General features: G+C 39.3%; 2 protein-coding genes and 1 pseudogene across 4 annotated transcripts; 1 reads left to right on the top strand and 2 right to left on the bottom strand.

Annotated features, from left to right (window-relative positions):
- Window positions 1–16,659: 16,659 nt before the first annotated feature.
- LOC139036287 (cysteine-rich protein 1 pseudogene) lies at window positions 16,660–38,771 on the top strand (annotated as a pseudogene).
- Window positions 18,190–24,895, bottom strand: KCNRG (potassium channel regulator). The gene is made up of 2 exons (XM_020903994.2): window positions 23,090–24,895; window positions 18,190–18,932 (listed from the first exon to the last, which is right to left on the bottom strand). Exons 1-2 carry the CDS (start codon window positions 23,668–23,670, stop codon window positions 18,707–18,709), a joined length of 807 nt encoding a protein of 268 aa, XP_020759653.2. The 5' UTR covers window positions 23,671–24,895; the 3' UTR covers window positions 18,190–18,706.
- TRIM13 (tripartite motif containing 13) lies at window positions 24,986–36,667 on the bottom strand. Of its 3 annotated transcripts, XM_020903993.2 has the most exons (3): window positions 36,586–36,667; window positions 33,989–34,093; window positions 24,986–26,579 (listed from the first exon to the last, which is right to left on the bottom strand). In XM_020903993.2, the coding sequence occupies exon 3, from the start codon at window positions 26,569–26,571 to the stop codon at window positions 25,348–25,350; it is 1,224 nt and encodes a 407-aa protein (XP_020759652.2). In that variant the 5' UTR covers window positions 26,572–26,579; window positions 33,989–34,093; window positions 36,586–36,667; the 3' UTR covers window positions 24,986–25,347. The 3 variants fall into 3 exon arrangements, with proteins under 3 accessions (XP_020759652.2, XP_070327369.1, XP_020759651.2); XM_070471268.1 differs by lacking the exon at window positions 33,989–34,093 and having other exon boundaries at window positions 36,586–36,664; XM_020903992.2 differs by lacking the exons at window positions 33,989–34,093; window positions 36,586–36,667 and adding an exon at window positions 31,712–31,814.
- Window positions 38,772–66,856: the final 28,085 nt, after the last annotated feature.

The raw sequence follows: 66,856 nt of genomic DNA, 5'->3' as shown, positions 1-66,856 counted from the left end.
CAACCACAACAACTATTTATGACTGTGTTTCTACCTCATCAAGAAATAGTTTTCACTTTCATCTTTGCCACTGAGGTCATAGGGTGTGACCTTTTTTCCTAGCACTGTCTTTGCATTATTTTCTTGCTGATCTCCCAGACTTTTAAACTTTAACCAGCTTCCTGAACACACAGTACCCAGCCTCTAAATGCTGCCTGCCTAACTTCATGGCATTCAGCTGCTTGACCCTGAATTGGGAAATCATCTGACTTTTGGACTCTACTTTCATTTGGAGGACCCAAATATATTCCCAAATTAACTGAAGTTCTAGCCTTACAATACTCTGCTTGCTTTCAGATTGATTTCACATGATGGTCTCTCTTGCTCTTCATAGTTAAAATGCCTTCCAAACCAGGCATGGCCTACCAAATATTTGGGTGTTTTATAATTAACAAACCTGTTCATTGATAATATTCCTGATAGGTCTACACTCTGAGATTGTTTTTATTTTTAAGATGTTTTCTACAATTAATTGCTCACTGCCAGTAATACCCTCTTTTTTAAATAAGGGAAAAGCCTAAGATACTGTTGCATTAGTTTAGGATTTTGACATCAAGATTCTCAATACAACACATGTCAACAGTTAGTTACCTTTAAATAGATAATTGCTCAATGGAATTTATCCAGAGACCTGCGAAAGGAAGCATGGAAATGATGAAATCAGCCTATAACCTTGTCTTCAATCTAGGACTGCATAGTTACTTGCCACAGAGAGGTCTAAAATTGTATGGAAATTCTGTATTTTGGCAAACTTTACTTTTCATCTTGTTTCATTTCCTGTCTTAGTATGATAACCTTTTTATATGAAACTGCTATTTAAATTTTTGTAGTTTTCATTTGTCCATGTGTAGAAATGTGTACTTTTATGATTTGTGATATCTGATGTATTTCAAGTAACAATTTCCTTATGCATATAAGAACTTTAAAATTAAACTGAAAACATACCTGACATGGAGTAGATTTCCCATAAACATTTAAATTAATACTGAATGAATCAATCTGATTTATTTAACATTGTGGTAAGTCAGAATTTTTAGAATTCTGTTATCAACAGTCTTACAACTTTACATCCTCTGTTTTCAAAATGTTTACTTTTAATATTCAGTAGTTTTGTATTTAATTTCTCATAGTTGAAAATATGAAACTTCTAGAAACAAAATCTTTCTAGATTAAATCTTTTTAGACTATGTGTTTGGTTCTGTTACTGGCTCCTAAGGAAAAGAAATTGCAATAATCTAGGTCTTTCCAAAAAGAAATAATTCAGGGTTAGGATTCCTGCAAGAATTAAGAATAATGTAGAAAATCAAGAAATAAATTAGAGGTGAAAATGTCCATTAGATTAATTTGATGATTCTAGACATGAGAATCTGTAAGTTGTTTTCTCTGATTTTGTCCTCATTTTTAAAGTCTCAAACAATGAAACTTCCATCACTTGAATCTCATTCAGTAACGTATGTACAGCTGTTTATTCATTCAACAAGTTATTTTGTTCAGAGACATTTGCCTCTGGTACTAGTCTCTTCAGTCTCATCAAAATGAATTTGGTTTAGATGACAATTAAGCATGTAGGAGAAACATAAGTCTTCCCACTATATTAGAAGATCATGAAATGAAGCAGAACAAAAAGTTATAATTTAGTATAATAAAGTTCATATTTGTGAATATTGTCCTAAAGAAGTGTTTAGTACCACTTGGTTATTTTGCCAGGGGAATGACAATGTAAATAGAAGCTTAAACTGTTCCTATCCTAGAGAAGTTAAATGTGGTCATATTCAAATACTTAAAAATTGGCTTGGCTTAAAGCTGTGTGACCTTAAGTAAATTGCTCTTTTCAAGTCTCAGTGTAAATTGTGTAAATTGTAAGTAAAAGGTCTGTCTTGTCCTAAATTCTTACAATCTTAGGACAGAGTCAGTCTACAATGTATTTATTTTATAAATAATTCTGTACACTGACATGTTACTCATTAAAGAAAAAGTTATATAATCTTGCAGACTTAGGTGGAAACCTGTTATTACCTTAGAATTTTGGATACTATATATTTACCTTTTCCATTCTAGAAAAAATTTTAGATTTTTTTTCCCACCCTTTTGTCAGATTGTAACCTTGACTATATGAAACATAGCCAACAGAAAGAAAACCATGGAAACTTGGAGGAGAGGCACGCACTCATTTTTGAAAAATAAGGAAAAAATTTAATGTTTATCAGATAAAGCATTTAATTGAATTAATGGGACGATATGAAGTACTGGATATTTAGTCAACTGGAGTTTACAATGACCTTAAACCTTGTTTGAATATTTTGTAAAGCAGTAATAAAAATTACAAAATTTCAGTATATTTTCTTGTCTTAAACAGTATGCTGAATATTAAATTTTATGTAAGGATCAAGTCATATAAAATATTATAATAGGTATAGAAGTTTCAAGAGTAGTATTTAACATGTTTTAAGCCATAAAATCCAAAGGGTGTTTGATTATAATTTTTCTTAAAGTTGACTTCTTTTTTCTTGAAGTAGAGTGCAAAAGACAAATTCAGGTGGATTCAATTTGAAGAAATCCAGTTTCCTTTAAGCAAAATTTCACTTTATTTCAAACTGAACAAAATTATGTTGTATTTGTAATTTGACAACACACTTGAAAGGTATACAGTCTAAAGGATTTAAATTTCAAACCTTTCAGTTATAATCTATTGGCTGTAAGCAAGACCACAACCAAGTATGAATACTTGTAAATCTCTCCTATTGCCAGAAATTGTATCAGAAGGGATTGGATTATCAACAGTGGCTACTGGTGTTTTGTTTTGTTCTGGGCTGTGTGGCATGAAGGATCTTATTTCCCCAATCAGGGAACCCATGGCTCAAACCCGTGCCGCCTGCAGTGGAAGCACGGAGTCAAAAGCACTGGACCACCAGGGAAATCCCAAGAATGGCGACTGGTTTTGATCATGGTTATGTACATAACGTATTTATGTATGTTATATACCTTACCAAAGTAGAGCAGGACAGTTTTATTCATATGCAAATCTGTTTTTGAATAGTGTAAAAGTCTGTCATGGTGATAATTTGAGGTCTATAAATGAGAGTTAATATACTTTCATCTCATCAAAAAGCTTATTAAAATAATTCTTAAAATGCCTTAAAAGTTTTCTGTTTACATTTTTCAAGTGAGATGATCTTTTGTTATTAAAGACTGATTCTATGCCCAGTACTTCACAATAGTCTAAAAAAGATGGTCACTGTCAGCAAAGAACCTTTAGCCTAGCTGGTAATATTGTACTGACTTACAAGAAACAACTAGAGAAGAGTGGAGTGTAAAGTCTGTCTTATGGACCTGAAGTGCAGTAGAATCTCAAAGATAATGTGGATCTAGACAATGGAGAATACTTCTTAGAGTAGGTGGAAAATAAGCTCCTATCTATTGAAAAATAGATAGGATTAACTCAATGAAATGAAAGAACTGGAGACTTAGTGCAGAAAACATGAAGAAAGTCATGATCAGGTAAGGAAGAGTAGTTACAGGTTTAAAACAGATTGGTCTTGGGGAGATGGTAGGGAAATAAGTGTACATGTTTGAGATTGTTTTCCTTCCTCTGTATAATGTGCCTTAATTTCTAATTGAAGAAAATGAAAGTATATTCAGATTGTCCACAGTCCTTTGAAAAATCAAAGTGTGATGATCTGAAGGAAAATAAAACATGAGTTGTAAGAAATAGTAGAAGGAAGCCTAGGCTTAAGTTAGACTTTGGACAGTCTAGGCCTTTAACTCAGCAAATCAAGTGAGAAATCTTGAGAGGAAAGGGTTGCATGGCCAAAAGCCTATTGTCAGGGATACTTTTTGCCCAGTTGAGATTGACCTTACCACTACAGAAATGATTATGAATTAATACTGTAGTACTGTTGTTAAGCCAAGTAAAAATATTACTCCTTTTCCAAACCGCTAATTTTCATCCACCCTTAGCTCAAATTATTTACTCTTAGGATGTGCTTTCTCTCATCTTTAGCTATCTAAATATTTTTAGGCTATCTAGCCCCTGCATGAAATTTTCCCAGTTCACTTTTCCTCCTCATCCAGAAATATTGTTTCTCTCTTTTGTGCTCCTATACCTGCCCTAGAACAATTAATACATCCTTCTTTATGGGCAGAGGCTTTTTTTTTTTTTTTAACACATTAACACAGATTAGTTTATTTGACACCTCTCCCAGGTAACATCTTAACCCAGTTAAAATGCCTAAGAAGTGATTCTAATGAAATCTGATCATGGGAAGGTCCATCTATTTTATTTTTCATTATATACTCTGCAAGATGCTTGATAAATGGTAATTGATTGCTGAAAGTCAGTAGTAATTTGGAGACAAATTAATATGTTCCAGAAAGGCTGAATACCAGCTACATAAATATGAAAATGCCCAGGCTCTTACCTGGTAATTTAGAAGTTCTCCATCTTTAATTGTTTCACTTATCAGAGCACCTCTGTTCTATGCTGCCTGTTAACATTCAAGCCTTAATTAACTACCTTGAAGAAATTTCTTTTTAAAATTTTAATCAAAGCCAGAAACCTGTGTATAGGGGAATGAATAGTTGGAAAGCCTATGAAATTTTGAGGCTATTGGTGATCTAACTGATCATCTAAAACTTTCCAAGAAAGTATAATTTAGCTATATCCTATTGGCTTTTATTTGTTGTCTCTCTGAGGAAATGGACTTCCCTGGTGGCCCAGCTGGTAAAGAATCCGCCTGCAATGCAGGAGACTCGGTTCCATCCCTGGGTTGGGAAGATCCCCTGGAGAAGGGAACAGCTACCCACTCCAGTATTCTGACCTGGAGAACTCCATGGACTAGTCCATGGGGTTGCAAAGAGTCAGACATGACTGAGCAGCTTTCACTTCACTGAGGAGATGGGTCTCTCCCAGTGGCTCAGCTGTAAAGAATCCGCCTGTAATGCATGAGACACAAGTTCGATCCCTGGGTCAGGAAGACCCCGTGGAGAAGGAAATGGCAACCCACTCCAATATTCTTGCCTGGGAAATCCCGTGGAGAGAGGAGCCTGGCAGGCTACAGTCCATGGGGCCTTAAAAGAGTAGGACACAAACCTGAGCAGCTAAGCACACATGCACACACTGGGGAGATGGGAGATGCAAGTAGAATGAACAGTCCTTACATTAAAAAATACTTTTCAGAAAAAAAATTTCCAAGAGCTGTCATTACTATAATCACAAAAATAACTGTACTGAACATCTGCTACAATGCCTTAAAGTGACTAGAATTAATGGTCTGCTTCTGAATCCCTCTGCTTACTAGAGCAACCTTATTGACTGCAATGGGTTTTCTTATAAACTTTTGTGGACAATTTTATAAAAGACTATCCAAGTCACTTGAAAAAAGCTTTCAGAAAGAAAAGAAAAAATTGTGGATCAAATATGGAACTTTTGTTTTCTGCTAGGACATTTAAGTTTTATTTATAATGTGATAAGGATTTATTTTTACGTACCCTTAGAGCTTTTATATAAAATCTATAGGACATTTTTGTCTGATTTCTGGAACCTATATATAAATTACATTTTTTGAAAAGTCTAATGTTGCTGTTGGGTTTGATTTGGCTTTGAGGGAGGTTGGCATATTTGCCAGACATATTTAGCCAGAAGTCAGGAATTCAACCAGCAATTAAATAATGATTCCCATGGTGAAGCAGTTTCCCCTCTATACTGATGTACTTTATGACCTGTTTTCTAGGCACTTATTTTGACATCACCACTGCCCCCATCAAAAAAAAAAAAGTTTCTTGTGTACCTAGACCATGTGGAGAAAGGACTGGGACCAGAGGCAGAAAACAGACCCTGACCATACAAAGCAAAGTGCCAGACAACAGCTCGTTCTAGTGAAAGGCAATAAACGCCACATGGGATGATCTCAGTTCAAAACTGTAAGTAACTCTAGGGAATTGCAGGGGCATTAGACAGATGTCTCTGCTGACTCAGTAAAAAAATGTCTTCATTTTGTAATTTGTGGCCTGTACGCTTGTAAATTAAGATGCTTTGAGTTGTCAACTATTGGACTTTTCTGGTTTGTGGGTAAGATCCTAAGCCAAAACAGAATGCAGTATTCCCCCAAAAGTAATTTAGGACCTTTGCCTTAAGACCCGAGGCAAAGGTCACATGAATTTAGATAACTAGGTTAGAACTAAGTCATTGGGCCTTTGCCTAGATATTAGGCAAATTAGGGGACTTTAGTCTTGATAGAGCAAGGAATAGGGAGATATTATGGCGTCTTGAAACCAAAATAATAAAAACAAAATAATGGAATTTTTGGCAATTAAATGCAGCTATATTGTGTACAGAAGGATTCTAAGAAAGTCTGTTGGCAACAAAACTGGGCATGTGAAAGGAGTGAAGAAAACCTGAACAGAATAGTGACAATGAAAATGGAGATAAGAGAATAAATTTAAGATATTTCAAAAGAAAAAAATTGTACAACATCATAATGAGTTGAATAAAAGTGGGTGTCAGAAATAACATTTTCTATCCTGAAAGACAATGATAGTATCACTGAAAGAAGAGAGTTAAGAGAAACTAATTTGAGAAGGAAAGATGTTGAGTCCCATTTTTTGTAATATTGAATTTAAAATGATATCCAGGCATTCTTTTGGAATTTCTTTGATTAAAAGTCACTGAATATACGGAACTGGAATTCTATGTAAAAGTCTGGCTGCAGACGCAGTGTCAGTTACCCATTCAAAGCTGATACAGGTAGACAAGCTAGCTAAAGATCTTTATTAAAGACAATATATCCGTTTCTTTTAGAAAGAAGTACATAAACACCTCCATTTATGTAAAAAAAATATTTGGGTAAATTATTATTATAATAATAATTTATTGTTATTTGGTAGTCTTAAATAAACATTGCCAAAATGGAACTAAAACCTTTTTTTTTCTTAGAGTGTCATATCTCAAGCTTCTGCCTTTAGGAAAATTCCTACACTTGTATCAGTTATGAAAGTCAATAACTAAAATATGTTAATATTCTTGAACCTTCCCTGTGCTTCTATTCACTAAACAAAATCTTTCCCTCTGTTACACTGAAGGAATAAAATTGAGAACTTAAAGTCCAAACAATTCAGTCAGTTAAAACTGTAAAATTGACATAACTTTAATTTCTCAAATGGAAAAGCATGTAATTAAATTGTGGGAAATGTGCTGGTCTCCAATTTCAAGAAACAGTACAGCACAAAGGCCTGGCATTCTGGCTGAAGAATTGTAATAATAAACAGAAATTTGAAAACCAGGAAGACAAGTTTTCCAAGAGAGCAACTGTGGCATTTCAAAAAAGATATAACAAGAAATTCCAGAAGATGGTCAAAAATAAGTTTAGATAATTGAGATTCCTTATTTAAATACTTGTTTTTGATGGAGAAAAACAGTTAAGAGGAAATTAAGCTGTCTAAGAGGTCAAAAACATTTTCTCCTTTCACCCTAAATTGGGTTTGCTTCTGGAAAAAAGTGTTAGCCAAAAAAAATCAAATAGAGATTCAGTACTGCTTAAATTGTACCCAGAAGTTTAAAAAGTGACCAAGCAAAGAAGTTTTTTTAATTAATTGAAAGTAATATTCTGGTTTTCTAGGAATTAGACCTTGCTTTATAGGATTCCTATTTAGAAAGCCAAAGTATCTTAATTGGTCTACCTAGTAATTACATGCCCATCATGAGACAGAAATATCATATTACTCTACATTTGAATTTCTAATATATTCTACTTTAATAATATGTAAAGAAACCTAAAGTATTAATCTATGCTTCCAAAATAGCCTTTTAAAAACTCAGTAACATGTCTTCTGAATATACTAGAATCTTTTAGACCCTTTTACCTAAATCTTTGAACCATTTGATTAATCCAGATTCAGTGAACCTATGTCTTCAAGTCAGGTTATCCAGAACTGGAAACATTTGTTTCTGTGTTTCCATCCTAGTTACATCTGACTTGTGTGCAAGGTCTGATGACTTCTACTATCTTTTCATGACTTCTAAATTATGGAGGTAAGTCAAGATTTAATATTGACTGTAGTCATGTAACATTCATTCTGAATTTGTATTCCTTTAATATTTATTTAATTACTAAGCATTCTTGTAGCAATACACTTTCATTAGCATATTATGGTATATTCTAGTTTGGCTTGGCTATTTCAAATGTATAATTTTGCATAACTTTCAACTAGTTAGTATTTCTTTATACATCTATGCTTTCATCTTGATTTTTGTGTGGTTACCCATATAAACTTCTCATAGACAAATACCATGGGTTTCTTTCTGTAGTCTTTAACTTGAATCAACTCATTCTGACTCTTCATGTAAAATATCCTCATTTGTCTTTGAATCTACTGTAATTCTTGTTTTTCCAAGTGGATGTTTACTGAGACTATAGTGTTCCAAATTTTTCACTTCATTTCAGTAAGACTGTTAGATGTCTACCACTGCTGTTCAGTTGCCAAGTCGTGTACGACTCTTTGCAACCCCATGGACTTTTGTTAGCTGCCTCCTATACAATATTACAAACCTCTGTCCATCGTTCTTCAGGGACTCTGTTCACTGGATCTAATCCCGTGAATCTATTCATCACCTCCACTGTATATTCACCTCCACTGTTTGGCACTGTGGGAAATATAAAGACCAGTATGAAGCACAATCCCAGTCCTCATCTTAAAAGAACTCATGGAACCGCAGACATTGCAACCAGACTTTCTTGGGGTGTTTTTACAAGAAGGGTAAGATAAACCTCTCCTATTTGGCTTCTAAAGATATTCAAATTCTTACTAGAGTGTGAAATGAGAAAAGTAACATGAAATAGAAACACTTGGTAGTTAGTGTGTTTTACTCAACTGGCAGAGTGAAAAAAAGCCACTTTAAAACAATGATTTCTGGACTTGAGGTGTTGGTGTGAAACCTGAAGGTGCAGAAAACTCTGTGTGATTAAGTCTTAGGCACATTTCAGTTTGGGGAGTAAAGTCCTATTTATTCTGCTGTATTTTGTTGCTTATTTATTGTGTGCCGTGCTTAATACTTTCCCATTCACCATGTAAGGGGTTAGCTTTTTATCTATTAAAATATTTGGAGGATTGGATTGACCTCATTGCTTAGATAAATATTAACGAATTTTCTGAGCTTAATAATTTTGAGATGATGAGTCTCTTGGTGAGATTTGTACAAAACGTTTCATCTCTAATAGATCCAATAGAAGGCCTAACAATTCATGAAGTATAGTTCTGGGACAAAGCTGGTGAGCAATTATGTTTTTATGATGATGTTGATATTCCAGAAATTAAGTATTTTTAGTAATATATTTTCATCTCATCTCTTTACTTCTTAAACTTTTGCTTAAAACACTAAGTTTGATGTTACATTGGTGTTTTCTATGGGTTCATTAGCTCCAGGAAGGTAATAAAATTTCCCAAATTTCCTTTTAAAAATTTCCTCTTAGTGGCTTCTACATTGCTTAATGTGCTCTTACAGAGTCAACTTCCCCAACACAGAAGAAGAATAACAGTGGAATATGGGATATTTAAAAGTCTTAGCAAGCCCTTTATTATTTCAGCAAGGTCTCTGGTAATGTGACCATTTCCGTTGTTCTTGATAGAGAACCAATACAAAGACGCATATAACTAAGCTGACATTTGTTAGATGTAAACAGCATACAAGACAAATTAGAAACAGCTTACAATTCCCTAAGTCATATATTTCTCAAACTGCTTTCCCTTGTCATTTATATGACTTCAGACTCCTGATTTCAGATATGTTTTGAAGTCAAATTCACTCAGTCGTGTCTGACTCTTTGCGACGCCATGGACTTTACAGTTCTTGGAATTCTCCAGGCCAGAATATTGGAGTGGGTAGCCTTTCCCTTCTCCAGTGGATCTTCCCAGCCCAGGAATCTAACCAGGGTCTCTTGCATTGCAGGGGAATTCTTTACCAACTGAGCTATCAGGGAAGCAGCTCAACTTAAGTTTGACTTTAACATAATTCAGAATCCTTTGCAATTATGACTTGTATGTTAAATGCAAAAGTAAAATTCAACACTAGAGCTCTTTTTCAGAAAATCTTTTTAGGAAGAACTTCCAGCCACTTAAAAGGTTACGTTGTTGAGATTCAAGAATAAGCTAAAATCCTTAGTGCCTTATCAGAAATGAAATTTTTGGTGATATAAAGAGGCTGAAACAAATATAAGTGGGAGAATAAGGGAAGTCCAACTAGTTGGACAAACCATGCTTGGTGATGATTCCTCCGTATGTATCTGAGAAGGACTGATACGAGTCTGTGATTTGATCACCAGAGTTTTCAGTTTGGTTGACCAACACAAACTTCTGCCATCATTTTCTTATAATTTCTTATGATTTTCTTATGATCAATTCGGTCAAGAAGTTAAGTGATACCCATATGAATATGTTAAAGTCTTCTATTTTCCCTAAATCAGGCAAGAGTTTAAATTTGTCTGTGGTGCATCTAACACATCCCTGTTTGCTTCCAGCCATATGCCTGCCTCCCTTTCTAAAACAAGACCCAGTTTTTCGTATATGGCGATGTCTCACTCATCATGCCCCACTCTTTGTTGGAGTGAAGACAAGAGACTTACTGAGATGATCTTGACAGATGTGTCTCCAGATATCACCTTTAAAATATTTACTAAAATAAAAAAACACAATCCACTCTGAAAGTATACTTTTCCTAGTCAATAATATATAATTTTTAAATTTTGATAATTTATCTCATTCTAAAAACCTCTGGATTGTGAACCCATGTCTTTTGAGGGACTATTTAATTAAAAGCCTAAGTTAATTTAAACCAATGATATGAATTCTATTTGTAGTAAGCTCTAGAAGGGAAGACCGTATTTTGCTCCTTGCAGTATCCTCAGTGTCTCGAAGAGTACTTGGCACACAATATCAAAAAATATTTTCTGACTGAATTAATTAAATGTATGTATATTACATGTTTCCATGGGTAATGTTTCTATTACACATTAAAAAGAACATTTCATTTCTCATCTCAAGCTAGTTTCTACAAGTGTGATTGACTAAGAACACATTAATAGCAGTTTAAACATTCCCTGTCTTATTCCTTGCCAATCTGTAGTTACAGTATTTTTGCTTTGCTATTCTTTTAACCAGTTATCAGTCTTTAATAATCTTATCAGCAAAGCACTATAGAGAATTAAACAGTGTTACATATAAAACCATGCCAACTTTACCCAGCTAGTTAAATCACACACTGCCCCCAACTTAGCAGAATGGAAATATTGTACCCTAGAATATGATAATGATGAGAAAACCAGACCACACACACCCCCAGAACTAAGATGGCAGACTAAAACAACTAAGTGGACTTTTCTGCGGTAAAGAAAAGAGTACTACCAAAAACAAAACACTCATTCATAAGACTTTTTTTTCTTATTTGGGTCATTATTTTCAGTTGCTAACTTTAACATTACTAATCTTGAAGTATTTTGCGCTTTTCCATTATACATAACCTCTTGAGGTACTACTAGGAGACTTTTGAAAAGATCTTTCTTCCCTATAGCTTAGTATACAAATCTATAAATAATTACTAGAAACTTCTGGAATGTAATTCCTTTACTAAGCGTAAGGATTTCACAGGAAAGATAGGGTAAAATTTGGATCAGTTTGAGATAATAGGCCATCCTATGCCAAAGCAGTCCCCTAACCCTGGCACATACACACATAATCTTTCAGGCATGGCTTTTTCTTCCCTTTTTAAGAAAGACCTACCTGGTCTGGTGAAAAGTAAGTCTTCCTCCCACATTTAAACTGCATTCACTTAGTTCCTTCTCCACAGGTGACTCATATCTTTGCTGAAAATTCCTGAATATATATATATACACACACACATATATATATATAATATATTTTTCTACAAATGGAAACTACATACTGCACATAAAGTAAAAATATATTTTTTCACTCTACACATTGTCTAACATCTTGCTTTTTTTCAACTTATAAATGTTTGACAATCCTTCCTTCTTAGTTTATAAATTGCTGTCTCATTCGTTTTAAAGGCTGCACAGTATTTCACTGTGGCCCATAATTTACCCATTCTCTATTGATGAACTTTGAATTTATTTCTAATTTTTGCTGTTATGATGATTGAATGTAAGTTCATTAAGAATAAGGATTTTTGTTTTACCTTTGTTTTAAATCTGAAAACTTAGTGTCCAGCAAATGTTTAACAGATGTTTTTGAATGAATGAATGAGTTTGTACTTTTTAAAATGGTGCTCAACTGCTTCCACTCAACATTTTTTAACCCTTTTATGTGCAAAGTACTTGGTGCTCTATTTTCTGGTTTTTGTTTTTCAGTGTTTAAACTATGAAAGTATGACACATCTACAGGAGACTTGGAAAAAGGACAAAGTTACATATCAGTTCAGTTCAGTTGCTCAGTCCTGTCAAACTCTCTGTGACCCCATGAACTGCAGCATGCCAGGCTTTCCTGTCCTTCACCAACTCCTGGAGCTTACTCAAGCTCATGTCCATTGAGTCGGTGATGCCATCCAACCATCTCACCCTCTGTCATCCCCTTCTCCTCCTGCCTTCAGTCTTTCCCAGCATCAGGGTCTTTTCCAATGAGTCAGTTTTTTGCATCGGGGGCCAAAGCATTGGAGTTTCAGCTTCAGCATCAGTCATTCCAATGAATATTCAGGACTGAATTCCTTTAGCATGGACTGGTTGGATCTCCTTGCTGTCCAAGGGACTCTCAAGAGTCTTCTCCAAAACAAACAAACAAAAAGAGTCTTCTCCAACACCACAGTTCAAAAGCATCAGCTCTTCGGTGCTCAGCTTTCTTTATAGTCCAACTCTCACTTCCATACATGACTACTGGAAAAACCATAGCTTGGACTAGATGGACCTTTGTTATTGGCAAAGTAATGTCTCTGCTTTTTAAATGCTGTGTAGGTTGGTCATAACTTTTCTTCCAAGGAGCAAGCATCTTTTAATTTCATGGCTACAGTCACTATCTGAGTGATTTGGGAGCCCAAAAAAGTAAAGTCTGTCACTATTTCCATTGTTTCCCCATCTATTTCCCATGAAGTGATGGGACCGGATGCCATGATTTCAGTTTTTTGAATGTTGAGTTTTAAGCCAGCTTTTTCACTCTTCTCTTTCACTTTCATCAAGAGGCTCTTTAGTTCTTCTTTGCTTTCTGCCATAAGGGTGGTGTCATCTGCATATCTGAGGTTATTGATATTTCTCCCAGCAGTCTTGACTGCAGCTTGTGCTTCATCCAGCCTGGCATTTCACGTGATGTACTCTGCATATAAGTTAAATAAGCAGGGTGACAATATACAGCCTTGATGTACTCCTTTCCCGATTTGGAACTGGTCTGTTGTTCCATGTCCAGTTCTAACTGTTGCTTCTTGACCTGCATGAAGATTTCTCAGGAGGCAGGTAAAGTGGTCAGGTATTCCCATCTCTTTAAGAATCTTCCAAAGTTACATATAGTTCCACTATATGTTATAATTATTCTTTTAAATAGATAATTAAAATTGTTAGTTGGAGCTTTAGTATCAAACTCTCAAAAATTAATAGAATGAGCCAACAGAAAAGTAGAAGGACATAGTAGACCTGAGAAATACTATGAACCAAGTCAACATAATTAAGATTTATACAATTTTCACACAACAGCAGAATACAAATTCTATTCAAGTTTCTATAGACTATAAACCAGGAGACACTGGAACATATTCAGGGATATAAGACAAGGTGCAAAAATTTAATGGTCTAAAAGTATTGAAATCATATAGTCTGTTCTCTTACCACTGCAGAATTATGTTAGAAATCTATATCAAAAGATATTTGAAAATAACCCACATATTTTCAACTGTAATGTAACATTTACCAAGAGACATCTTTGACTGAGCCATTGAAAGCCTCAATAAAGTTAAAAGACTGAAAAAACACAGTTGATTGCAGAGAAGGAAGCATTTAAATGAGAAATTAATAGCAAAATGAGTAATTAATATCAAAGATACTTTGATAACTCTTATGTGTTTGGAAAATAAATGTCCACTTTTAAAGGATGAGTGTATCTAAGAAGCCATAACAAGGGACATTAGAAAATATGTGTAACAGAATAAAAATGAAAAGAGAATTTGTTGCAAGCAACTGAAGCTGCTCAATGCAACTAAATACAATATGGAAACTTGAATAAGGAATGAAAACAAATAATGAACATTGGCATAAAATTTTGTGAAATTTAAACAAAATCTGTACTTTAGTTAATAATACTGTGTCACATGTTAATTTCCTGGATGTTTTATACAACATAGTATTTCTTTATATTCTCAGAATTGAATTAGAAGTTTCAAGCCTCATTCAAAAAAAAATTTTAAATCACTAAGATAGTAAGCTTTCTAGGTTTTTAACAGTAGTACTAGACATCAGAATAAATGGAACTATCCATTTATAAATATAAATTAGAATTTATATAATATAAATTAGAAATCTAGCACTCTATTCATACTTATTCAAACAGTTGGAACCAAAAGTCATAAACTTTTTACCCAGGCAAAAATTCATGTTTTCTAAAATATGTATATTATATATTACATAATATACATAATATTTTATATATATACAAAAGAGCTTTTCTACTATACTTGATAAAAGCTTGAGAAAGAACAACAATAAGAGATGGAGAAGTTGTAAAACATAAACTAAATTATATGGGAGCACTGAAATAGAAAAAGTGAAACAAACTAGGTAAAAGTAAAAGATCATATAGTCTAGTTGTTTTTAAACGTGGCTGCTCATTAGAATCACATCTCAAGCTGGGGGGAAAAGAACAATACCTGGGCATTTGTATTTTTTTTTAATTACGAGATAATTCTAATGTGCATCTGGATTTTAAAAAATAATTACAGCTTTTTCTATTAAATGGTAGTTTTAGTGATATAGAATTCTCCTACTTTCTGTTGACCAATCATGATACAATGGTATTAAGATGAATAATAGTTACATAATCACAGTAGTAAAAGATGTTTATCAGTTTTCACAATCAATAGCCAGACAAAAAATGAAAGATAATTACAACTGGAAGCCATAATGGAAGCATGATTAACCTAACAATATAAAATAATTACATACAGTTTAGAGAGTTAAGTAGAGTGATGTGATAACTGAAACTGCATACATGCACATGTTTTCATCCACCCAGCCTGTCTGTCTTTTGGTTGGTACATTGATTCCATTTACATTAAGGTAATTATATATATGGATGATCTTATTATCATTTTCTTAATTGTCCTGTTTATTTTTTGTAGGTCTTTCCCTTCTCTTGTGTTTCCTGCCTACAGAAGTCCCTTTAGCATTTGTTGTAAAGCTGGTTCAGTGGTGCTGAATTTTCTTAACTTTTGCTTGTCTGGAAAGCTTTTGATTTCTCCATCAAATCTGAACAAGAATCTTGACAGGTAGGGTATTCTTGGTTGTAGGTTCTTCTGTTTCATCACTTTAAATATATCATGCCATTTCCTTCTGTCTTGTAGAATTTCTTTCAAGAAATTAGCTTATAACCTTATGGGACTTCCCTTGTATGTTGTCATTTTTCCCTTGTTGCTTTGAATATTTTATCTGTCTTTAACTTTTGTCAGTTTGATTATTATGTGTCTCAGTGTGTTTCTCTTTGGGTTTATCCTGCCTAGGACTCTCTGTGCCTCCTGGACTTGGTTGACTATTTCCTTTCCTATGTTAGGGACGTTTTCACAAACATTTTATCGGGTCCTTTCTCTCTCTCTTCTATTTCTAGGACTCTTACAGTGTGAATGTTGTTACGTTTTATGTGGTCCCAGAGGACTGCTAGACTGTCTTCAGTTTTTTTTTCATCCTTTTTTCTATATTCTATTTTGCGGCAGTGATTTCCATCATTCTGTCTTCCAGGTCACTTATCTGTTCTGCTGCCTCAGTTATTCTGCTATTGATTCCTTCTAGTATATTGTTCATCTCTGTTTGTTTGTTTTTTAGTTCTTCTAGGTCTTTGGTAAACATTTCTTGCATCTTCCCCGTTCTGAGATCCTGGATCATCTTCACCATCATTATTCTGAATTCTTTTTCCGGAAGGTTGCCTATCTCTACTTCATTTAGTTGTTTTTCTGGGGTTTTATCTTGTCTCTTCATCTGGGACATAACCCTCTGCCTTTTCATTTTGATTAACCCTCTGTGATATGGTTTTTGTTCTGGCGAACTGCACGATTATAGTTCTTACTTCTTTTGTCTGACCTCCAGAGGATTAGGCTAACAGGCTTGTGTAAGCTTCGTGATGGGAGGGACTAACAGTGGGAAAAACTGGGTCTTGCTCTGGTGGGCAGGGTATGCTCAGTTAAACTGTAATCTGATTGTCTGCAGGGTCTGTGCTCCCTCCCTGTTAGTTGTTTAGTCTGAGGAGACCCAGCCCTGGAGTCTACAGGCTCTATTGTAGAGTTAATGGTGACCTCCAAGAGGGCTCAGGCCAGGGGCAGCACTTCCAAGGACTGCTGCTGTCAGTGCCCCAGTCCCCGTGGTGAGCCACTGCCAACCCACACCTCCACAGGAGACCCTCCAACACTAGCAGGTAGGTCTGCTCAGTCTCCTGCGGGGCCACTGCTCCTTTCCCGGTGCATGCAAGATTTTGTTTGTGTCCTCCAAGAGTGGAGTGTCTGTTTCCACAGTCCTGTGGAAATCTTGTGACCATATCCTGCTGGCCTGCAAAGTCAGATTCCTTGGGGATTCCTAAGCCTTTCGCTGGATCCCCAGGTTGGGAAACCTGATGTAGGGTTCAGAACCTTCACAATGGGAGAGCTTATTTGGTATTATTGTTACCCAGTTTGTGAGATGCCCACTCAGAGGATTATGGGATTTGATTTTATTGTGATTGCATCCCTCCTCCTGTCTCATTGTGTTTTCTCCTTTGTCTTTGGATGGGGGCTATGATTTTTGGTGGGTTCCAGTGTCCTCCTGTTGATGGTTGTTCAAGAGCTAGTTACAATTTTAGTGCTCTCATAGGAGGAGATAAGTGCACGTTCTTCTACTCTGCCATCTTGAGCCAATTCCCTCTTTAATTCTGTGCTCTTTGATTTAATGATTTCCTTTCTAGATGTTTATCCTATTGTTTTAAATGACATATATATATGAGCATTCCTACAAGAGGACTCATTAAATCAAAGTACTATATGAACATTGAATGTTAGTATTAATAGAAGTTATATTCAAAAGCTTTTCACCAGAGTGGGTGCTAATTGTTAACAAAGCTATTTCTTACCAAGTGTTTAGTACAATGCTTTTACACATAGTAGAATTAAAACTATTGAGTGGATCAAGCTCACATTCAAGTGAGAAAAATTTGTTCTTATGATGGCATGTAAGTCTATACAGAGGAAAGGGCTCCTTCCTATGCCTAGGAAAAGAGGAAAACAGGCCTCCAAGAAGAGGTGCAATTGAAAGTGGGTCACCCATCTTCCATCATTATCATCAATGATAGTTATGGAGTGACTTCCATGTGCCAGGCAATGTGCTAAATATTTTACATTATCTCCTTTAATTTTCACATATTCTATAAGGGAGATATATTTATTATCCTATAAAGGATATTTATTTATTATCCTCATTTGATAGATTAAAAAAAGCTGAGGCCCAAGCCATGTAGCTAGTAAGTGACTTAGTTGTCAAGCAGTCTAGTCCAATGCTCTCTTCTGTTCCCACCCAGCCACCTGCCCCAGACTCAGCGCCTCCATGCCCATGTGCCCCAAGTGTGACATGGAGGTATACTTTGCTGAGTGGGTGACCTCCCTGGGGAAGGACTGGCATCAGCCTTGCCTGAAGTTGTGAGAATGTGGAAAGACACCGACTTCAGGGGGGGTCATGCAGAGCATGAAGGCAAGCCCTCTTGCAACCACCCCTGCTACACAGCCATGTTTGGACCCAAAGGCTTCACGCACAGTGGAGCTGAGAGCCACTCTTTCAAGTAGACCCAGGTTTTTAAGATCCCATCTTCAATTGCCCACTGGGCTGCTGCCCTCCAGGCTGATGGCAGGCCTTCCCCACAGGCACCTGGGGCTCCCCTGTAGACCCCCATCCCCTCAATAAACCCAGATACTTGGGGAGAAAAAAAGACATCAAGCAATCTGATTCCATAGCCCCATTTTTTTTTTTTTCGCCATGTTGGGTCTTCATTGCTGCACATGGGCTTTCTCTAGTTGCAGTGAGTGAGGGCTACTCTCTGCTTGTGGTATACAGGCTTCCCATTTCGGAACACAGGCTCAGTAGTTGTGCTGCATGGGCTTAGTTGCTTTGTGACATATGGGATCTTCTGGAACCAGAGACCAAACCCATGTCCCCTTCATTTGCAGGCGAATTCTTAACCATTGGACCACCAGGGAAGTCCCTCAATAGCCCCTTCTTGAATGCTTTATGTGTTCATGAAGAAGAGAAAGGGGAAAGAGGCATTGAAGGTAGAAGGAACATACACCAAAGCACCAACTGCACGATGTTGTTTAGAGAGCAGCAAGTAGTCAGTGTGGCTTGAGCATTAAGATACGGTTGCCCAAAGATGGCATGGTGGAAGGCCAGAAAGATAGACTGAGTAACATATTTGACTAACATATATTCCCTATATATGGAATTTCCAAACAGGAAGATGGCTATTGCTCTGGCATGAGGGTAGTCTCTGATTTCAGTGTTTTGTTCATGGCAAGAGCGTCAGGTTTTTTTATCCTTTCGAAACTATAGCATTCAGTTCTGTTTTCAGAGGATACTGTTCTGGTGCCAACCAGATGGAAGCCTTCCATCAGTAAAGTGTCAATCAGTAAGCTGAGAACATTAGTTCTGTTGGCCAGTTTTCGGTTATCAGGTTTTATGGAGACATACCTAGGACACACAAAAATGTTCAATTACGAAACATTCCTTTAATAACTAGCAAAACTAAATATATAAATTTGATTTATAACTTCAAATAAAGGCATAATACCACTTTTCTCAAGTTTTTTTAAAGATTTCATTTATAAATCTAAGCCAATAATTTCAGGCTACTGAAAATAGAGACCCTACTATAATCTCCAAAGTCATTTTAATTCTACATTTAGTAATATAGCTAACACTGATGAAGTCTCACTAAGCAATTATTTTCTGGAGCAAACAATTTCATCAAACAATTAAATTAGCTTGATTGTTATATAATGTAATTTTTAACTATTTCCAGTTTTTCTTTTTGACTTACTAAATATTGTTTTAATTAACTGATTCAGTCATTTTGATAAACATCTGATACTTTTACAGTTTCCCCCTAGATCTAATTTTACTCATTATCAGCACTGACATTACAAATTTTCTCCTGTGACTTTCTGTTATCGAAAGCATTTTTTCAGGTGAGGTTTTGCAGATATTAAATGTCAAGATTTTATTGTCAATTTTCCTCAATACCTATCCATAGTTGAAGAGTAAAACATAGGATCTAAAAGGACTCTAGAGTCAAAATGACAAAACTTCCTATTTTCTAGAACACTCAATAGAATTGATACACATAAATCAAGAAAAAATATATACCTTAACTTTTCAGATTGACTGTGCCGTGCTGAGCTTAGCTGCTCAGTCGTGTCTGATTCATTGCGACCCCATGGACTTAGCCCGCCAGGCTCCTCTGTCCATGGGGATTCTCCAGGCAAGAATTCTGAAGTGGGTTGCTATGCCCTCCTCCAGGGGATCTTCCCAACCCAGGAATCAAACCGGGTCTAATGCACTGCAGGCGGATTCTATACCATCTAAGCCACCAGGGAAGATTGCTTTAATAATGTCAACATAATAATACGTTGCTTTAATAATGTCAACATAACATATCCACAAAGATATAGCTATATCACCCCTTCTTTATCGACCATCTAGGATGTTTTTTATATCTTTGTGTCCTCCCACATGACATGAGTTTGAGCAAGCTCCGGGAGTTGGTGATGGACAGGGAAGCCTGGCATGCTGCAGTCCATGGGGTCACAAAGAGTAGGACATGACTGAGCGACTGAACTGTCCTCCCACCATTTGTTTATGAAATGGGGAAAAAAAAAAAAAGGCTAACTTAAATTAGTTCCAGGCTGCCACCTAAACTGTCTGTGGTTTTATGGGATAAAAAGAGCCTTGGGGACACCCCTAGCCTCCTTTTAATTATGATTGATAGGCTGGTTATTGTAGCTCACATTTAGAAACTCATTCTAGACAAAGAAAAGAATTCAATAATAAAATGTAAGAATTATGAAACTACAAAGTACATACCCAAAAAATGTTTATTATGTTTAATACAGCAAATTTTTAACATTAGTAAATGATTTCATCTACCCACAAGCCCCAGATCTTGATTGTAGAGCCTAGAAACATTTGTCAAAGAAAAAATGTTACAGAACATCTGATAAAATTAAGATGCAAATAGTATTGTTGTTGTTCAGTTTCTAAGTTGTGCCCAACTCTTTTGCAACCCCATGGACTGTAACCTTCCAGGCTCCTCTGTCCGTGGGATTTTCCAGACAAGAATACTGGAGTGGGTTGCCATTTCCTTCTCCAGAGGATCTTCCTGACACAGGGATCGAACTCACGTCCCTTGAATTGGCAGGCGGATTTATCACTGAGCCAAGTGGAATATACTTGCAAGAAATCACTGGGCCTAAATATCAGATTCCCTAAGATGCCAAACTGAGAAATGGAAGATTTCAAGGCACAAGAAAAAGAGAAAAGAAACCAATGGGAAATGGAAAATCAAAATTTCTTTTAAAAACTTAAAAGGCAACTACACGTCTCCATTTGAGCTAGCTTAAAAAGGAAAAGACAGAATATGCTACCAAAGACTCTAGAATCCTGTGACCATAACTTGAGCTTGATAATGTGGTATCATATGAATGGCCCTCTGCAAGATGCATGCCAAATATTTTTAGTACTATGAACTTAAAGAGATAATAACTGAGCAACTTGCTAGGTTACCAAGACCTCAAAGTGATAAATCACATTAGTAGAACGTAACTGAACAGCTGGATGATATATCAGGCTCTGAGGAGCCATTCAGACTTACTTCTCCACTTTTCACCTTCAAAAAAAAAACCTGAATGGACAGATTCAGACCAAGGAGTGAGCAGGAAATAAAAATGATTGCCAGCTAAGTAGGATATACCTAAGGTGGGCCTCTTAAGACCAAGAGTTTTCATCCGATGACCTAAACTCCCAATAATGTCACTGGATTTGGGCTATCTCAGCTCAGTTCAGTTCAGTTCAATTAGTTGTGTCCAACTCTTTGTGACCCCATGGACTGCAGCACTGCAGCCAGGCGTCCCCGTCCGTCACCAACCACCTGGAGCTTGCTCAAACTCACATCCGAGTCCGTGATGTCATTTAACCATCTCATCCTGTTGTCCCCTCCTCCTCCTGCCTTCAATCTTGGGTATTCTTCCTCTACCCGGAAATTGGAATTATAGAAAAAAAAAAAGGTCACGAACTACTTATCAGCTGAAAAAATTCTAAACTTCAAACACTGAAAAGAATACTATTTGGTGATGCAGGAAAAAAATCTCATCTTAAAAATAGCTTCTAGTTTTAGAGTTATCTGTTTTGGAATTTAATTATGCCATTCTCTTATTAAAATGAAAAAAATCTGATTTGTAAAACACAAACAGTAAACAAGAAGGGGGAAACTACTGTCATTGTACACACAAAAATATCCCAACTTGAGTTTCTGTTTTTCAAGATTACATTTTCTCCAAATGTATAGTTTTTAAAGATCATTTAGTATTTCCAGGATATCTTTTCACCTTGCATGTTTGTTCTTGAAATCAATTATACCACTTTTCCTTGTTTTTAACTTTTTATAAAGGGATCCCTGAAGATCTTAATCACTCAGATTTTTAAATAAAAACTGGTAATTCCCCTTCTGTTTATTTTAGTGTCCTACCAGTTGTGCACAGAGGTATCTTAAAACATTTTGAGGTGAAGATAGGGTCTTAGGTTTTCTCCACAATCAGCATGTTAATTTAACTGGATCCTTTTCCCCAAAATGACATTTCATGAAAGACAGGAGATTATATATAAAGTGTGAATACTTCAGAACTGTCATACTGCCCAGGGTTTTTGAGCTGGTATGCAGGACCACGGGCTACGTTGTGGGAGAGGTAAACACTGTTCATTCCTGGTGTCTGCTGTAAAAGTTAATATCCCAAAATATGTCTACCTTTACCCCCCAAAAAGTATATTTTATTTAAATACTATCAGTAAAGAACATATACAGACTTTTTTTCCCTCCTGAAAATTAAAGCCAGCTTTCACAGTTAATAAAATAATAGTGGGACCGCATTAAGACATTTTTAAGGGGGAAAAGAAGTGTCCGTGACAGTAGAGTGAAAATCAGCCTGAGGGTCCAGCCAAGAATAACAGGGGGAGAAAGTGAATAACTGACTCAGAAGCAACTATCCTTAATATACTGACAGCCTATCCCAATATTTTGAGTTGTGCAAGAGTGCCAACGATGTAACAGGAGACTAGATTTGCCATGGGATATATCTGCCTTAATGGTGTTTAAGAAATAAAGTGGAATGGAGAAAAATTAGTAGCCAAATCAGAAGGGCTGAAAGAACAAATATACATAGAGTGTAAGGAAATCAGGACAAACTGTTGAGCCTTTACTATATGCCAGCAACCAAAAGAAACCCTTGGGGTAGAAAAAGTCATCTCATTCCATGGGAGTGGAACATAATCTATGAAATTATTTCCTCCTACAACTTGAATGACCATAGACCCAGTTTTCCCTGGACTATTTTGATTTATTCCTATTGTCCCATGTAATAACAATTCTTTCACTCACTCTGAAAAGTACCCCAATCTGGACAATAATTATCTGGTCATTCCACCCAACTCTACTGATTACCTCCCCGCCCCCTCCAAAAAAAATTATTTTCAGTCATCATTTTTTCTAAGAAAATTCAGGCATGAGAAAATTTCAGTTTTGAGGGGAAACATTAGGAACTGGTATAATAGAATAGAGGCTTCAAAGTACAAAATACCTGATTCCTGTTTGGTTATCAGTAGTGCTGTCAGAGCCGCATTGGAAAACCAGGTCATGGTAAGATGGTCTTTGTGGAGGCAATGGAAGTAACGTCATCTGAGGAGGGAAAGAGTTACTACTCGAGGCTGGTGCAGAAGGTTGTTCTATAAACACTGCAATCCTCCCAGTTAGCATCTCAATTGTTTTGCTGCAAGAGCCAAACACCCTGAAGAAAGCCTGAGTATTTCGGCTTAGGAAATGTACCTCCACAAGAGCAGGTCTTGGCTGTAACATGTGTTCTTGGTTTAAGAGATCCACCAGAGGACTGAGTTCATAGAATAGAGCCTCCCTCTGAAGTCTAAGATGGTCTGAAAAGTCAGTGGGTAGTAGAAGTTGGTGGGTTCTCAGAAAATCTAAGATGAAACTAAATAAAACACCATCTCTGTCCACAAAAATCTGGCCACCAACCATCTTGAATTCTTGGTCTCTGCCATCTAATATTCTCGTCAACCGAGAGCCAGGAAACTGCTTTAAGGTGGAAGACCTTGTGGTGAATACCTTCCCTCCCACGTTCAAAGTGACCAGTTCCTGACCACTCATTCTTCTCTTGCTTCCAACTAGAGGCCACAAACCATCAGACACAGCCTTAGGAACCTGTAAATCAACCTTAACCACAATGTTAGTTATATATGATTAAGAAATCTAGGGGAGGGGAAAATAACAAAAACAGAGACCTAGATTTCCAGGTAACTACTGTTAAAGCAAATAGTGTATCCATAGCTCTGTTTACAAATTTGAGAGTTACTTGGGAACGTGCAGTATACAAAATGAAAAAGCAACAGATGAGAAACTGGATAGTTTAAGGAAACTGCCAACAGGTCTGAGAACAGGCAGCAAAGTTACAGTATCCCATTTAAAAAGAAAAATCCTTCATGAAAACCTCTTGTAAATATGTATTTAAAATATATTCTGGAACCAGAAAACCATTCAGCCTCTCCACACCTTGTATCTACTTGAGTCCTCATGACAGAGACACTATTTCTAGAGAAATATCTTAATTTCTTATGACCCCTTTAGAAATTTAGTGGCTAAATCCTAGATTGACAGTTGGGGATGAGGCAGTCATTACCTCAAACAGCAGCTTAAGTTGACTACTCTTCTCATAACTGCAAAGGTTCTTCTGTACTTGAAATTTAGTTGCCACCTTTTTTTCCCATCCCTGCTTGTATTACCTCCTCTTAACCAAATTAATGTACTGGGGTAAACACACTCTGGACTGTCAAGGAATGTCTTGCCCCATGACAGAAATAAGTTTGACTGAAAGAGGTTCTAAGTCACTTCCGGTTTTCATCTGAAGCCTAAACAAGGTGAAAAAAAATTAAGTGTTTTTGTTCTGTGGGAGATAGGGCATCTTTATCTCATGTGAGCAGACAGGATAGCACTCGTGTTTAGTTGATTACTTTGTACTTTGTAATAGCTGATAGACTGCTTCATCTACTGTCAAATGAGTCTCACTAAAGTTCTTTAAACAAATGGATTGGTTGGTTGTACAGTTGCCATTATATTTTGTAACAACACTTAGTTGCCAGTAAAAAGGAGGCCTTCCCACTTCCTGCTTTTGCCATGTGTTCTTTTTAAACCATGCCTTGGCTTGCAGAGTCACTAACACTTCTGTAGTTTACCGCCAAATTCCTTTGGTGATAATTACAAAACTTAAAAGCAGATAAAAGGCAAGCTGAAATAAATCTCCACCCACCTGTCAACTTAGCATAAGAAAATGCCATTTTTTGTTTACATGAGATTTACATTGTATTGGAAAAGGAAATCAACCCTCTGCAGAAAAAGCTGCAAATTCAATCCATCTTATCTTATTCCTTTTTTAAAGAATGTTCACTCTCAAAAAACAAAAAACAGCTGCTTTACAAGAGTAGTCTTTATTACATGCTTAAAAACAATCATTATTACACTACCTCATCAGTACAATATTAAATCATGTATTCTCTTACCCTCCCCTTTCATAGCACAAACACAACCGGTGCTGGGTATAGGATGCTAATTTCAAAAGCACCTGTAAAAAGGAAGGCGGGCTGGAGACTAGACTATTAGATTTCACTTTTATCTTTATGCTACCTAATTTCAACATGTATAAGACATTATTTTTGAAAGGAATACTTTTAGAGGGCAATATCTGACTGGAATCTTAACCAAATCTGAACTACCACTCTATTCTAACAAATTTCTAACAAAAGACACAGAACTATGTACTTGAAACAGATTTTATAATAGTTTATATTTGCACACAAATTCTGCCACATTGTTCAGCACCACCAAAGTAAAACTCTTCAATCTTTCACTGAAAATGAAAAGCCCATCTGTCAACTGTTCCCAGTAGAAAACTGATTGTTCTACAAAATCAGCCGATCTAGTCAGGTAGGAACTAAAGTTTGAAAGATTATCTTTCCAAGTTGCAATTTCATCAAATACGGACCATTCTAGGAATATGGCGGGACTGAAGAAAACGAGAAGGCCAAGCAGAATGACCACCACAAATAATGGATAAAGTCTCCAGGGAATCTTGCTAATGAACGAGCCAGTGTCTTGAGGCAAAGACAGTTTATCCACATCCACTAGTTTTATGTCTTCCCACTGACTGGTATCAAAGTTCTTCATCAAAGGGCTTGAGGGCAAATTTGAGGGAGGCAAAGGAGTTTCCTTGATGACCTTTATTTTCTCCCTGAACTCCTGCATCTGTTGCAGAAATATGATGGGTTCTGACACATCTTTGAAAGCCTCAGCAATGTTAAAGGCCATTCGCTGCTCCTGCAAGATGGTGTTGAGTTTGTTGATCTCTGGGTCATAGGCCTGCATCACTGCAAGTTTCATGGTCTCAAAGTCAGACAGGATTTCATTCTTCTTTTGATCTAACGTGTATTGTAACTTCTCAAAAAACTCCTTCACTTTATCTGAATCTTTAGTCAGCAACTGTAGAGACTTCCTTTTGCTAGTTTCCAAGGTATCCAAGCGAGAAAGGGCATCTCCCCGACGCCAGGTCTCAAAGCTCTGGAAGAGGGACTCAAAGGCATCCCTTTCCTGAGCATAGGCATCTTCGATAGAACAGAAGACGTGCTTGGTGTGCTCACCCCGAGTCGCACAGATGCCACAGATCAGCTGCATGTCAGTCAGGCAGAAAATGTTGAGAGGCTGTCCCAAGTGTCCTTTGCACACTGGCATTTTGGGAGAGATCTTAATCTTGTTATACTTTTCCACAATACCCTTCAGGGAGTAATTAACCTGTAGGCTGTTGACTCCGGTTGCTGAAGTTTCCTTCCGGCACGTGGGGCACTTAAATGGGGAGGATCTCCACAAGGAATTCCGCACATTCCCCTCTAAGATCCCTTCCAAGCACTTTTTGCAAAAGTTGTGCGAGCAAGGCAAAACCCGGGGATCATCAAACAGACTGCAACAGATTGGGCACGTGAGGTCTTCTTCAAGCAGCTCCATCACATCTCCTACCAGAGAGAGAGAAACATTTTATTCTACGCCAGGAATCCCCTCCATTTGGGCTATGAAATAATTAGAAGAAACTAACTTCACAGTCATTAAAAAATGCTCTTGTCACAGAAATAACCAGTCAAACAAAGAAAGTAAGAGAAATTTGGGACGGGAATGCACACCGAAGCAGATTTCATCTGCTGGGACTAGAACACACTCCTTATCAGTGGGGCTCCCGGTACACAAGGCCTTTGTGCGGGCTTTCCAACACAGTCATTGGCTGAGCCAGGGCGAGGACGAGGACAACTGCAAGTTGAGCCAGCAGAGCCCAAATGCTTGTTTTAAAACCGAGCTGACTACTAGCTGTCAGAAACAAAGCCACTCAGTGTCTGAACAGAATGAGCTCTTTAGTCTGGGCCCACAATTATAAAATGGTATGCTATTTAAAGAAAGCAGAGATATAAATCCAAGCATGTTCTCTCACAGAGACTTTTATTAAAAACTGGCACATTTTCCTATTTCAAAGGCAAGATTACAATTATTAAAATCAGGGGTAAAAACATAAAATGAGAGAGCTGCAATTCATTCTTCCCTAGAGAATTAAATGGATATTTTTTAAAACCACTGGGACAGTAATCAAAGCTGTTTGCACTGTCTGGAGCAATCAGTTCTCAAGATGCAGTGGTGAGGAACCTGGGCGTCCCTAAGGCTCTTCTAGGGCACCTGTGAGGACAATACTATTTTCATATAATACTGAGATGCTATTTACCTTTGGCACAGTGTTGACACTGCACTGTTAAGAAAGCAATGGTTAAGCAGATACGGCTGGGGCCTTAGCAGGAACCAAACAAGACCACAGGTAGCCCCAAACTGGATTCCTAATGTATTCTTCAACACCACATACTCACAGTTGGGGCAAAGGTGAGGGCAGCCAGGTTCATTTTAGAATGTTCTTAATAAAACAGTAAAAATTATTCATTTTACTAAATCTTAATCCTTGTGTACATATCTTTTTAAATCCTTCATATAACAAAATATGAAGTAACCACAAAGTATTTCTGTTGCATACCAGCAGATACTGTCTGGAGGAAAAGCAATTAGGCAATTTAGCCACACGCTAATCAGCTGCTTTTTTCAGGGAACACCATTTTTATAATTGAAACAATGAATGACAAACTATGGGTGTGGAGACTTAGGTATCTGGCAGACATTTTTCTGAAAACAAACAAAATGAGCCCATCACTTCAAGGGAAACAAATGACAGTGTTTCTCGCCAATGATAAAAAGTTGAATTTTTAAGTGAAAACTGGATTTTGGCAAACATAGCTGCCACTTAAGAGCTTGATAGCTTACCATTAATTAAAGACTTTTCTAATGAAACAAGTGGTAACATTAACATGCGTATTGTTTTACGACAGAGATCTTTATATAATGAAATATGTCACTGGAGATCTACTGGAGAAGGAAATGGCAACCCACTCCAGTATTCTTGCCTAGAGAATCCTGTGCATGGAGGATTCTGGTGGGCTGCTGTCCACAGGGTCGCACAGAGTCGGACACAACTGAAGAGACTTAGTGTGCGTGCGTGCATTGGAGATCTACATTACACAGCAAATTAACTGGTTCAAATCACCAATGCATGTTACAGGTCATGTCTGGGTAAAAGATCAAAAGACCATTATGTTAAAAAAAATATGATTTCAGATTTCATACTTCAACTAACTTTTAAGAAACTACCGCTTGTTGAGTTTTGAAGAGTGATAGTTTTCCGAAAAGGCCATTAAAATATTCCTCCTTTCACCAATTACGTATCTGTGCCAAGTCAAATTGGATTTTCTTTGTATATTTTAACCAAAATAACTGATTGTAACAGATGTAATGCAGAGATACATAAAAGATTCCTGTTGTTGTCTACTAAATGGCGATTCTCGACAGAGATCTCTAAATATGTAAAACAAGGCCACCCTTCTCACAACTGTCCTGAAAAGTTATTTTTCACAAATTATTTATGTTAACATGTGAAAGGTTTAGTGTTGTCATTTTAAATGAATTACCTTAATTTTTTTTCTCAGTTTTAATTTCAAATACACATGTAAATAAAAGCTCTTGGGAGCCTCAGCTTTCAAGTCTAAAGGGGTCCTGAGACCAAAATATTTGAGACCTTAGAACTAGAGAATACTAATTCTCAATTCAAGTTTATTCTTTTAAAATGTATATTTTAAAACTCTTATCCCTAAAGTTTTAGAAACAAAAATAGCATTAAATATGTCACCATAGCATTAAATATGTCGCCATTCAGTTTACTAAGATAAACATATCCTTCATAATTTATCACATTGCCACCAAAGTAATAAATAAAATTTATACATAATAAATAAATAAAATAGGGTCTACTAATCTCTATGTCATCTTACAACCAAAAGTAAGTAAACATTTTTGATAGTAATTTTAAGAATCACAATTGGAGCTACAATGTAGAAGACTTAAAAGATACGCTGAACTTGCAGGACCAATTAGTTTATGGTCTTAGGTTGTGAAAGATATATGTATAATAAATATATAATACATATATATGTGGAACTGGGGCTTCCCTGGTGGCTCAGTGGTTTGATCTCTGGGTCAGGGAGATCCCCTGGAGAAGGAAATGGCAACCGACTCCAGTATTCTTGCCTGGGAAATCCAATGGATAGAGGTGCCTGGTGGGCTACAGTCCATGGGGTCGCGAAGAGTCAGACACGACTTAGCAACTAAACAATAATAATGTAGAACTAAAGTAGAGTATTCTGTCAAAATTTAGTGTCATATGGCAAAAATGGTGATGAGCTTATTTTTCTGAAAAATCTTTTGTGACATGACAAATCAATCTTTGAAAAGCACTGGAAAGAGAATGGCTTCAGAGACGGCGGTTAGTGTGCTGAAAGGTTATCAAGCAGTTATAAAACATTCTGACTCTTTAGAGCAAAGAAAGAAAACTTTTCATGATCCTCCACCACTAGTCCTGGTTCTATCACCTCCCCTGCTAACATGTTTCACCTAGAATTATATTTTGGAGTAAGCAGTAGGAACAGGAAAGTAGTGGCAGCAGCATTCAATAAAGTAAACCTAATTTACTCTTCCTTGCCAGGTTAGTATTTCCAGAGAATCCTATCTAAGCATGTTAAATAACTAAAAGGAAGAACAAAGGATACTGTTTTGTCATGAGAAGGAGAAAAAGGCACCCAAGACAAAGAAACTTTGAAGAAAACTGAGGATACTGCAATAGTGGCCAAGAAGAATTTTAAAGCAATCAAGTATGATTTAAAAAAAAGGAAAATGTCACACACAGGAAAATTTAGAAATAATAGTCATCCCAAAGCCATAATCAATTTACAGCTCTTAAAATGAACCAGAGAAAAACATTACTATTTGGAAAGTCCCTTTTCTAAAAAAAATTGCATCAAAACCATAGTAGATCCTGTTGTTCCACTTTTAGTGATACAACTTATAAATTTTAGTTCATAATTTAAAGATTTTCATTTTAATCCACATTAAAACAATTTTCTTTTCTTAGCTTTATACTCAAAACCTTATGTCAAAACTCTGTGACCACGTCCCTAGCTGACTTTTAGAGAAAACTGAGATATATTAGCCTAAGAACCCAAGAAACCATGGCAAGTTTGCTGCCTTAAAAGTTTTAAAGGAAAACAATAAGGTTTTTAGCCTAAGAGAAGGGTATGCTTCACAGTAAAGGAACTTACAGATTCTTTTTTTAAAAAAGTGTGCTAACACATAAAAAAATCTAAATAAATCACCTGAGCTTACTTCTTTGATGAAACTAAAATATATATCCCCTTTGTGTGGGGACAAATATAGATGTCAAGAAACTTTATTATGTGAACAAAATTTGTTCACCAGTCATAAAATTTCAACTTAACCAATCTCAAATTAAGTATATAAAGGCAAACAAGTTTTCCCAGATTCATTTCTTCTTTTGAATTAAAAACTTCCCAAGTTCCATTTATTTTGGCTGCTCCACGCAGCTTGTGGGATCTTAGTTCCCTGAACAGGCACTGAACCTGGGCCTGCAGTACGGAAATCACAGAGTCCTAACCATCACACTGCCAAGGAATTCCTAAAAATCTCCCAAGTTCTATACCAACAAAGAAAGTAGCTGAATATATAACTAGTTACCTACCACCTCCTCTGGTTTTCAACTTCGTCTACTGTATTTATACTTTGAAATATATTTTTTAATTTATGGAGAATAAAACTCCTTTTGGTACATAATTCTATGAGTTTTGACAAATGCAGTTGTATAACACCACCACAGATTTATTTTTAAGCAAACTTTCAAAATATCCACTCAAGGAAGACTACAAAAACTGTTTGATCAATACTACCTTGACTGGGTATATATTACTAGCAACAAGAGTTGTTAACACAACAACCAGAATATTTTAAAAGATAGAAAAACTAAGTTACGGGCTTCCCTGGTGGCTCAGACAGTAAAGAATCTGCCTGCAATGTAGGAGACCCAGGTTCGATCCCTGGGTCAGGAAGAGCCCCTGGAGAAGGCAATGGCCATCCACTCCAGTACTCTTGCCTGGAGAATTCCGCAAACAGAGGAGCCTGGCAGGCTACAGTCCATGGGGTCACAAAGAGTCGGACACGACAGAGGACTAACACAACCCAAAGGAAAGGAGTCATAAAACAGAAGTAAAAGTTGACTTCTCTCTCTTGGAAGCCTTTTTGTTTTTATATGATCAACTCAAAATGATTATAAATGAAGAGGTGTTCATTTTATTCACTCTTAAAAGGTAATTTTAATAAAACCTTTTAATTAAAAGAACCTTTCCTATTAAATCTTTGCACTTCATTAGTTGACAACAATATAAAGTTCAAAATAATATCCATGATTTTTTTCCCAAATCCCATTAGAGAATAAAAAGATTATACCTTGTATCTTAGAAATTTAAACCTAATTTCCATCCTGCTTTGAAGCATCTTTGAATTCAGAAATTTCAAAGCAGTATGTAAATACCTAACAAGTAACTAGATAGAAAATACTGAAACTCACTTCACAGACAAAACTAAATTATGTGAACTCTACTAAACAGCCAGTCATCAATCAACCTTATTTTGGAACAAAGTATAGAATAAAAGAGCTCACCTTTTAAAAAACTTATGTCCTCTCATCCAACTAGTTAATCTTATTTCCAAGTAGTATACTGATAATTTAGTATGAGATCCACTAAATGGCTTCTTGAAACTTACTAAAGATGTATTAACAATGATTGAATCTAGGTAGAGGATGTAAGGATATCTACTGTAGTGTACTTTTAATTTTCAGTATATTTGAAAATTTTCACAGAAGTTAAAAAAAAAACTCAACAATGAGACCAGTTATAAGAAAATCATATTGAGCTAAAAAGGTAAAACTTCAGAAACACTAGCTGACTATGATAAAGCTTCATAAAGAGCTTAATCTGCTATAACATTTTTTAATCTTTTATAAAATAAAAAGTATCTTATTGGAAATCTCTGGATCCAGGCCTATGAGTAGACTGACATACTCATTTTGCTCTCAACCTATGACCCTGGACAAACCACTTACACGTGTTAGTCTTTCTCCTCATTGAAAAACTTTTGAAAGTTATCTAATAATATATGAAAACCATTTACCAAGTTGTTTTTTTTTAAGTACTCTTTTATCAGTGTGTTATTAACACTTCATTCTGGCTTTTAGAGACTGTGCCAAAACATGATCCAAACAGGATAATGTGAGATTAAGAAAAAAACAAAATTTCTAATAACTTAAAAAAGGAATATGAAAATATACCACGTATAGTATCTAAAATAGCTTATCTAATTGTTACATGGCCCTTGCAAACACTATACAATTTACCTCTGTGTCCATATAAGACATAAGTAACCTACCTTTTCTGGCATTGCCTAGAATAAGTAGCAGTAATAAATAAGTAATAATAAGTAAAATTTCCCCCACAGTACTTCTAATAGGATTCCTGATTAGGGCAAAATAAACCTAGTACAGAAGGTCTAGCAGCTTGGAAGCCCTACCTAGTCAGAAACTTCACAAGTTTTTGGACTAAGATGACATCTCAAAAACCAAAAACTATGTCATTACCTTCATAGTCCAGACAAACTTGGAAAAAATTAGTTTTTTCCTTTCTTTAATTCTCTTCTCTATGCCACTCTTTTTCCTTGACTCTTTTTTGTTTATTTTTCTTTTAACTCATCTTCCCCATTCTACTTCAAGTAATATAATCTTTTTTATTTCCTCTTATCTAACACCTTCTCTCTCTCACCTGATAGTCACCCAAGATATTATTCTGTAATCCTGTTAATCAGTAGCATTAAATCAATAGTTCTAGGATTATGAGCTAGATCAGGTATCACTATCCTATTTATGAACAATTATTTAGAAATCTATGACGACATCTAATGGCATGGAATCCCATTCTCTCCCACCCAGATGAAATCAATTAGAATAAAATGAGGTCTGAATTTCAAGGAACCATAACATATGGCCTAAATTATTCTCCTAGTCTGGTACCAACCAGACTCAGATTATTTATCTTTACCTGTTAAGAGTTAAAATTAACTTTAATTGGAACTACCGACAAAGGTTTTCTGAACCAGAGGTGTCTGGTTTCTTTTCTCCCAAATAAATGTAAACAGGTTTAAATGAAGGTGACAAAATTTTACCCCTAGAACAAATCTTCTTTCACAATAATAAACTTGGCAATCATTAGCCTAAATTATTATCCCCAACAGATTGGTATCTATTAAACGTTTTCATCATCTAGCCCTGCATTTGAGGTTAATGCCAGCTTTCAGAAAAGTACTGTCAGTTCAGTACACAGCAAGCTAAATCTATCTGGGAAGTGAAATTACTTAGTGTGTAATACTGTACCAAGAGAAGAAGGTTATTTTGTGGCTAACTGATCAGTACTACCTACCAATAAAATTGGTCTGAACCAAGTTCCCTTTGTTCAGTGTAGAATTACATACACATTTTATTCTAAGTAAAACTCATCTAGAAGTTATTTCAAACAGAAACCTAATTATGCTAAACTTTAAGCAGTTTCCAGGTTGGCTATATTCTATCCACTATGTTGACAGTCCTCCCTCCTATTCAGTATCTGCACATATTCAGGAGAACCAAGAGCTCCTCTGGGAATTTTAAAGGGGTGGCCAGGCTATTGCCAAATAGGATACACTTGTGGTGCTTATTCCACAGGAAAGACAATCATTTAAACTATCAGCAAAAATTTTCAGTTCAACTTTTCCTTAGAAATGTATCTACATCTATAATGCAAATGAATTAGAAAGCAATCCACATTAAAGGAATTTGCTTGGGTTCCCTTAAGGGCTTAACTGGAGTGTAACTATTCTATATGTCAAAGGACACCTATTTTTTGCTTACCTGTTAGGGGTACTATTCCTCTAGTACCTAAGAGTTTCAAGGCAAGGTAACGGCAGTAGCAATGTCTTTCATGAATACAAAGATGGATAATCCAACAATCTAACGCTGTTTTAAAGGATGAAATACTAAGTCAAAAATCAATTCCTGCCCTAAATTCCAAAATACAGTACATTTACAGAGGTATTACCATATAAGGTATAATAAATGCCTTTTTGTCCCAGAGAACAGAAGAGAAGGCATCGAACCCACCTGCGCCCACCAGAGCAAGTCCTACAAGCGCTGGCTCCCGGGAGGACACGCTCCCGGGCCCCGTGCACCGCGCTCACAAACCGCTCTGCTGATTCAGGGTCTGATCGTTTTCTGTAAAGATCTGTCCCTTGAGTTTCCAATAAAGAAAGAGATTATCTTTAAAAAAATAAATAAATAAATAAATGCCTTACAAAAGGACGTAGAAAGCTGACACCAGATTAACGTTGGAGAGGTTATCCATACAAGTGGATTTTGTTTTTCTACAATTATAATTTGTGATTACAGAAAATTCAGGAAATATAGAGAAAAAAATTACCCACGGTCACATTGCCAAGAAATAACCATTATTATTATTTTGGTGTATTTCTTCTAACATTATTTTGGCATATTTCTTCCAATCTTGTGTGTGTGTGCACATACACATATTTTAACAGGACTGGTAACATAACACAACTCTGTCCACTTTTTCCACTTGTTTTATTACTTGCATTTCCTCTGTTGTTCCCCTATTCTTTCAAAACATGATCATCTATCTTATGGATATGCTATTTCCTACTGTTTATTTTGGGGGGGGGTTTATAACATTTTCATGAACAATGTAGCAAAGTCTTAGTCCAACACTCTAATTATTTCCTTAGATGGTTCCTTTAAGTGTATTGTCAGGTGAGTTAAAGAGTAGAAACATTCTCAAGGCTCTTGAAAAGACCACCAAGCTTCCCTATAGAAAAGAGTATACCACTTTCTGAACTCTGACCAATGATGCATGATGATGCTCCACCTCTCCAAGTAGTTCCTGACCTTACAACAGAACCATACTTTTATAGAACTTAGTAAAAAAAAAAAAGAAGGCATACTTTACCATACCTACCTAAGTTTAAAGTATAAAACAGTTTAAGGCAGTTAATATTAGTATGTGTCTGCATATTACCAATATATAGTACATGGTGCTAAAAGTTATGGGGTAAGAATAAAACAAATACTGGGCTTAACAACACCTTAGAGGTCATTTAGCTAAACACCTAACTTTACCAGTGAAAACAGAGCCCCACCCTGCACTGTTCACAGCAGGCAAGGCATAGGGTCTGAGCCGCCCAGTTACGGGAAAAGTGGGTCAAGAATTCAGGATCCTCGCTCATTAAATGGAGACATTTAATCATGAGTTCTCTAAACCCCTTCTAAAATGCTATAATTTTTACAAAGTAGGTTGTAACAGGTTCTCCAGTGAAGAAGGGTAAAGAGCACTGAAAGTGCATCTAACTACCTAGCTTTCCAAGCACTAGTTCTACCCTTCATGGAATCAGGATTTTTACAATACCTACTTCATAATGTTCTTGGAAAGATTAAGTAATGTGTGACAATCATGTAAACTATTGATCTATATCAGTGTAAGGTGATTTAATTAACATATGTGTGTATAGATACGGTATGGTTGGATGGCATCACCGACTCAATGGACATGGGTTTGGATGGACTCCAGGAGCTGGTGATGGACAGGGAGGCCTAGTGTGCTGCAGTTCATGGGGCAGAGTCAGACAGGACTGAGTGACTGAACTGAACTATAACTACACATTTACAGTGTATGTTAGAGCATGAGTGTATTAACCAAAAAAAGTCCTAAGACAGTTGGACTCTGTTGAACTATAATTTCAAGGGAGGGCAAAGTAAGTGTTACATAGCATAGCAGGTGCAAAGCACCGTTGGTGGAGATGGGCATAGCTGAACAGCTGTGGCAGAAGTAGGGCCAGGTAACCAATACATGCAGAGAATAAAAATAACCTGGTGTTACAGAAAGACTTGCCAGAGAGGCTTAGTATGTCAGCTGGTGAAAAAAAAAGGACAACAGTCTTTTTAGGGAAAGACAGGAGAGTATGAAGAAATATATCTTCTTACTGTGCAAGACAGAAGTATAAGCAGTTAATCAACAACTCCATCAAGTTCTACCAGAGGCACTGGCTATGTGAAAGAAATTCTGCTTTTAAAATACCTATTATATACAGGTCTCTAGGGTCAGAAATCTCAAGCCCTGTTGTACAAACCCAAGCAGCAGTGACACAAGAAATTGAAAAAAAAAAAAAAAAAAAAGACAAACCCTATTCAAAAGCAAAAGTTGTTGTAGCCTCTTTTCCTTTGCAATACAAATCTTTGAATTATGTTTCAAATAACTGTCATATAAAGAATGTCTAAGTACTGAATCTATTTTTCTGGGTTTTGACAAAATATGAAAAGAACAAAGACCATTTATGAGGGTGGGAACACATACACTCGACAGAGTTCGATTTTGAAAGGTTCTGGGCCTGAAGAAATTGGGTGCTTTTTTGCTTAATGTAGGGAAAAGTATTGTAGTTTACCTCTATCACTTGCAAGCCAGGAGTACTTGTTTCCCAAGGCAAAGCAATCAGGTTTTGGTCGTGACTGGTAATCAAAACGAGGTTACTGCAACAAGAACAAAGAAAGAAGAGTGTTATACATTTATCTGCACTGTATCCTTAGTCTTGACCCTCAACGTTTTTTCCAATCATCTCCCCACCACCACCCCCCACCCCCAAAGAAGGCCAGGCGGCAAGGACATGGTGAAAAGGCCAGGAGCCTGGGAGAGCCTGGCGATCTTTTGTGCTAAGGAGCTTCACGGCTAGGGCGCCCTCCCCCGGCACCAGGCACCTCCCCGCGTTCAGTACCAGAGGGTGGTGGTCGCGCGCTCAGACTCTGGTTCACGGTCGCCTCTTCTTTTGTAGGCGATCCCGAGGAGCCGGCGGTGAAGCCAGGAGCGCTGGGTAGCGGAGCAGATTTCCTGGAGCCCGGCCGCGCTGGACCGGCCCCCGGCCCCCAGCCGCCCACCCGCACGCCGTTCCCCCCCACCTCCGCTTCCCGGGCTCGGCTGCTCTCCGCGGGGACCCGAGCGCAGACCGAGCTCTCCGCCAGCCCCCACGCACGCAGGTGCCCGCCCAGCCAGGGCAAGTCCCCACCCCGCTTCCCCAGGAGAAGCCAGCCGGCGCGTACTTATCTCGGACCTCCGGGGCCGGTGGCGGGGAGTCGCCGGGAGCCGCGCAGCGGCCAGTCCTCCGGCCGTAGGTACCGCGCGTTTACGAGGCGGGAACGGCTGCAAAATGGACTCGCGGCGCCGACGGGCCCGGCCCCGACGCCCTCCTTCCCCCGGCACCTCGGTCCGCCTCCCCGGCCGAGCCGCGCCTTTGTTCCGCCTCCCGGGGCTCGCTTTTCCCCGGGGGAGGGAGGCCGCGGGTGAGGGGAGGCGGGAGTCCTTCCGGTATCTCCAACCGCCGCCTGCAACCGCCACCGCGCGCGGTGCGCGGGGCCGAGGGGCGGGCTCCCGGCAGCGCGGGCTCCCGGCGGCGCGCTCCGCTCGCTTCGTGAGGGCTGCGCGCGCCCTCGGGGAGCCGGGCCGGGGACGCGGATCGCGCGGGTCCGCGGGCTGGGCCCGGGCAGAGCGCGGGCGACGGGAGGCGGCGTGGTCGCCGGTGGAGCCTCCTGGGAAGGAAACCGGCGCACAACGAGATGGTTGGGTTTGGATTGTTGTACTTTTTTTTTTGTTCGTTGCATTTTTAGGAACAAAAAAAAAAGCCCAACCCTTCACACCGCTTCATCTGCATCTCTTACGACCAGCAGCTCGGCCTCAGCGGCTTAGGGGAGACGGAGTCGGCTGTCCGCCTGCACCCCACAACCCGGGGTGCGTGGGATGGGCACTTGCGCTGGGACCAACGCCAGGGCTGTAGCCAAGGGCTCCAGCCAGAGCACAGTCAAAATAGTTAACTATTGCCGCCCCCGCCCTCACCATCTATTTCTTTGCAGGCTTTAGGCTGAACACGAGGGACCCAATTCAAGGTTTCTTTTTAGGAAAAACACCACTGCCCTTTCCTTTGGAGAGAAAGAACTTAAATACAATTAGCCGCTAGCCTGACTCAGTATTCTGACGTCCAGCCCCCTATATAGGGACCTTCTCTAATAGCAAAGGCGTTAAGCACCTTCAAACGAGCAATTACAAGATTACAAAGGTGAAAGAATGGCTTCTCCCAAACTTGCAGCCTCGAGGGGTGTGAACCAAGGACAAAAATCACAGAATATGCCCTGGGGTTGAGTTCACCCCCATTTGAGAAGTCTGTGCTTTGGAAGTAGAATTCCTGGGGGAAAGGATTGGTACTTGGGCCCAGTCACTAATACTGCTTAGCTCAATCGCTATAAAAAGCTCCTCCCCACTCCCTTCTAAGATATCCAGTTCCTGACCATGCTTGGGTCCCATAAAACCCAGTTTTGTGTGTATCTCTGTTAAACCCAGTTTTGCCTTTGAAGAATATGTTGCCGTCAAATATAGTCACAATTTGAAAGTTGAGAAATATGATTTATTCAGTGGGAATTTTTAGGACTTCAAGCCTGGGAGACAGCATCTCAAGTGACCCTGAGAGAACTGCTGGAGGTTGGGGTGGGGAGGGAGGTCAAGTTATATGGAAGTTTGCAACAAGGGGCAGGTAGTCTGAACATCAAAAGAATTTTTGTGAATTAAAGAAAACCAGATATACCTCAAGGAATTTAATGTGTTCTATGTACCAGAAGATGCAAGCGTCTGGGCTCACTGAAATCATTCTTTTCATATGCATCTCAGCTATCTGGGGCCATATCCTGTTTTTTCTCAGTGCTCACCATAGGGAACAGCTGCAGCCTAATGGCTGCCCTGCAGCAGGTATTATTTTCCTTCCTGGTTGCCCTGAATGGCTGGAATCACTGATGACTGTGACATTCTTGTTTATTGATATGGCAGGAAATACTCCATTTCTCAAAATAGTTCCTATATTTATGGCATTTTGTCTTCATAAGAACACTGTGGAATGGCTATTGTGATCTGCAACCTATAGATGAGGAAACGGATGAAGTGATATTTCCAAGACAAAAAACAGGCAGAACAGACTCTGAAGTCAGATTCCAGGTACACAGTCTTTCTATAGCAAGGTAACTGTCAGTACGAAAACTGCATCCCGGTCTCCTACTAAATAAGTGTTATTTAAAAAAACACCTGTTTGTATAAACATTTTGAATTACCCTAATATTAAAATGATACAGTGAAAGGTTATTAATAAAGTGAAAGGTTATTAATTCATAAATCAGAAATTAGCCTTATGTAATTATGTGATACTTAATGTGTATCTGGTTGGTGGTGGTGATGGTGGTGATTTAGTCACTAAGTCATCTCAGACTCTTGCGACCCCATGGGCTGTAGCCCGCCAAGCTCCTCTGTCCTTGGGATTCTCCAGGCAAGAATATTAGAGTGGATTGTCATTTCCTTCTCTAGGGGATCTTCCCACCCAGGAATTGAACCTGGGTCTCCTGCATTGCAGGCAGATTCTTTACCAACTGAGCTGTGAGGTAATCCCTCTGGTTGGTGGTAGATATTAATAAACTTCTGGTCAACTAAATGAAGACATTGGTTAAATCTGCATAGAAATGCCTAGTTTTAAAAATTAACTACTATGAAAATGTTGTGTATTAAACTCTCAAGTGTAGAAAAATAGGGAAGGAAGAATAACCTATTTTCCTTCCCAGGGCCCTAATTTTGTAAAATAGACAATCAGGGAATCACCACATATAGTACTACTAGAAAAAGAGAATTACTGTTGGATTAAAACCTACATTCAAAGCTCCGTCCTTCCTAGAAGAGCACAATGTAACCAGATCCCGTTGGAGATAGCACTAAGGGATTGTCAAAATGTTTGTCACACTGGAATTTCCTTCTATTGACTGTTCTTCAAAAAGCTTAAGATTGGAATTCTTATGTTAGCATAGCAAGTGAGATAGAGTCTTATGGAGGTTGATCTTTCATGAAAAAAAAAAAAAAGTATTTTTACAGGTAGAATTCCTTTTTTCTTTTTTTTCTTTTTTTTTAGTATTTTTATTGATTATTTACTTTTGGCTGTCTTGGGTCTTCGTTGCTGCATGGGCTTTCTCTTATTGCAATTGAGTGGGAGCTACTCTCTGGTGGCAGTGTGCAGGCCTGCGATGGCTTCTCTTGTTGTGGAGCTGGGGCTGTAGGCACACGGGTTCAGTAGTTGTGGTACATGGGGCTAGGTACCCTGCAGCACATGAGGTCTTCCTGGACCAGGGCTCAAACCCATGTCCCCTGCATTGGCACATGGATTCTTAACCACTGGACCACCAGAGAAGTCCCTAGAGTTTCTGATGTTATATATTTGAAATATATATATATATTCTTATTGTTTGTGATTTATTTCATGCTGTTGCTTTTGTCCTGAGCCTTGGCAAAGTTATAATTCACCAGCATTCCTTATACCTATCAAGACACGTGATCAGACGTTAGATAACAAAAGGAACAGCACCAAATTTGGTGTACATCGAAGTGTAAACTGTCAAGAGCTGGGAACATCTAATAATTAAGACTGGAGCAGTTATGTGCAGGAGAGGGGCACTGGTGAGCCTCCTTGGATATACTGGAACATTTCAGTACTATTCTATCCTTCACTTACCAACAGTCGCCAAAGTCATGAATGCAAGCCCCAACATTCCCCAACAAGAATTCCTGGCAATACAAGGCACTGACATTGCAAGGTGTAGCAAAAAGAGCAGTGACTTTGGAATCAGTTCTGCCTCCAAACTCGAGCTCTGCATATACAAGTTCTTCAAATTACTTAAGCATCTCTAAGCCTCAGTTTTCTCTTCTGTAAAATGGGGGTCACGTTTCACTTGATTGGGAAAATTAGATAATGTACAAAGCAACCAGCATGGTATCTGACATAGAAGTGCTTAATAAATAGTTGCTACTGCCATATGGAAGAAGAAAACCATGCCAGTTTTGAATAACAGTTACTTTGGATTTGTGAGCGTCAAGCGCAACAATCTTAAGCAGAGGTAAACTGCCTATACAGTAGAGGAAAGTAAAGCATTAATTGCTCAGTTGTGTCCGACTCTTTGAGGAAGCTGGCACCATAATTTCTGCTTTTTTACACCCAGTCCAGGATGGCCTTTTAAAGTCACAGATCCTTCCACTGCTGTATCTTCTTCCTTGTGCTTAGGGGAAGAAGAAAAAGAAAAAAAAAAATCTCACTTAATGAAAGGAAGACTTTGAAGTGTTTTTTTAAAGCTTTACAATTTCAGTGAAATTGTTGGAACATCCAAAACATTTCATTAAAAGGAAAAAAAAAAATCTACCTGTAAGCATACATTTATCACCAAAGACAGAAACTTACCCAAGACTTGGGTGAAATTAAAGGAATTAGTCCTTGGTTGGAAGAGAATTCCAGACTCCATGTATTTCAATTGCACAGTGAAGATCGTGCATTAAATGGAGCAAACGGCAAGACCAGTTAGCTTTGGGAGAGAACGAGTGACACTTAAGCAACAGTAAACTTAGCCTTTAGGTGTGCCATTTCTTTAGATGGAAAGATAATTTATAAGAATAAAGGAAAATGTCAGAAGTAATTAAGATGATATTAACATTTATGGGCTTCCCTGGTAGCTCAGTTGGTAAAGAATCCACCTGCAATGCAGGAGACCCCAGTTTGATTCCTGGGTCGGGAAGATCCGCTGGAGAGGTGATAGGCTACCCACTCCAATATTCTTGGGCTTTCCTGGTGACTCAGCTAGTAAAAAACCTGCCTGCAATGCAGGAGACCTGGGTTCAATCCTAGTTGGGAAGACACTGGAGAAGGGAAAGGCTACCCGGCCTGGAGAATTCCATGGACTATATAGTACATGGGGTTGCAAGGAGTCAGAAAGTCAGCAACTTTCACTTTATAATTTTATACTCAGGACTGTGCTGGGCACCAAAGACAGTAAATGAGGAATTTCCCATTGGTTGAAGACACTACTCTTAAAAGCATGAACTAGTGTAATGGCTGCGTAAGAGCCAGTGTATAGTAATAGTGGCTGCTTAAGAGCCGAGACTTCCCTGGTGGCTCAGGTGGTAAAGCGTCTGCCTGCAATGCGGGAGACCCGGGTTCAATCCCTGGGTTGGGAAGATCTCCTGGAGAAGGAAATGGCAACCCACTCCAGTACTCTTGCCTGGAGAATCCCACGGATGGAGGAGCCTGGTAGGCTACAGTCCATGGGGTCGCAAAGAGTTGGACACGACTGAGTGACTTCACCTTCACTTTCTTTCAAGAGCCAATATAAGTGGTGAAGGCAAGATCAGAGGAAGGCCTGGAAGCATCATAAAGATTTCACAGGGGAGGTGGGAGTCCAACAGAACCTTTAAAGACCACAGGATTTGAAGATGAGAAAGAGGAAGAGCATTAGAGGTAAGGAACACAGTTCAGGGTGAGAATGAACTTCACTAATACTAAGTCAGTGAGGGGCATGGCTTAGTTTGGGGAAAAAAAAAATTCTGAGGCCAAATTGTGGAATGTTTTGATGTCAAGAGTTGAACTTCATTCTGTAGGAAATGGGAAGCCACTGGATAATAATATATGGCACTAACAAGATGAAAGCAGAATTGTAGGAAGACCCATCTGATAACAGGGCCAAGACCTAAAGTAGAAGTTTCCTTTATTTTAATACTTTTGAGGTTATTGAAAATTATAGATGTTTTTAAAATGCAGTTGGGTACAACTGAGTGACTAAACAACAACAACAATATATATAAAAGTACAACGTATGTTTAAAAAAAAAGGAAAGTGCAACATGTGAGTCTAGGTTAAATCCCATTGAACCATTTAATTTCAAATATATTGCTTATTAAAGTTCTCAATTTGTAAATAAAATGGAAGAAGAATTAACCATGACAAATATCCTCCTAAAGTCCTCTGAGGGGAAATTATATGTGTATATATATCTATTTATATATCAATTCTATATAATTTATCTTAACTATAATGACCTTAACTATATTGTATGGCTAATGTTAGTATATTGCTTAAATATTAATTACACTTTAGAGTGTTCCACACTAGAGCTTTAAAAATCATTACTTGGAAGTGTAATGCTCTGTTTTGATATTTTAACGATGACTACATTCAATTATGTTAATTTTTTCTAAATTTAATTCCCATACATGTAGAATTTTTTTCTTGATAAAGAGTCATTTTATGGGGGCCTTAAGAAATGATTCATTCAGGCAAATATTTGCAGTTTTTAAGACAACTTTATTTGCAGAAACTGTTCAGTTTGGAATATTTATGTTGAGTTCATTAATCATCATGTGCTCTAGTCTTCTCTTGAAAATGTCAGTTATAATAAGAAATTTTATAATTTCAATTTAGGAAACTACTCTCTGTACTATGAGACATTTTTAGAATATTTCTTCCACAAATAAGGGTACAATAGTTTTATATTATAGTTTTAAATAACTGGTAGAATTCTATACTTCCAAAACACTTTCTTTTTTTCTTCTTTTTTTTTTTTCAAAACACTTTCTTTGTCTCAAGTAAAGTCAGTAGTACATCTGATAGAACTTTGGCTCTGAAGATCTAAACTTCAGATACCTACCTATACAGCACTGCATGGGAAATACATGCTTCTGTTTTTTTAACGAGTCCAGTTGAGCCTCTCTGATGTCAAAGCATGTGGTAATAGATTGCCTTGTCAAAAATGTATTTATCTTATTGGAGTTTCCCTAGTGGCTCAGTGGTAAAGAATCCACCTGTCAAATGCAGGAGACAGGGGCCCGAGCCCTGATCCGGGAAGATCCCACATGCCGTGGAACAGCTAAGCCCATGCGCCGCAACTTCTGAGCCTGTGCCCCAGAGCCCAGGAACCGCAACTAAGGAAGCCCACGCGCCGGAGAGCCTGTGCTCTGCAACAAGAGAATCCACCGCAATGAGAAGCCTGCACATCACGACTAGAAAGAAGCCCACGCAGCAACGGAGACCCAGCACAGCCAAAAATAAATAAACGCAATTGTCGTAAATATATATTTATATATTTATCTTATAATGGTCTTGTTTACAACACTATTCTGGTTGTGGCTAGAATGTGGCCAGGTCTCTGGGAGCTTGTGCTGGATCTAAAGCAGCCCACACTCCCCCCAGTCACGGCAAAAGACACAGACAATCCAGAAGATGCATGAGACTTGTCAAACAGTATGAGCCCAGGGTGGGCATTCAGGGAAGGTCACTGACCTCTGGGTTGTGAAATTCAACAGATAGTTTTTTCAGTTCTCATTTGTTTTGCTCTCTTGGCAGTTTTCACTGACTCTTCCTTAAAAAGCCCTCTTACCCTGGCCTTTGGTAACATCACGTTCACAGCCAGTTTTTCTTTTTCTGGCTCAGGGACTCCTGCTGGGTTGTCCTTTTGTATCCAGAATGTAAGTTCTAGAATCCTTTGAACATTCAGGTTCAGGACACTCTCCAGACTTCAGCTATTATCTAATGACTCTCACATTCCCTGTCAAGCAGAGATCACAAACCAATAACCCTCAGTCACATCCTTTTTAAATTTATATACACTTTAGGGAGGCATGGCCCTTTTTCCTCTCCCACAGTCCTTCCTCTCTGCAAGCGTTTGAGTTAGCCTTTGTGTTGCTCAAGTTTCCTCCTGTTCTTCCAGATTCACAGCTCCTGCTCCCCCAGTTCCTTGTCTCCCTAACAAACGCCCCTCACTGGGCCCCACGTTCCTCCTCCTTGTTCTCATCCTTCAGGCAGAGCAAAACTGACACATCCCAGGTTAGCTTTCCAAGATTTTCCAAGCCAATGTCAGATCCCTCTTTTTTTTTAATCAAATTTACTTATTTTTGACTGCACAGGGTCTTCATTGGTGCGCATGGGCTTTCTCTTAGTTGCGGTGAGCATGGGTTACTCTCCATTGCAGAGTGGGGTTCCTCCACAAGAAAAGCCACTGCTATGAGAACCTGAGCACCACAACTAGAGTAGCCGTTGCTCACCACAACTAGAGAAAAGCCCTCGCAGGAACGAAGACCCAGCATAGCCAGAATTTTTAAAAACAAAATTATTTTTTTTTAAGTTGTATCACAATATACAAGGATGAATATTTTAAATATAACATTTCAATCATAGAAATACATGCTGTCAACTGCTAGTTGGGGATGAAACTCTCCAATCTGTCTTCCTCCTTTCCCCAGGAAGGGGTTATGATGAGGGGTGAGAGCTGAGTTGCTTGAGAGGCCTTACCTGGTCTGGAATCCAGAATCTTCTATTCACCAGCAGTGGCACATTTAACAAATTACTTATTCTGGTCTTCAGTTTCCTCATATGTAAAACAGAGATAATCACAGTCCCTATTTCATAAAGTCATTGAAGCGTAAATTAAGGCCATGCCTGGCACTTGGCTAGTACAGTGAAGCGCAGTGCCAGATGTGTTCAGTTAGTGTCTACATCATTGTTGTTATCTTTATTATTGCAGATATGAATCTAGACATCTCTGTCTCTTCCTATAATGAAAGTAACCAGGGCCAGCTCAGAGTAGGAGAGGCTAACGGATTTTCTGCCCTCTCCCAGTTGTGTGCCAATGAACAGTTAACATTCAGCTTTGGGCAAGGGTGGGGGGTGGAGAGCCATACTTTGTACTGTTTGCCATTTTCCATGTTGTAAATTCTCCCACCATGGCTGATTTCAAGCTATCAACGTGAGTTCAGTGAACTTACATTGAGAAGAGTTATCAGAATTGGGAAGATTATCGGACGAGTTTGGGAGAGTTATCAGAATCAGCTCTCAAGTCCCATGAGCCTGCTTCAACACACCCCAAAGAGAATCTCTTATCTTTTCTGCTGCCTCTTTGTTCACTGCTGAAACTAGGATCTGATCTATCTTAGGCAGAGGGCTAAACATACCTATCTGATGGGCTCCTGCAGAGGTAAGAGTTTATTTATGCCTGGAAGATAGAAGGAGTCTTCAGATCTGAAACCCAAAGCAGGACTCAGACCCAGCTTACCAGGGTGCTCATAGCAAATGACAGTTTCTCATTTGTGAGGTTCCCTTTGTCCCTGGGAGATCTTGGGTGTGAGTGTGGGTGTGGCTAGAGTCTAGGGTAATATACTGTTTTCTTTGGTCATGTGGCTATAATGCCTTCTTACGAGCATCAGCACCTTACCTATTTTTTTTCTTTATTATTTACTTTTATTTTTAGCTGTGCTAGGTCTTCGTTGTTGCTCAAAGACTTTTGCTAGTTGTGGCAAGTGGGGGCTATTCTCTAGTTGTGGTGTATGGGCTTCTCATTGCAGTGGCTTCTCTTCTTGAGGAGCATGGCTCTAGAGTGCGGGCTCAGACAAGTTTAGTTGCCCCAAGGCACATGGGATCTTCCCAGACCAGGGATCAAACCCATGTCCCCTGCATTGACAGGTGCATTCTTAACCACTGGATCACCAGGGAAGTCCCACCTTACCTATTTTTAACTTGTAGTATTTTGCATTGCACTCTTTCTATTGATACTTAAGATGTTCAGGTAATCATTTTGTCATCTTTCCACAGTTTTAGAGATACCTTCTGATGGCTGCATAATTCCATTAATACATCTAACTGTTGAGTTTATCAAAGGAAAAAGAACCAGGAGGCAAAAACCAGGAAAAGGAACAAAGATGGAAGAAAAAAAAAAGAATCTCAACAACTGAGTATAGTCATAACTCTTGACAAGAAAAGTAAGTTGAGCTCTGAAAAATAACCATCAAATCTTACAATTAGGTTTCTAATGCTTTCAGGAAAAGAAGTTTCATCTCTGGACGAGGGGCAGAGGTGGGTGGGAAGAGAGTAAAGTGCCTTACCTCGTGTAGAAGGCACAGTGGAGAAACCGAGGCTGGAGTGGTTCACTGACCTGCTCAGGGCCACTCAGGGCCACTCAGGGCAGATCGCCCAGGCCAGGCTTCACTCGACCGTAGTCGGAAGTGAATGAGAATTAAGGAAGTGGAGAGAGGAGTGAATGAGTCTTTCTGGAAGCAGGATGGGGAAAGAAGAGAAAGAGCAATAACTAAATAGAGTATAGGGACACGGAATCACTGCTTTTTAATAATAAATATAGGGCTCACTGGGGCTTCCCAGGTGGCGCTAGTGGTAAAGAACCTGCCTGCCAAGTCAGGAGATATAAGAGACATGGGTTTGATCCCTGGGTCAGGAAGATCCCTTGGAGGAGGGCATGGCAACGTATTTCAGTATTCTTGCCTGGAAAATTCCATGGATGGAGGAGCCTGGCAGGCTACAGTCCATAGGGTCACACAGAATCGGAGACGACTGAAGTGACATAACACACACAGCACGCATAGGGCTCACTTCCTCCTAAGTTGCGTTGAAAAAGATCCCAGTGAGGGCAGGGCCAGAAGCAGACAGACCACAGAACCCTAAACCCTGTCCTGGAGATTTGTCTGTACTGTAAATCTCACCCTGATTGTCTTTGCTCCATCAGAGCCCCCTCGGATCCATCCCTCCTTTGATAGCTGAGGCCCAAACGCGAGATGACAAAAGGCATTTCTTAACATCTCATGGCACAACCAAGTTAAAGCCAGAACGTTTAAATGGCTTTTCTCAAGGCAAGAGCAATGTTTTCTGACCTCACCGGTCACAGAAACTGTCCCAGACCCTCATTTAAATATACACAATGTCAAGAGATTTGGATTCAGGTCTCTGTTGGTAGAGAATGGGAGCGTGTATCTGAAAGTAAAGTCAGTTATCCTTAAATTCTGGCAGTTTGGGGTATCACTGTGCTGGCAAGTAACAAAGAGAAACAAACACAGTGGCATAAATCCCCATGGTTCAGCTCACAAGAAAAGGCTTACTCATAACCAGGCTGGGGGTCCTCACCCTGCCTCTGCGGTCTGATGCTATCTTGGCACATGCTGGCTTAATCTCCAGCCCAATCTGGGCACAACAGAGGGAGGTCCGTTGCCAAAATTATAAAGTGGCAGGAGAGGAGGGAAACGGGGCTTCTTCTCTTCAAACCTGTTTGGAACTGACTTTTAGTTCCTAACCAGCACACCAATCCATACAAGGCCCCTCCTTGCCTCCCTTGGGTTTCCCTGGTTGCTCAGCAGGTAAAGAATCTGCCTGCAGTGCAGGAGACCCAGGTTTGATCCCTGGGTTGGGAAGATCCCCTGGAGAAGGAAATGGCAACCCACTCCGGTATTCTTGCCTGGAGAATCCCTTGGACAGAGGAGCCCAGAAGGCTACAGGACATGGGGTCATAAAGAGTTGGACGTGACTGGGCAACTAACATTGCCTACCTCCTCCCCTTCTCTGTCCCTCCAGCAGGCACTGGTGGTGGCAGCCATCCCCTCCCACAGGCTTCTCAGTCTCCGGGAGGGTGACCCTACATCTTTGTTTGCCTGGGAGAGTCCCAACCTCCTCCTAAGAGCCCAGAGTTCTCTCAGGTTTGGTGTCCGCTTTTATATTTCAAAGGGCCCCAGTGTGGGTGATTAATTCCGTGTTCACGCTGCCTGTGAGCAGAGCAAGAACAAAAACAGAAGTGCACGGAAGCCAGAAGGAGTCTGCGGACAGTTCACAGTGACTTCCACTTATCAAGCAGAGCGCTCTGCACTCAGTCATCGCAGTTAATTTTCACAGCCACCCATGAGGGAGCTCTGGGCACAGGGGTTTCTGCAGATGAGGAAAGTAATGGTTAAATGACTTGACCAGGGTCATCCAACTAGGAAGAGCGGAACTGGATTCAGAGATCCATCTGTGTGACCCCAGCTTATGCTCTAAAAGGGGACTGACTGCCTGCCCCCTCAGGCCATGTGGACACCCACCCACCAATTTCTGAATGTGTTAAGAAACAGCACTTTACCCAGAAAGTTGGTCGGTTGGTTTCAACACTAAAGGAGCTCTCTCAGGTTTCCTATTTTTCATCTTACATTTGCAAGTAGAAATCTATTTCTGCAGCTGTGTGTATAATTCAGCTCTTGTTTCTGTAACCTAATTTGAGAGAACATGTCCAAAAGCAGCAATGACATCTACAAAAGCACAGTTTGACTCAAGTGGATCCAACCAATTTGCAAATGGAAAGTAACACTGAAGAATAAGCTTTACATCACAAATGTGGCTGCTTCAAGTCATCCTTCGTGAAACTAAAGACGTAAGTGTAACCCAGAAAATGGTTCAAAATCTTTGCTTTACATATGCATAGTTTAATCTTCTAAACCCAGTTGCTCTCCCAGAAAGACAACTTAAAGTTGCACCCTTTGCTTTCACCACCAGACTGTCTGCAGTTTCCCTTTCTTTTTTCCTTTTAAAAAAAGGGGCATTTTTTTTTTCATTTTTAATTCCAAAGCACTGCCTTTTAAAATATACACATATATATTTATTTATGTGGCTGCACCAGGTCATAGTTGTGGCACCTAGGATCTTTAGCTATGACATGTGAGATCTTGTTCCTAGACCAAGGATCAAACCCCGGCCCCCTGCATGGGGAGCCCCGAGCCTTAGCCACTGAGCCACCAGGGAAGTCCCAGCAAAAGCACTGCCTTAATGCATTTTCTTTGGAAAAAAACAGACAAACTTCGATCAATGCCCCAATTTCAGACCTGTACGTTGTACATTGTTACTGGTCTGCTTTTGCCCTTCTGTTTTCTATCCACTACCCGCTAGCCTACGTATTTCTTTTTTTTTTTTAATTGACGTTTGGTTAAGTTACAATATTGTGTTAGCTTCGGGTGTACAGCTTAGTGTTTCGGTATTTTTGCAGGTTATGCTTCATTACAGGTTATTACAATATAATGCATGTCATCCTACATATTTCCTTGATTGTTGTAAGCTCTGGACTGGAACAATTCTCCCAGCATTTAGAATAGTGCCTGGCATGTAGGTAGTGCATGCTAAGTTGCTTCAGTCATGTCTGACTCTTTGCGACCCTATGGACTGTAACCCGCTAGACTCCTCTGTCCAGGGGATTCTCCAGGCAAGAATACTGGAGTGGTTTGCTATGCCCCTCTGCAGGGGATCTTCCTGACCCAGGGATCGAACCCATGTCTCCTGTGGCTCCTGCATTGCAGGCTGATTCCTTACTGTTGAACAACCAAGGAAGCCCTCAATAATTCTTTGTTAAGTGAATGAAGACTTTGCACACGGCAACCAGGAACCAGATCATGTAGGGCCTTATAAGTCCTCCACTTTATCTTAAATGTGAAGGAAAGTCATTGGAGAGTATGTGATCTGACTTACAGTTTATTTTTTATTTTTTTGACTTACAGTTTAAAAGAATTACACTAGGACTTCCCTGGCAGTCCAGTGGTTAAGACTTCGAGCTTCCAGTGTAGGGGGCATGGGTTAGATTCCTGGTTGGGGAGCTGGGGAACTAAGATCCCGAATGCCATGGGGTGTGGCCAAAAAATAAAAATAAAATAAATTAATTAAAAAGATCATGCTGGCTGTAGTGTGGAAGGAAGATTATATCAGGGGTAAGAGTGGCCTGGGGGCAGTTAGAGGCTAATGCAACATCCAAGCAAGAAAGATAATGAGGACTTGAGTTAGGGTGAAAAAAAGGTCAGATTTTTAGATATATTTTGGTGTTACAGAATGGCAGAACTTGTTAATAATGAGGGTCTGGGGGTGGGGGGAGAGGAATTGAGGATAACATCTAGGTTTTTGGTCTCAATAATCTTCCTGAGCCTGTTTCCTCTTCTGTAATATGAGGATAATTAGAGCATCTCTCTGTTGGGACTATTGTGAGAAAGAGCAGAGGACCTTGATGGCTCACATAGCACATGGTAAACGCTCAGTAAATGTTAGCTCTTCTATTACACTAAAGATAAGTGTTTCCTAGGATTGCAGAAATATCCACCCCACAGAGACTGAGGGGGAAAAAAATTGTTTTGTAGAGTGTACCCTCCCCTCCCAAGGGACAGATATTTATTTAACAGAATACTTAGCATGAGTGTTGGAACAGTTTACTTGCACACAGATACCTAGATATCTCAAATGGCTCATAATTCTCCTTTAAGTAGTGCTGTCCATTTAATATTTAGCAGAAGGAGTAAATAAAAGGTGAAATTACAAACCTCTGCTGATTAGAAAATCAATCAAAACGTAAGAAAAAGTACATCTGAAATAATAGTGATTAAAAAAACAAAACAAAACCAAGTATTCACTGCATTTTAATACACCAGAAACTAAAACACCACACTGTCTGGTTCAGCACAGGACACGCGGCAACCCTCTGTCAGTTGTAACTCTGCAAAGCCAACTTTTAGGCTGCCTTGGCCTGTCCTTACTTCCCCCTGGAAAACTGTCTTAAACTTAGCACAGATAACATTTTGCCTCTATTACAATTAGCAGCTTCTCTCAATGGGTCACCTGGCTTGGCAAGTGCTTATGTGGGGTAACGCTGTCTCTTCTCTCAGAAGCCTCCCAATGGTGGCCTGCAGGTAGCACGTGAAGAGCTGTCTGAGGGGAACTGAGGGCTTCCTCCATGCTCTTCAGGGGCTTTCCTGCTAGCATCGTCTTCCACCTCAGCAGATCTCCCTGATTGTTGGTTATCTGAGCCCTCCACCCAACTAGAGACCAGCTTTTCTTCTTCGCAGACAGCCTCTCAGCCCTGCCCCCTCACAGCCAAGGCCTTTTAGGGACCCTTTTCTCTTCCTGAAGACCTCCGCTCACTCCTCTCCTCAGTTGAGACCCTAGGGCATTTCTTCCAGGGCTGTTTTCCTGCTTTACTGACTATGCCGAAGCCCTTCACTGTGTGGATCAACAAACTGTGGCAAATTTTTAAAGAGATGGAAATACCAGACCACCTTATCTGCCTCCTGAGAAACCTGTATGCAGGTCAAGAAGCAACAGTTAGAACTGGACATGGAACAACAAACTGGTTCCAAATCGGGAAAGGAGTACGTCAAGGCTGTATATTGTCACCCTGCTTATTTAACTTATATGCAGAGTACATCATGCGAAATGCTGGGCTGGATGAAGCACAAGCTGCAATCAAGTTTGTGGAAAGAAATATCAATAACCTCAGATACACAGATACCCTTATGGCAGAAAGCGAAGAGGAATTAAAGAGCCTCTTGTTGAAGGTGAAAGAGGAGAGTGAAAAAGCTGGTTTAAAACTCAGCATTCAGAAAACTAAGATCATGACATCCAGTCCTATCACTTCCTGGCAAATAGATGGGGAAACAATGGAAACAGTGACAGACTTTATTTTTGGGATTCCAAAATCACTGCAGATGGTGTCTGCAGCCATGAAATTAAAAGATGCTTGCTCCTTGGAAAGAAGGTTATGACCATTCTTAATAGCATATTAAAAAACAGAGACATTACTTTGCCAACAAAGGTCCTTCTAGTCCAAGCTATGGTTTTTCCAGTAGTCATGTATGGAAGTGAGAGTTGGACTATAAAGAAAGCTGAGTGCCGAAAAATTGATGCTTTTGAACTGTGGTGCTGGAGAAGACTCTTGAGAGTCCCTTGGACTGCAAGGAGATCCAACTAGTCCATCCTAAAGGAGATCAGTCCTGGGTGTTCATTGGAAGGACTGATGCTGAAGCTGAAACTCCATTACTTTGGCCGCCTGATGCGAAAAACTGACTCATTGGAAAAGCCCGTGATGTTGGGGAAGATTGAAGGTAGGAGGAGAAGCGGACGACAGAAGATGAGATGGCTGGATGGCATCACCGACTCGATGGACATGAGTTTGAGCAAGCTCGGGGAGTTGGTGATGGACAGGGAAGTCTGGCATGCTGCGGTTCATGAGATCACAAAGAGTCAGACACAACTGAGCAACTGAACTGAACTGTTTTCTTGCTATCCTTCTCCTCAAGTAGGGGGAGCTGCCTCTTCTGCACTCTTAGAGCTGCTTTGATCTGTCTAGTGACAGCCCCTGAGAGCTGGGCCTGACTGCCCCAACTTGGTCTTCAGCTGGATCCTAGTGGCCTCTCGTGGGACAGAGACCACCCTACTTCTAGTGGCTGACCCTTGAGTCCAGATGTCCCACATGGCCTGGACAGACTATCCTTGATCATCTTTCCTGTCAGCCACTCCCTGTAGCCCCCACAGACAAGCTGAATACAACAGTGGCGGGCTCAGATGGAGGCACTCAGGAACAGGGGAGGAAGCTGATGAAGAAATCAGCTTCCGAAAGAAAGAAAGCTGTGGCTCCTCCCAAACAGCAGACTCCAAGGGGGCAGTTACATTTAAAGTGCTCCAAGCACATGATTCTCCGAAGATTTGGGCATTTAAATTTGGGGTTTCTGTTTTGGGGTTTTTTGTTGTTTGTTTGCTTTTTTAGCAGCGACACACAGCATGTGGAATCTTAGTTTCCCTGACCAGGGATGGAACCTGCACCCCTGACAGTGGAAGCTCGAAGTCCTAACCACTGAACCACCAGGGAATTCCTGGGGTGGTTTTTTAGTTTTCCAAAATGAGAAAAAAAAGGTTGTCAGATGACTTTTCTTCACCCTGGAAACCAGAGCCTCACCTGGAATCAATGTAAAGCTTCAGACTCGATCTGGTGGACAGGTTTACCACTCACACATTCTTTCTCACATCTTTATCATTTATCATATGATAGATTTTCCCTAAAAATGATATTATTAAAGGCCAACTTCAAACCTTTTAAAAAGTACCTATGAAATGTGATCTACATTCATGATTAAGATAGTGTTTTCAAAATTTTATGAATTTTATCTAACAATTATTATAGTACTTTTTTATGTACCAAGGATGATCCTAAGAGCTTTATAAAATTAACCTATTTAATCCTTAAGCTAATGAAACATTTACTATTATTAACCTCATTTATAGGTGAGAAAATTAAGTCACAGAGAGGTTAAGTAACTTGCACAAGGTCACACAGCTAATAAGTGACAGAACCAAGAATTCAAATCTAGTGATCCTGTATGCTGAGGTCACTAGGCTATGCTGCCTCTATAAAGGGCCTGAAAAACAGACAGATAGATAGATAGATGTGCTGTGCTGTGCTGAGTCACTCAGTCACGTCTGATCTTTGTGACCCCATAAACTGTAGCCTGCTCGGCTCCTCCGTCCAGGGAATGTCCCAGGCAAGAACACTGGAGTGGGTTACCATGTCCTCCTCCAGGGGATCAAACCCAGGTCTCCTGCATTGCAGGCAGAGATAGATAGATTTTTAGTATATATTTATCATATATAAAATATATACTGTGTGCTCGGTAGCTCAGTCGTGTCCGACTCTTTGCAACCCCATGGACTGTAACCCGCCAGGCTCCTCTGTTCATGGAAGTTTCCAATGGAATGGGTTGCCATTTCCTACTCCAGGGGATCTTCCTGACCCAGAGATCGAACCCACATCTCCTGCATCTCCTGCATTGGCAGGCAGATTCTTTACGACTGAACCACCTGGGAAGCCCCATAAAATATATACTATATGCATATATTTTTGTGTATAAATGTTATATTTTATACAGGTACATATGTATGTGTGTGTGTGTGTGTGTGAGAGCAGGATTGTAAGTGCAGTTTTCCAAATGGCCCTCTTTTTGTGTGTTTTCAAAGCACGGCTAAACCCCGGAAAAGTTCTATATAATTTTTCTGTAGCTACATCCTCTTGAGGAGACTGGGGACTGGTTTCATAAACGTCGGCTTCTCCTCTGACAAATGAGGTGGCTAAATCAGAAGAACTAGTTCGTCAAGTGAGTGTAAGAAGCGTCCAAATGCAAAATTATTCAAATTTCCTGGAAGGCTGACCAGGTAATTTTCCTCTTTAGATCTGACTCTGGGAGGTGTCCTGACTCAGTATTCGGTAAGCTAACTCCGGACTATTCTTGTGCCTTTTGGACTAAATATAATGCGAGTTTGTTCTGTTCAATAGTTCATATTCTAATACTTATGTGCAGGTTTAAGTTTAAATTTCTAGGGTCTCACGCCTCCGGATTCACCAAAAAGGTAACGCTCAAGTAAACAAGTGGGGCGTTCTAGCTACTGGTGCAACTGCGCCCCCTGCCGGCGCTGGGCCGGCAAGCCGGCCTCATCAGAGGGCCTCTCCCGCTCCCCCCAGCACATCGCAAACTTTAGTCCTTCCCCTCTTTTGCAGCTTTCCAACCAAGCCAAACTGGCTTAGCGCTGCCCCGAGCTAAGCACAAGTACACTTAGCGCTGAGGATCGAAGGTAAATCAAAGCCTCGCAGCCTTAAAGTATCTCACGGTCTATCGCGGCACACCCAAAGCAGCGCATTAGACTGCAGCTGCAAGCCAACCTCCTGTCCCATACGTTTGCAGCCACAAGTGGCACGCCAGAGCCTGAATCAAACAGCATAGTACAATGCCCTTTTGTTGAAAAGGAGGACTATGACTCACCCCATCATTTTCTGTGTGCGCAGAAACCACGGCCTACACAGGAGCGACGAGACCAATCGGTCGGTGCTTTACTGAAGCCCCAGGTTACCTGGAAGCTGTCCCGAAAGCGAGCTCTCCAGGGTGGGCTCCAGAGGGGCTGCACAGAAAACTCACGATTAAGGTTAACAGGGGTCAGGAGGAACTCTATGCATTCGGATATTAAATTAATAAGTAACAAGTGCATTAAAAATATGTGACCAAGACCTCTGATGCATTAGTAACAAGATGCTAGCTTAGCTTCCCAACTAGACTTTGTTGGATTTTTTAAAAACAGAATTTTATCTGTTTGTGTTTTTCAAACTAGGCCAAGAGGCCTCCTCCATTTCTAAAATACAAAAATTCTTTCTGTTCCTCTTCTCAAACCAAATCAGACTCTGGACACACCCAGGAGCTCACTGTGTCTTTTAGTTAACTCTCTGTCGCCTTTCACTTTAGAGAAAGTTCTGCCGGTAACAAAACCTGCTATACTAGCCAAAAGGGAAAAGGACTTGAAGGAAGAGGAAGAACACATTTTTAATAATTGTTCTCAAAACATATGAAGATAAAAAGTAAAAGAAGTGGAGAAATATGCCACTCCATTCTGGAGTCACTCTGGACAAGTGTTTCTGAGCTATGGCCTATAGGTCAGCCATCATGGCATCCAAAGGAGAATGTAATTACAAATGAGGACCTGGGAGAAATCTCTAAGATGGTTCCCACAAAGGGTACAGTGGAGAAAAAAAATCTATGCAAACGAAGAAAGGCAACACTGGAACCTCATGAGAGCAGAGAAGAAGAAAAAGGTGAGAAGGGAAAGAGAATGAGGTGGGAAGCAGAGAGAAGGGGTGAGTGTGGGTAGCTACGGGCAGGCTGCATCAGGGTGAACATCTCACATTTATAATTTAATGTAAGTAATGCATGGCTTTGTAAAAAAGCAGGCAAGGAAAGAAGAACTTCAGTGTTCTCATACACATACACATAGAGTATGTGAAAATGCAGACAATGCAGAAGAGCATAATGTAGAAGTGAAAGTCTCTCCCCCACCAACAAACAGCTATTAATGTTGGAGCAGAGGTGCAAGGGGTTGGGACAGGCAGGAGGCCAGGCAGCCCTGAGACAGAAGACAGAGGCCAGCCCTGGACATTGTGGTTTAAACCGAAGGTTTTCACCTAATGGCTTCACTGGAAGCCCTTACACAGGCTTCCCCCACCCCTAAAAATCCTCACCTAATTCTCAGCAAGTGTGAGAACTGTGACCAAAAACAACAGCCACCTCCCTATTTGATTTAAGCAGAAAAAAAACCAAACAAACACAACACCTCTACTTTTATGCATGCCTGAAATGTTAAGAATGTACCTGTAGCAAATTTGAACAGAGAGCATTAAGCTTTGTTATGTACTTAAACTGAGTGAAAGTGTGTATGACAAATATACAAATGTCACTCTCAGGACCTGGGTCAGGTGGTGTGTGGTAGTAAAAGCTGCCCAGTTATGTCGAATTTATATCTCTGTCCTCTGTCCTAATTTCCAGGAGGTGACAGTGGGAATGAAGATGAGGTGGGAGAGGCAGGGATGGTGGAGTAATGTCTTAATGCCTGGTGATAAATGAAAATGCTGAATTTCCACAGGTATGTTAGAATTGCACACATCCCATAGAGAGGTTAAGATAGCATTTTCTCATATAGTGTTAACATAAAATAGTTAATCCTGAAGAACGATTAACATATTACTTATTAAATAAATAATAATAATACCATTTATGTAATAAATCATGAATAATAGATATTTATTAGAAACAGAGTCTCCTTTATACAGTTATAAATGAGTTCTAGTTGTTATTTTAATAATAATCCTTTAGAACTCTTGCCTGGAAAATCCCATGGACGGAGGAGCCTGGTAGGCTGCAGTCCATGGGGTCTCGAAGAGTCAGACACGACTTCACTTTCACTTTCACTTTTCACTTTTATGCATTGGAGAAGGAAATGGCAACCCACTCGTGTTCTTGCCTGGAGAATCCCAGGGACGGGGTCACACAGAGTCGGACACGACTGATGTGACTTAGCAGCATATAATAATTCTTTATGAATTATTAAAGTACCAGTTTGACCTTTACCTGAAATATCTAGTAAAGTTAGGACTTGAATAGTCCTCACTGTATTGTACATATTGTATCTCTATATAGTTTCTGGGGCTTCCCCGATGGCTCCCCCAATTGCAGGTGGATGGTAAAGAATCTTCTACAATGCAGGAGACACAGGAGACATGAGTTAGGTAAGATCCCCTGGAGGAGGAAGTGGCAACCCACTCCAGTGTTCCTTGCCTGGGTCATCCCATGGACAGATGAACATGGTGGGCTACAGCCAATGGAGTCACAAAGAATCAGGCCCAACTGAGCACACGGCACATCGTTTGTTAGTTGGTTGATTTATACCCTGCTTTGTTGAACAGGGCCAAGACTTCCCTGGTGGCTTAGATGGTAAAGTGTCTGCCTGCAATGCAGGAGACCGGGGTTCGATCCCTGGGTTGGGAAGATCTCCTGGAGAAGGAAATGGCAACCCACTCCAGTATTCTTGCCTGGAGAATCCCACGGATGGAGGAGCCTGGTAGGCTACAGTCCATGGGGTCACAAAGAGTTGGACACGACTGACCAACTTCACTCACTTTCACTTCACTTGTTGAACAGGAGATTTAAGATTGCCCAGTGCCTCTGATGTGAATCAGAGGTGCTAAATAATCTCCAACTGCACGCTATTAAGCTGTATATAAGTATGTATATCACCAATGCAATGAACATGAACTTGGGCAAACTCTGGGAGATGCTGAGGGACAGGAAAGCCTGGCATGCTGCAGTCCATGGGGTTGCAAAGAGTCAGACATGACTGGGTAACTGAACCACTACAAGTATATACAAAAAAATATATGCCAATTAGAGTGATCATAATGTTAGATGAATATATTTGAATAATAGTAAATACTAAAACACATGGTAACCAGAATGGTTTCTCTCTGTCTCACACACACAGACACACACACACACACACACACACATTGTTTTTAACCCCATAGCTTTTCTGAACAAAAACAGAAGAAAAATGCAGAAAATATAAAGCCAAGCTGGAGTAGGTCCTATGCAGTGAGCTCTTTGGGGTCCCTAGCAGAGACATACATTGCAGTCTGTTCACAGTCATCCAAAGTAAGACAGCAGAATAGGGACGTGAAGACTTGAGAAGACTTAGTCTTCTCAGCATCATCCTTTCAAAGAGCTATCATCAGACTCCTTTTGATTCTAAAGGGAAAAGGATAATAACACTGTTCTTCTTAAGGAGCTAATTCTCTCTGGTTGAAGTAGTCAAACCACATAGCTCTTTCTGTTTATTTACAGCGTTGTAATTGTATAACAGGATAGAAGTACCAATGCATTCAATAGATAAAATACACTTTATTTAAAGTAGGGAAGGATTTCCTGGGGGATGCATGAAATTAAGAATGTTAGGAAAATTTTGTAAACTATCCAGGTGTAATTACCAACCAATAAAAATAAAATATTTCATAATGCTCTTAGTTTTCACTAGACATTGGTTTATAAATCATGGTTTTATTGTTTACCTTGTCGCAACAAAGTCCTTAAAACCAATATTCTTTATTTGGTGATATGTACTAGGTGGAAGTCTTTATAATCCTGGAATTCTACATGCAAAAAGCTGCCCAGGTAGGCCCCAGCTCTGGGTGTGCAGTGTGTACAGGCCACGGGAGCATCCTTGTGACCCAGGGGCCTAGGTTGGCTGGACCTTTCCCAAGGGACCCTGAAATAACACAGCTAAAAGTGGAGAAACAGAAGCTAAGATCTCAGCTGATAAAATGGGCCTTGCATGAGGTCAGAGGACAAGTAAAGTCATCAGTAAGAGAACAGTAGTGATTAGAACCAGAAGTTGAGAAAAAAACAAGGCTTTATGAGGGCTAAATCAGCTAAAACAGTTCAAAACTAAGGCCCCGAAGGACAAAGAGTGAAAGAATATTCCCCATCCCCTGTTTTTAGTCACTGGTTTAGGGGATGATTTAGGGGGTTCCCAGGTGGTGCTAGTGGTAAAGAACCTGCCTGCCAATGCAGGAGACATAAGAGATGCGAGTTCAATTCCTGGGTCGGAAATATCCCTGGAGAAGGGCAGGGCAACCCACTCCAGTATTCTTGCCTGGAGAATCCCACAGACAGAGAAGCCTGATGGGCTAGAGTCCACAGGGTTGCAAAGAGTCAGACACGACTGAAGTGACTTAGTGCATATGCAAGCATTACTGATTTAAGTTTACACTGAGAAATTCATGGCTACAAGCAAGCAAAATGATGATGATGGTGGTGGTGGTGGCATGATTGGTGTATTTTCTCCCTGAGCTCCAGACGTGTGATGCAACAGCTCTTAATCAAGAGTTGGTTGCTTTTCTGGTTTGATTGAGAAATCACTGTCACAAGCATAAGAAAAACACAAACAGTGCATTCTCTCTGCGGGCCTACATGGGAATTAGAAGGTAGCCCGATGAACAAGGAATCCAATGGCATAAGGTGATGATAGTTTAAGGGTCCATCTCACTGTTGGAGTATCTTACTCCCCCACAGCATCTGCATTAGAGCTGGATTTGCCACTGGGACCAGAAATGCTGGCTGTTCGTCCTTTGGTATCTAAAGCTGTGAAAGAGGGAGAATCAAGGGGACTAGGAATTGTTTCTGCATTCTAGGTAATGTGGAAGATTTTGTAGTTTCTTTTTTGTAAATTGGAGATATGACCAACACCACCACCACTATCACCCGCCCCTCCCCCCAACCCCACCAAAAACACAAACGGAAACCTCCTAGGCTCTAGGAGTGGAGTCTTGTAGTACTCAAAGGGTAATGTGGTCCTGTCAGTTTTAGCCTCAGCCAAAGATGGAGGAACTAGCATTTCTGATAGAATTAAGAGATCGAAGATGCTGTTTACTGAAAATAAGCCATGGATGGAGGATTCAGGGAAACAGGGACAAAACTGTATCCTTAGCACCTAACAGGGCCTGGTTCACAGAAGGTGAAGATATGCATTTGAAAATAAATAAGCAAATAGATAAACCAGAAAATCAAAATACAAGGGTGACGAGGTAACTAGTTTTAAGTAATAAAAACCCTGAAAGATCAGAATCCAGGAAATTAGATTCAGTCTAAAAAGCTATCGAGCCTGGAAATCAGAATACAGGTCTAATCATAACAGTGGCCTCTTTTGCATTTCCTGCTGAACTAGGATGGCATTAAATTTCTAGATTTTTTCCCCAAAACATTTTATTATGAAAATTTACAAATTTACAGCAAAGTTGAGAGAATTTTATAGTGAATACTGTGTAATTACCACCTGGATTCTACCATTAATATTTTACTATTCATGGGTTTTTTCAGTTCAGTTCAGTCACTGAGTCATGTTCGACTCTTTGCTACCCCATGGACTGCAGCACGCCAGGCCTCCCTGTCCATCACCAACTCCTGGAGTTTACTCAAACTCATGTCCATTGAGTTGGTGATGCCATCCAGCCATCTCATCCTCTCTCATCTCCTTCTCCTGCCCTCAATCTTTCCCAGCATCACGGTCTTTTCAATTCAGTCAGTTCTTCGCATCAGGTGGCCAAAGTATTGGAGTTTCAGCTTCAACATCAGTCCTTCCAATGAATATTCAGGACTGATCTCCTTTAGGATGGGCTGGTTGGATCTCCTTGCAGTCCAAGGGACTCTCAAGAGTCTTCTCCAACACCATGGTTCAAAAGCATCAATTCTTCAGCACTCAGCTTTCTTTATAGTCCAACTCTCACATCCATACATGACTACTGGAAAAACCATAGCTTGGAATAGATGGACCTTTGCTGACAAAGTAATGTCTCTGCTTTTTAATATGCTGTCTAGGTTGGTCATAACTTTCCTTCCAAGGAGCAAGCATCTTTTAATTTCATGACTGCAGGCACCATCTGCAGTGATTTTGGAGCCCCCCCAAAATAAAGTCTGTCACTGTTTCCATTGTTTCACCATCTATTTGCCATGAAGTGATGGGACCAGATGCCATGATCTTAGTTTTCTGAATGTTAAGTTTTAAGCCAACTTTTTCACTCTCCTCTTTCACTTTCATCAAGAGGCTCTTTAGTTCTTCACTTTTTAATTTTTATTCATTCATTTATGTATTTTTGGCTGTGCTGGACCTTCGTTGCTGCACACAGGCTTTTCCCTCAACTAAAGTGCTCTTTAGTTGAGGTGCTCGGGCTTCTCACTGCAGTGGCTTCCCTTGTTGCAGGGCTGGGGCTCTGGGGCTTGGGCTTAATAGTTGTGGTGCACGGTCTAGTTGCCCCTTGGCATGTGGGATCTTCCCAGACGAGGGATCGAACTATGTCCCCCACATTCACAGTCAGATTCTTAACCACTGGACCACCAGGGAAGTCCTGTATGTGGTTCGCATGCGTGCTAAGTCACTTTAGTTGTGTCCAACTCTGTGCAACCCTAAGGACTGTAGCCCACCAGGCTCCTCTGTCCATGAGATTTCCCAGGCAAGAATACTGAAGTGGGCCTCCATTTCCTTCTCCAGAGCATCTTCCTGACTCAGGGATCAAACCCGTGTCTGTTTACATCTCCTGCATTGGCAGGTGGGTTCTTTACCACTAGTGCCACCTGGGAAGCCCAATGTAATCTCTATATACCCTCAAATGCTGAAAGATAACACTGGAAAAACACCTGCTTTAGAAGCAAATAGTCCTAATATCTGGTTCTAGCACTTACTAGTTATGCTTTTGCTTAAGTTACTTAATCTTTCTGAACCTCCATTTCCAGATCTTATAAATGTGGATCATAATTTTTACAGTGATGTTATGAGGCTTAATAACATGTGAGAAACATTGGTGTCTTGGTGATTAGTATTAACTCACATCCAGTTGCATTAGCCAGAATAGTTTATTTTTTATTTTCATGTGAATTTCTTAGATGAACATCCATATCTGCATATGTAGAGTAAATATATTCATATATGAAAAATCTTATTTGGCTCTTATTTCAAAATGGCTAATATATAAAAGAGATGGTAATATTCAGTTGATTATTTGAAGTTGTGTTCATAACTTTGCTCACAAAGTACCCATTGTGCCAATATGCCTTTCTAGTGAAGCAAAAAAACCATCATGTACATTTTACAGAGAAATATTGATAAAGTTAGCAAATTATATAATATTTATAATATTTAAAGGAATGTTGTTATAAAGCCATCATACTCTGATTGGAATTAGAATAAATCTTCTAATTAAAAGGACAAAAGTCTTGTCCTTTACAGAATGGCACAATCACAAAATGTGATTATTTGAGCCACATAATGTTGGAGAAGAATTTATTTCTTTATCATTGCTTATTTCATTAAGCAATGATACAGTTTTGATATAAACCATTAAGACAGTAAGATATCAAAAATCACCTGTGTGATGAATTATAGTCAATATATTATAAGCAATATAGTCAATATATTATTATTACATGATAATATGTAATTACATAATGTATGTATAATATATACATAAAATATGTATATATGTACACAATATACATATATTACATAATTATTACATATATTACACATGTAATACAATTATATATAATCATATAATTATATATGTAATTATATAATAATTACAATTATTATATATTTAACACAATAATATATTGACTATATAATATATTAATATATTATTTTAAGGGGCTTCTCCAGTAGCTCAGATGGTAAAGCATCTGCCGTCAGTGCAGGAGACCTGGGTTCGATCCCTGGGTTGGGAAGATCCCTGAAGAAAGAAATGGCAACCCACTCCAGTATTCTTGCATGGTGAATACCTTGGACAGAGGGGCCTAGCGAGCTACAGTCCATGGAGTCCCGAAGAGTTGGACACGACAGACTGACTAACACTTCATTTTACTTCACTATATTATAAGCATATGAAAGTAATCTATGTGATTATGAAGTTTTACTGCCTATATACAGAAAAAGAAATGTCATTTTAAAAATTATTGACAATAGATATATAGGGAATATCAAATGGTGGAACCCTTAAAAATTATTTCATAGAAAAAGTATATCCTTTTACAATGTTAGTGTGTGTGCAGCAAATAACATACTAAGCTACTTTGATCAGCAATCCAAACAGGATTTATAGCTAACCTAAAATGTAACACCGGCTCCTTCAAGTAAGTCATTGCAGTGTTTATCAACAAAGCTTATTAGCCAAAAATCCTAGTGAAAGAGTCCATAAATCAATGAATGTGGCCGTCAATACTGAGAGATTTCTTGAACAGATACAAAAGGCATTCACCAAAAAGGAAAAAATTGATAAATTGGATCTAATTATAATTAAGGACTTCAGCAAAAGGCACCACTAAAAAAGAAAAAAAAAAAGCCACAGACTGGAAGATGTTACTGAATGCAAGTTCACAAGTTTGTGTGCCCAGCACACAATGAGGCCAAACAAATCCAAAATGTCAGAGTTTGGAGCAGAGAAAGTTTTATCGCAGGGCCGTGCAAGAAAAATACGTGGCTCATGCTCATAACCCCCTAGACTCCCTTGGTTTGGGGGGAAAAGCTTATATAGGCAAAACTGGGGTGAGGGCTGCTGGGTGTGAGACTTTCTTCTGATTGGTTGGTAATGAGGTAACAGGGTGGTGCTCTGGTAATCTGGTACTCTCCCTGAAGTTGCCAACCTCTACTGGGTGGGGATTTTGGTTTGGGTAGAACTCAAAGATATTGTTACCTCTATCTCTTGAGGAGGCACCAGGGTCGAGACTATAATTTTCTGATTGTTCCTCCTTTGTTTCTATATCCCCTTACTTCCCTGGTTAGCAACTGTTTGAATCTGCTCTTTGGTATTCAGGAAGGTCTAGGAGACAGAAGCCCTTTTCCTGCAAATAAGAAAACAGGGGACACAGAAAGGCTTTTGTGTGCCCGAGGGCCCCACAACAGTCCTGCTTGCTTTCAAGATATTCATAATATCTTATATCTGACAGAAGACTTTTATCCAGAATATATTTAAAAACCCTTACAAATCAATAATGAATAAACAACAATTCAGTTGTTTAAAAAAGGCAAAGACTTGAATAGACACTTCGTGCTCAAGACAGCCTGCTTTATCTTCCACAGAAGAGAAGGAGATTAAGGTACACATCTTCTAGGTTGAAAAAAAAGTGAAAGTATTAATTGCTCAGTCATGTCTAATCCTTAGTGACCCCGTGGACTGCAGCCCACCAGGCTCCTCTGTCCCTGGGATTTTCCAGGCAAGAACACTGGAGTGGGTTGCCATTCTGTTCTCCAGGGGATCTTCCCAATCCAGGGATTGAACCCTGTCTCCTGCATTGCAGGCAGGTTCTTACCATTTGAGCCACCAGGGAATCCAGGTTGAAAGTTTTTGGTAAATCACATTTTTTTATTCCCTGGCATCTTATTTATAGAGCACATGCTATTGACTTCTTTTTCTTCCTTTTTAATATTAAAAAATTGTTCTGCTTTATCCTCTATTATTCTTATTTTCCTGCACTTTTATCAAATACCTTTATTTTACCCCATTTTCTTTTCCCTTCCTATGCCAGATCTCTATGTTTTCCATCTGCATCCTGGCCTAAGTGTCTTAGACATTGAAAGTACTAAATATCCTTTTCTTTGGACCATTTAGAGACATCCTATGAAGGGCACTGCAGGAAAATATTCAGTGGTGCTGCTAACAGCAAAGCTGCAAGATGACTAATGTCCGTGTGTTGCAAGTAAAAGGTTCTCCCTGTTATTTGTTTTGTTTTTGGTTGTTGAATGTAGGTAATACACCTTATAATTCAGCAAACCCAGATTGAATGAGTGCAACTAATGCCAGGTAAATTTAAACATCAACTTCTGAGGTAAGGAAGAGAAGGAAGTAAATGAAAACGGGGGTATCGACTCTTAAATTTGACACCCTAGGGAGGCAGTTTGCATAGTGGTTAAGAACACAGACCAGATTTGCCTGGATTTGAATGTAACTTCCCTTACTGACTACGTGACTCTGGGCACATTTCTTATCTTTTCTTTGCCTCAGCTTCCTCATCTGTAAAGCTGGAGGACAGTTTGACCTCATGGGGTTATTACAATAATTAATTTAGTTTATTCAAAGTACTTAGAACATTGCTTGGCAATAGTAAACACCACATAAATGTCAGTTACTATCACTCAAAATTATAATAACGAATAGATGAAGGCCCCAGAAACATTTTTAGTTTTTAGAAGTCTGAGGTGGTTTTTTTTTTTTTTGTAGTGTTTCTGATTTTTAAAAGATCACCAGTGGGGCTTGGATTACTCCAAGAAAAAAAAAAGTGTGGCTTAATACACTGATAAATGAGTTTTTAAGAAAGAAACCACTTTGTATGACCCAGTACAAGGAGTAAAGTTGACTCACAGGAGATGTCTGGCTGACATGAAAACCATTAAAGAAAATCCTGAGCACGATGTTGACCTCAACTTGGGAACACATGCTTTACATTATCATCCTATCACTTCTTGAGCTCCTGGCATGTGTCGCTGAAACAGACAGACTTGGTTTCTTTTTTTTTCAAGTAGTCATTCTCTGTTATTGCTTTTGACTTAGATAAATGACCTTCTAACCAACTATTGGGAAACCTTTTGTAGACTTTATTTGTGATGGTTATTTAAAGTGATAGCTGCGAAAAACTGTCAAAGTATCTCTTAACAGTGTGCTTTTCCAAAAGAAAGGCCAATTTCTTTGAAAGTAATAATGAAAGGATAATAGAATCCCAGATATAAGAAGGAATAAGGTCTGTGAGCTCATGGATGGCATTCATCTGCCTAGACAGGAAAGTCTGTCTCAGGAGCTAACCGGTTTTGCTTGCTTCACACTGCTGAGTACACTTGAGTAGCTGCAACGGGAGCAAAGTACACTGGGCAGTGCCCCAGCAAATGACTTTTCTCGCCAGGAAAGACTAGCGCAATTCTGCCTCTACAGTAAAGTTTGATTCACAGCTGTATGAGTCTGGCTTTTCACTGAAGATGTGACTACCTTGAATGGCCTGAATGTTCATTATATTCAATATATGTACTACTATTAATAGGGCTTCACCGGTGGTTCAGCGGTACAGAATCGGCCTGCAGTGGTGGAGACACAGGAGACGTGGGTTCCATGCCCTGGGCTGGGAAGATCCCCTGGAGGAGAGCATGGCTACCCACTCCAGTATTCTTGCCTGAAGAATCCCATGGACAGGGGAGCCTGGCAGACTACAGTCCACAGCATCACAAAGAGTTGGAGATGACTGAGCATGCGTGAACGCACGCACTACTTTTAATAATATTTCTGAATATTTTATCTTATAACAACTAATTTTATTGTCTAAACACATGAATTATGGCAGCTTATGGCTAATTCATAGATTAATGAAACATACAAAAATAAAGT

The sequence above is a fragment of the Odocoileus virginianus genome, chromosome 8 (genome assembly GCF_023699985.2).
Source record: "Odocoileus virginianus isolate 20LAN1187 ecotype Illinois chromosome 8, Ovbor_1.2, whole genome shotgun sequence".
Lineage (NCBI taxonomy): Eukaryota > Metazoa > Chordata > Mammalia > Artiodactyla > Cervidae > Odocoileus > Odocoileus virginianus.
This window is presented reverse-complemented; position numbering and strand designations above follow the sequence as displayed.

Bases quoted from the DNA above. Each gene is read 5' to 3' on its own strand.
- KCNRG (XM_020903994.2), bottom strand. From the start codon at position 23,670: ATGAGTGGTCAGGAACTGGTCACTTTGAACGTGGGAGGGAAGGTATTC. The intron at 18,933-23,089 runs GTATTTTGTACT...TGTGTGTCCTAG, and splicing joins GATAACCAAACAGGAATCAG to GTATGTCTCCATAAAACCTG.
- TRIM13 (XM_020903993.2), bottom strand. From the start codon at position 26,571: ATGGAGCTGCTTGAAGAAGACCTCACGTGCCCAATCTGTTGCAGTCTG.